Source organism: Enhydra lutris, unplaced genomic scaffold (assembly GCF_002288905.1).
Source record: "Enhydra lutris kenyoni isolate GAN:26980312 unplaced genomic scaffold, ASM228890v2 scaffoldscaffold69, whole genome shotgun sequence".
Lineage (NCBI taxonomy): Eukaryota > Metazoa > Chordata > Mammalia > Carnivora > Mustelidae > Enhydra > Enhydra lutris.
The window spans coordinates 3,938,378-3,995,028 of record NW_019154153.1 but is presented as its reverse complement, the minus strand read 5'-3'; the positions used below and the strand labels follow the sequence as shown (position 1 = coordinate 3,995,028).

Below are 56,651 nucleotides of genomic sequence, written 5' to 3'. Positions count from 1 at the left end.
GTGTGTGTGTGTGTGTGTGTGTGCGTGCACGCTTGTTGGGGTGGGGAACGAGGCATAGTAAGCAATGTGGCTAAGAACTTACCTTGACTCCCATAACCCATTTGCAACATAACTGGGATTGTTCAGGGGTACAGGAAGCTTCTGAGGCAAAATAACCTCGATTCCCCACTTCCCTAGACTATAGGATGTCTGAACAAAGACCAGAAGCAGCTCTGCCGGGTTGTGGTTCCCACACGGGGTCTGGGAGCGGAGGTCAGGCCAAGGCTGGTGCTAGAGGATGGAAAAGTCAGGGCTGAGGACGGCTGGCCAGTGCTCTGCGGAGGGATAGGAGTAGAGCAAAGTAGAGATTCAAGGTAAAATGGTGGTCACCTCAGAGCATGATGTAAGGGCCTTGGGCCTGCGTGGCAGGTGACCCCAGCTGCCCCAGCTTTGGTTGTGGGAGGTCAGAGATAAGGGGCCTGAAGTGCAGGCAGGCAAATCCTGTTGGTCAGAAAGGGGCTGCCCCCCGAGCTGGGGTGAAGATTGCGTGTGGGTGGCCCAGGAGAAGGGGCAGCAGGGAGGTGGCTGGAAGGGAAGAATTCGTGTGATGCAGGCCTCCGTGTGCTCCTGTCCTACCCCGAGTTGGTGACCTTCTTCACTGTGGCTTCTCCTGGGCTTCTGGCCACTGCCCTCTTGCCCACTTTTCTCCAGCCCCCTAGGTACCTGGGAGCTGAAACCCCACCAGGGGTTCTAGCCCTGGTTTGGCCACTAACCAGCTATACGACCTTTGGGAAGGGCATCGGTTCTCTCTGCCTTTCAGCTTCCTCATCGGCGCGGTGGAAGCCACTAGGGTAGAAATGGGTGGAATAAAGAAAATAATGTAAGTGAAGTACCCAGGAAGTGTCTGGCTCAGCGTAGGCGCTCCATAAATGAAGCCATCGGCCAGTTGTTATTCATAGACTACAGACAGTGGGGTGGGGGGTATTATTCAGTCACAAAGAGGCAGGAAGGACTGACATGTGCTACGATATGGATGAACCTTGAAAATATGGCATTGAGGGGTGCCTGGGTGGCTCCGTTGGCTAAGCATCTGCCTTCAGCTCAGGTCATGATCCCAGGATCCTTGGATCAAGCCCCGCTTTGGGCTCCCTGCTCAGCGGGGAGCCTGTTTCTCCTTCTGCCTCTGTCCCTCCCCACCCCTCCCCACCCTGCTCGCTCCTGCTCTCTCTCACTCTCTCAAATAAAATATTTTTTTCTTTAAATGACGCTGATTTTATTTCTATGAAACATCTAGAAAAGGCGAATCCATAGAGACAGTAGGTGGATTGGTGGTTGCCAGGCGCTGGGGGAGAGGCAAGTGGGGACTGACTGCTCAGTGAGTACAGGGTTTTCTTTTAGGGTGGGGGAAATATTTTCAAACTAGACAGAAGTGATCACATGACATCGTGAATGAACAAAATGCCACTGAACTGTATGCTTTAAAACTGGCAATTGTTTTGTTATGCTCATTTGTTATGCTGTTATTTATTCTCAAAAACAATTACAGGGTCACCTGGGTGGCTCACTCGGTTAAGTATCTGCCTTCGGCTCAGGTCATGATCCCAGGGTTCTCCATGGGAGCCCGATTCTCCCTCTCTCTCTGCCTGCTGCTTCATCTGCTTGTTTTCTCTCTCTCTCTGCTAAATAAATGTTAAAAAAATAATTACAGTAAATAAGGTGTGATAGAGAGTTTTCAAATTTCCTTCTGGTTCCAAATCTGATTCCAAATCTATGGCTCTCTCTATTTATTGGACAGACAGAGAGCGAGAGAGGGAACACAAGCAGGGGGAGTCGGAGAGGGAGAACAGGCTTCCTGCTGAGCAGGGAGCCCAACAAGGGTCTCAATCCCAGGATCTGGGATCATGGCAGAGCCGAAGGCAGATGCCCAACAGCTGAGCCCCCCAGGTGCCCCTATGGTTCTCTTCAGTAGTCCTTCTCCTTAACACTTCTCCCCAGGATATGTGTAGGGGCTGGGCGGGGACCAGAGCCAAGGTGGAAGGAGACTCACTTGAGTACTCCGGCGGAGTGACAGCTCTGGGAATGTGCCCATCCTTCCCACTGGGGGTTAAGAACCCTGGTGGAAAGCAGGGGGTCCCTTTACCTAGGGTCCTAAAAGGTCAGAACTGGGCAGGCCATGAGGACACAAGATGAACCGCGGCAGGTTTTATTTATTTATTTTTTAAAGATTGTATTTATTTGTCAGAGAGAGCACAAGCAGGGGGAGCTGCAGGGTGGCAAACCAGGACCTATGGAGAAGAGGCTCGCTCGGGGCTACACAGCCAGGCATCCCCGCCCTCCTGTTAGTAGACATGTGGCACTGGACTGGGGGCTTGGGCTCAAGGGCTCGTGTTCCCGTCCTGCTTCTCTTCCATTATTCTATCTCCACAACTGACCTACTGATGCCTGGGTTTTCTCACCTCCACAGCGAGAGGTCCCAGGGAAAGCTGGATGGTTAATATGAAGAGTTGGGATGTGGAAGAAAGGAGGCCACTGGGATTGTTCCGAGAGAGTCTCCTCCCCTGCTGGCCTGGAAGCTACTGGAAGGCAGAAAGATAAGGGGAACTTACACAGACTCCTGCCTTGGCAGATCCAGACCCGTCCAGAGGCTGCTAGCCTCCCATCAGAAGGATTTCCACCCGGCCCACCACCTTTTCTGCTCTGCTCTCTGGAGAGCAATCTCCTTCTTGCGGACTACAGCGTCATCAGAGGTCTTCTGGTCCACAGGCCAGTCTGAGATGCAGAAGCAAGACCCCCAAAATTCCTGAGCTACACTGGGCCATGGAGACCTGAGGAACAGCGATGGTATCCAGACCCCCTCCTGGGCCTGGGGACTCTTCCAAGGTGATCCCCAGCTCAGCCTGCTCGCACCCAAGAACCCCACCTTCCCCAACAGCCCCCATATACACTAGTGAGTATGGAGTTCTCCAAAGCCCTTGTTGGGGTGGAACGGAGGATTCCTCTCCCCTGGGCCCGCCTTAAAGATCTACTCTCTCACCACAACTTGATGCTCCCTGAGGTGACAAATCAGACTTCGTTTCTTCCCCAGGCTCACTTCCTACCTTCCTTAGGACCCTCTGTCCTTTTCATTTCTACTTGTCACTGACTCACTTACTCCAAACCCTTCATCTTCCTGTTTCTCTTCCACCTGCAAGCCCTCTCCTCCATGTACTGTCCACTGAACCACCCACATTTACTTATTTACAATACAAACAGTTGCTTCTTCCAGTTTATCATCATAATCAGTGGTTTCGGTGGCCATTCATAGAGTCCCCCCTCTCATGGTAATCTCAAGCGACAGTCTCTGCGGGTCTCAGGACAGAACCTTACACAGGCCTCCACGCTGTTGTATCTTGCCCTCGTTCCAGGCCAAAGGTCAAGGTTTCACTGGGTGGCTCCCCTTTGCCCACCACCATTCTGCCTAGATGTTCACTGAATGCGGACCCAAGCTATCATACATGGTTCCTGGTGAATAGTCCATGACTTCTCTGGAGGTCATGGCCAAGGGAGCTGAGAGCCAGCCCAAAGCCTCGGGGAGGAGAGAGAGGAAAATGGTGGAAAACGGAAGCAGGAAGGAAAGCAGGTAAACACAGGAGGGAGGAGGAGAAGTGCTGAAGCCAGAGGAAAGGCAAAGCAGGATTCTCTGAAGCAACGAGGTTGAGCATGGGTGGAGGCACCGGGCAGCCTTGTCAGATCCTCTGAGGGCATTTGCAGGATCCAGATTTTGACACGGAGCCCAGCAGGTGAGAGGAATTGGCAAGTAGGAAAGGGGAATGAGTAGACTGGGGTCTGGAGTGAGCGCTCAGGGCATTAGTCGGAGTCTGCCGTCAAGTTCAAGTGGGGAACTCAATGGTTGTTCTAGGGTCTCATCACCTAGGTAGATGGGTTAATATTGGCATGTCTCCTCCTGCGTCCACGGGAGTCCTGCTGACCCATTCGTTCAACTAATTTGGGGTAAGAAGAGAGAGAAAAGACAGGAAAAAAAAAAAAGACCCACCTTCAGAAAGCCTAGGAGCTGGTGGGAAGGTGGACAAGTAATTAAAAATAGTGTGAGAAATAACGTCAGAGATAACCAGTCCAGCTGTAGCATGAGAGCAAAGGGGAGAGGCATCTAGGAGTGTGCATGTGTGTGTGCAAGCACACGTGTGTGTATTTGCGTGTACAGTTCCCAAATAACAGCAAATATTTACTCAGCTCTCATTACGTGCTAGGCAATGTTTTGAGAACCTCCCAAGAATCACACCATTTAAATCTCACAACACTAGGAGATAGGTCCCACCAGAATCTCCACTTTAGAGAGGAGTAAACTGAGGCACAGGGAGCTCTTAACCAGTTTGCAATTCTGCCTCTCATTTAAATTTCACAGAAATTCTGCAAATTACATGTCTTCCCAGCTTTCCAGGAGAGGAAGTAGATTCCAAAACTTAAACACGTCACTCAAAGTCACCCGCTTAGTTAATGACTAAGTTGGAATACTTGACCAAGCTTTGTCTGAGTTCAAAACACCGTGTTCCGTCTGGTTTCAGAATTTTCTGTGCCTTGGTCTTACCATCCGTAAAATAGGAAAAGATCATCCAAGTGTCAAATAGAAAATGTTGCCATAGTCTGGTAGTTTTTGGAGTAGAGGTAGGGTGATAAATTTCAAAATTGGCACAGACTTCCTGGGACCCTTGCTGGACAGGAGAATTCTGGAAAACAACTTCATTCCTGTGCTCAGCAGATCTGACAGGGCCAGAGGAGAAAGCCCGAAATAGAACTGGCTGCCCTTCACCTTCCACGGGCTCAAGGGAGCTGTTTGTCTAGCTCTGAATAACCCATTCTATGAAGAATATTCTGGGAATTTCCTTATGTGGCAGCGCAACATCTGGGTGATTCCACCGTCCCAAAGGAGCTCTCCTCCCCATCCCTGCTGTCAGAGATCAGAATCGGCATTACTCAGCCTTGAAGAAAAAAGGTTAAAAAGAAGACGTGTACTTAGAGGCACGAAAGCTTATCGCAAGGATGGCAGGAATGGTGGGAACCAGTTCATGGCCATCTCCACCGAGGCTTGGACAGGGCTTTTGAATAACAGCTACAGGGCTTTAGAGTAGATAAAAAGAAGAACTTCCTGAAACAGGCGAGAGCTGCTGACATTGATTATATCAGGTTCAAGGACACGAGTTGTGAAATCTATTAAACCAGGGTCATCCAGTAGAAATATAATAGACCCGTGTATGACTTTAAACTTGTTAGTTGCCATATTAAGAAGGTAAAAAGTTGGGGCGCCTGGGTGGCTCAGTTGGTTGAACTTCTGACTCTTTGGTTCAGGTTGTGATCTCAGGGTCATGCGATTGAGACCTGCTCAGGGCCCAAGATCGGCTCAGGGTCTTCTTGAAACTCTCTCTCTCCCTCTGCTTCTCCCCACCACCCTGCACTCTCACTCTCTTTCTCTCTCTCAAATAAAGAAATAAAAAATTTAAAAAAATTTTTTTAAATAAAAAGTAAAAAACTGTGAAGTTCGTTTTATAAAAAAGATTTTATTTGTCAGAGAGAGAGAGCCAGACTCCCCACTGAGCAAGGAGCCTGATGCAGAGCTCGATCCCAGGACCCTGAGATCACGACCTGAGCCGAAGGCAGAGGCTTAACCCACTGAGCCACCCAGATGCCCCCCAAAGACCCATCTTTATGACATATTTTATTTAATACAATAGATCCAAAATATTATCAACTTAAAATAATGTAAACTTTGTACAAAAAAATGGAAGTATTTCACATCGTTTCTTGTATTGTTTTCAAACCCCGGTATACAGTTTCCATGTACAACAGAGGTCTCTTTAGCCTCATCCCAAGTGGCCAATAGCCATCTGTAGCTGGTGACTGCTTTCCTGACCAGCACAAATCTAGACTCGCTAATGACTGTTGGGTACCTAATGGCAAGTATAAGGTATGGTCTGGTTTCATCTAAAGTCAGAAAGTTCTCTACAAGATCCAGGGCCGGTGAGCATGAAGATCAAGAAAATCTTATGTTTTTAGAGCCCGTCTCCGCCTTCCTCGTCACTAGAAATACAAAGACCCATAGCCCTCTGGCTGTTCTAGAACTCACACAGCAAGTGTTCTGTGTACTCTTCCAGTAGAGGGAATCCCGACCCTCTCAGGTCTGTCGGACTCAGCGTTTGGTGGCTTGTTAACCCAGGTGGGAGGAGCACTGTGCCAAGGAGAGCCAGGAAGAGGGTTCCATCCTGGAGTAGACGAGGTAACTCTGTTCTCTCTATAGCAGGAGACAATGCAGTTTACCCCAGCGGGTCTTCCTGGTCGAAGTGACTGGTCACCTGAGGAGCCCGGCCAGACAGAGGGGATAGCAGCTCTACCCCATCTGGGTATGTGTGGGGACAAGCACTGGCGTCATCTACCCACCGCTTGACCCCCACGGCTCTCTCTCCTCTCATCCTGCTTTATTTTTCTTCAGCACTTACCACTACCTGACATTATAAATGTAGTTGTTCACTGTCTGCCTTCCTCCTTAGAATGTGAACTTCATGAGAGCGGGTCTTTCATCCCATTCACCGTTGCATGCCCAGAGCCTACCCCAGTGTCTGACACATAGTAAGCGCTCAATAAATACTTTTTTGACTGAATGAAAGGAAAACTTGCTATAACTTAGAAGAGAACCAATGCAGTGAGGTAGCCAAATCTCATGCTTCCATTTTTTTCTCACAAAATTTCTGAATTTGGATCCATTCACTTCAACATCTATGTGAACCACAAGATGAAAAAAATGAGAGATATTTCCCAAGTGTCTTGGAAGGGAAAATCTCCACTTCTATTCCTGACAGTAGAAGACTGGTTTAATCTTCCTCAGTAGTGCTCCTGGAAGTTTTCTCCCTGTGTCTCATCATTATAGTTCAATGTAGTTACTCCTTGTTAATGAATTAGTTTGTTGAGTTCTGTAAAATTCAGGTTAAAAAAATGACCAGGGATGGATGTCTGACTGGCTAATCAGAAGAGTACGTGATTCTTGATCCTGGGGTTGGGCCCCACATTGGGTATAGAGAGTCCTAAAAAGAAATAAACTTTAAAAAAAGTGACCAGGGGAGGGAAGTGAGGTAAGTTATTGGCAAAGACACAGACCACCCAGCTGAGGATATAAACTGGCCTCAGAACATTCCCTGGCATTTCTCCATCTTTTTTTTTTTAATGTCCATGTTCTTTTTTTTTTTTTAAGATTTTATTTATTTATTTTACAGAGAGAGATCACAAGTAGATAGAGAGGCAGGCAGAGAGAGGGAGGGAAGCAGGCTCCCCGATGAGCAGAGAGCCCAATGCGGGACTCGATCCCAGGACCCTGAGATCATGACCTGAGCTGAAGGCAGCGGCTTAACCCACTGAGCCACCTAGGCGACCCATTTCTCCATCTTTTTTGTTTTGTTTTGTTTTAGAGTTAGACAAGCCTAGATTTTCTACTTTTAAGTCAAAATATATTTAACATTTGATATTAGTTCCAGGTGTATTATATAGTGACTTGACAATTATATACATTAGGCAGTGCTTGTCACGATAAGTGTAGTCACCATCAGTCACCCTACAAAGTTATTACAATATTAATGATTGTATTCCCTAGGCTGTAGTTTTCACCTTCATGACTTATTTTATAGCTAGAAGCTTGTACCTCTTAATCTCCTCTACCTCCCCTCCTGCAACCATCAGTTTTTTGTCTGTACTTATGGATGTTTCTGCTTTTTGTTTATTCATTTTTTTTTTAGATTCCACCTATAAGTGAAATCATGTGGCATTTGTCTTTCTCCATCTGAATTATCTCACTTAGCATGATACCTTCCAGGTTCATCCATGTTGTTGCAAATGGCAAGAGCTCATCCTTTTTTATGGCTGAGTAGTATTCCACTGTGCGTGCGCATGTGTGTGCGTGTGCATGTGCACGCATGTACACTACATCTTCTTTATTCATTTATCGATGGACACTTGGGTCACTTGCATTATTTGGCTATTGTAACTAGAGCTGAAATATACATAAGGGCGTATATATCTTTTCAAATTAGTGTTTTCATTTTCTGTGGGTAAATACCTAAAAGTAGAATTACTGGATCATCGGATAGCTCTGGCTTTAGCTTTCTGAGGAACCTCCATGCTGTTTCCAGAGTGGCTGCACCAGCTTGCGTTCCCACTATCACTGCAAGAGGGTTCCCCTTTCTCTGCATCCTTGCCAGGACCTCACCAGCACTCTGTTCTCACTGGTCTGAGGTAGTATCTCATTGTGATTTGATCTGTGTTTCCCTGATGATGAGTGATGTTGAGCATCTTTTCATGTGTCCGTTGGCGATGTATGCCTTTATGTCTTCTTTGGAAAAATGCCTATTCAGGTTCTCTGCTCAAATCAGATTATTGGGGGGGTTTTGGTATTGAGTTGTATGAGTTCTTTATATATTGTGAATATTAGCCCCTTACCAGGTAAATCACTTGAAAATATCTTCTCCCATTCAGTAGATTGCCTTTTTGTTTTCTGATGGTTTCCATTGCTGTGTGGAAGCTCTTTATTTTGCTGTAGTCACAATTGTTTATTTTTGCTTTTGTTTCCCTCGCCTTTGGAGTCAGATCCACAAAAGTGTTGCTAAGGTCAATGTCAATGTGTTTACTGCCTATATTTTCTTCTAGGATTTTTATGGTTTCAGGTCTTACATTTATGTCTTTAATCCATTTTGAGTTTATGTTTGTGTCTGATGAAAGAAAGTGGTCCAAGTTTCATTCTTTTGCATGTTGCTGTCCAGTTTTCCCAACACCATTTGTTCAAGAGATTGTCTTTTCCCCATTGTTCTTGTTTCCTTTGTCATAGATTAACTGACTATATAAGCATGGGTTTATTCCTGGGCTCTCTCTTCTGTTCCATTGATTTACGTGCCTGTTTTTGTGCCAGCACCATACTGTTTTGGTTACCACAGCTTTGTATATAACTTGAAATCTAGAATTGTGATTCCTCCAGGTTTGCTTCTCTTTTTAAGCTTGCTTTGGTTACTCAGCTTCTTCTGTGGTTCCACACCAATTTTAGGATTGTTTGTTCTAGTTCTGTGAAAAACACTACCAGTGTTTTGATACAGATTGCATTGAATGAGTAGACTGCATTGGGCACATCATCTTATCAAGGGGAGTTCTTTAACTCCCGAGAAAGAAGAACTTAGAGTTTTGCATTGCCAGAACATTCCCATTCTCCCTACAATTTGGGGAAAAAACAAATTTGCAAGGGAAGAAACCAAGGATCACAAAAAGGCAAAAGACCGTTTCCTTAGTCCCACTCCAAGATGATGAGATAGATAGTGAATAGAGAGCATTAGTTTGGGTCACAGAACCCAGAGACCAACTTGACTATTTTGCAGCTCCATTCCAGAGAATGGCATTCCCTGAGCACCAGTGCTTCCCAGTGCCAGGCAACAAAGGCCTTGTCAGAGCAGCTGGAGATGAGGTGATGCAGTCCCCAACCTCACCCCATCCAAACTGCAAACTTCCAAGTCTCTGTTCTACACCAAAGTACATTCATGCTTCCCTGGGGTTCTGTCTGCAGATGGAAGTGGACCAAAGAGTTTGGAGGCATCTCATCCACGTTGTGCCTGGCCCGAGGCAACTTTGCTAAGTGCTCGGGAATCATCTCATTCTTGTTCCTTAATAGCATTATTCTTCTAAAAAATGAATTAATCACAACCTCTTGAAGCTGTTGAAGCATTTTCAAACCTAAGGAGTGAACTGCCAAAAACAAAGTTGATACTGAAAGAAGACACCTTTCAGTATTGGGCCCATCCTGTGCTGTAGCATGGAGGCCACTCCCTGATCTATCAGTGTATACAGTTGCATGATGGACCTTGAGCAAGACTTGGGAGACAGAACACAAGGGTCTGATTCCTGGCTCTGCCATACAGTAACTGACCATTAGGTGAGATTTCTAAGTCTCGGTACATTAGCTTCCTGGGACTGCCATAATAAGTACCACTAACCAGATGGCTTAAACCACAGGAATGTATTGTCTCACATGTCCAAGTCCAAGATCAAGGTGTCAGCAAGGTTGGTTCTTTCTGAAGATGCTGAAAAAGGATCTGGCCAGGCCCTCCTTCTCCCAGCTTCTGGTGGATACTGGCAAACTTTGTCGACCTTTGGCTTATACAGCATGCATTCTCAGCCTTCACGTTTATGTGGCGTTCTTCCTGTGTGCACCTCTGTGCCCAAATTCCCCCTTTCAGTAAGGACACAGTCATGTTGGATTAGGGCCAACCCTAGTGACCTCATGTTAACTTGATTCTCTCTTTAAAGACCCTATCTCCTAATAAGGGTACATTCTGAAGTGCTGCAGATTGGGACTTTCATGTACAAATTTGTGGGGGTCACAATTTGACCCATAACACTTAGCTACTTCTCTTGTCTAGAAACAGGGATCACAATGCAATTCTTCCTCATATAATTGTCATGGCTGGGAGAATGCCTCACACAGGGTAGGTCTGCAGGAGGCCGTTGGAAATCTCATCTGTCTGAATGTGTGTGTATGTCTTGGTGATATCTGGGTTAGACTGAGCCGCTAGGAAGCAGGGCTCAATTGGGGCTCCCATCCTGTACATGTCCAACACACGTGAGGAGGTGTTTGACCCAATGCATTTTGATGATGGTGGAGATAAAAGGCTGGCAAGAAAAATCTGATGACAGATGAGCCAGGGCTGAAAAAGGGTTGATTCCAAGGGCTGGGGAGGAAGTGGAGGGCGAGGAACCCCTGAACACTGATAACTGGAGTGCACATTGATATAAATACTCTGGAGGGCAAGTTGGCATTATGCTAATGGGGGAGAAGCTGTGTATCTGATGCCCCAGCCATTCCACACCCAGGTATGTACTCTAGAGAAATGTTCACACCTGTGCCCAGGAGGTATGTGTAAAAGTGTTCATAGTATTGTGAACGTGAATAAATGCGATAAAGAAAAAAATATATTCATAGTACCATTGTTTGTAAGTGAAAAATGACCTAAGGGGCGCCTGGCTGGCTCAGTCAGTAGAGCATGTGACTCTTGATCTCAGGGTCATGAGTTCAAGCCCCACGTTGGGCATGGAGCCTACTTAAAACAAAAACAAAATCTAACTAAAAATAACCTAAATTTCCTAAACGTGATGTATTCACAGAGGAATAACATACAGCAGTTAAAGAGAATGAATAGGGCGATACATATCTCATGGATGAATCCCTCTAATAAATTTAAATAAATATTTAAATATAAATAAATAGGTAAATAGAAATCTGAATAAGTATTGAGCAAAAAAAAAAAAAGAAATTGCAGAAGGATATATGCAATGGATCAGGCAAAGCTCAATGATGTGTTCGTTAGGATACATATAGACGCATGTGCATAAAGAGAAAAAGGACAAGGCTGGGAATGGTGAAACACCAGACTGAGGAAGAGAATTCATCTGGGGAGGACAGGTGCCGGGGGGTGCTTCAACTAGAGTCGTAATAGTTCGGTTATTTTTTTCACCGAGGTGGCCAGTAAAAGGTATCGGTTATCTTTGACAACTTTCTGAGTGTTTGAATTACAACACTTCTTAAAGAACCAGGACTCAATCAGCCTTGCCTAAAGACGAAGGAGAAGCTGGGGCCCCGCTTATGGGGAGATTCAGAGCAGCTCTTGCCGCCCCTGCCCCCCCAGAATCCGGACCCCAGAGTACCCAGACCCCTAGTACGTCCGACACCTGCCACACTGAGAGGTTGAGACCCAGAAAGGGGAAGCCTCTGTTGACAGGGAGGAGAGGAGGGAAGGACATTCTGAGGCTGCCCCCCTCTGTTGTGAACCTAGTTATTGGCCCACACCCCCCCCACAAACGGCAAAGAAGTCCAGGGGAGAGAGCAGTGGGGCAGCCCCAGGAGAGGGGAGGGCACACGCACATGGGCACATGTGCCTGCAGCCCACGCATGCACCAAGCATGCAGGCTGACCCCCCCCAACACACCCACATGCACTGGTTTTCAGACAAGCTGGCACGGACACCCTGACAGTTTACAACACTCTTACACCCCCTCGCGCTTGCAGGAGTGCGCGCGCGCGCGCACAGACACACACACACACACACACACACACACACACAAACACACTCCGATCAGGACCCCAGAGTTGGCCGTGCTGTGGAGCCTGCCACCTGCAGGCCCTGCCAAACCCCCCCCCCCCACCCCGCCCCATCTCTGGGAGCGCTGGGTTTTTCCAGCCGGAGCCTCACTCCCTCTACTGCAATCTCTGGAAATTGGTGTCTGGCGCCGCAGCTCCTGCACATTATTTATTGATTTCCTCTGCCCCCGGGGAGACCCTCCTCTCAGGAGAGCTGCCGCCCCGGGAGCGGGGGCAGGCGGGGAGAGCAGCTGGGCCACAGGAGGCAGAGGGGATGGAGGGAAGGACGGTTCAGCAGCCCCCACCCTGCTCATCAAGCTCGCCAAGCCCCGCAGGGGCCATAAGCACCAGGCAGGAGGCCAGGAGAGAGGAGGGAGACTCCAGGAGGAGAGGACAGGAGGCAGCGCTGGGGGACCGAGCCCCCCTGAGCCAGCAGCGCCAGCTCAGACAGGCCACCCAGTTCCTGCACAAGGACTCTGCCGACTTGCTCCCCCTGGACAGCCTCAAGAGGCTCGGCACTTCCAAGGACTTGGTGAGGCAGCCCTCTCCCCCGACCCTTCCTCTCCATCTCCCTCTGTCCTGGGGAGGGGGGTGGAGGGCTGGAAAGGACAGTCCCTAAGCCTTCAGATCCCCTCTCCCTTGCTGAGAATGGGGCAGGGCTAGTCCCAGCTAGAGGGGCTCCACTCTGACCGTTTTCAGACTCTTCACTGGGGATGTTCCTACGGCTTGGGGGCTCCAGGAGACCCTGCTGGCATTGCTCAGCTTCTCCCAAATAGTCCAAGGTTTATCCTGGGGTGATGAGGAGCTGTGCTATTTAGAAGAGGCTTGCAAGGACACAGGAACCTTCTGGAGCACTCATTTGCTGCTGGAAGGGCCTGGAGGCCTGGCTGGTTCAGGGTTGTGGTTTCTGTCCTATCCCGAAACAACGGATTCCCTCCTACCAGCTCTGGCCATTCACTGGGCTTTTCCCTGCACAGTGGAAGCAGTAAGGGCCTCTGTCCTTTCCTGAGCCCCAGGGTTTTGTCTGGCTCTTGGCTGGGCCACTGGCCTCCTGAGTACCCCCTTACTCCCTTGTAGGAAAGAGGCCCTTCCAGGCTCTTTTCCTTCCATCTCCATGCAGCGGCTATGGCCTTCAGAGGGGAGGGGGCGTGTGGAGGGTGTGTGTGTAACAATGAGGAGGTGAGTGGGCCAGAGGACAGCTGCCTATACTCATGTCCCTCTAGGAGAGTGGTGAAGACCATGGGCTTTGGAGCCAGGCAGCCTGCTCGGGTTCAGATCCTGGCTCTGCCACTTCCTACCTTGGATAGGTTGCTTAATGGCTCTGAGCTTGCTTCTTCATCTGCTAAACGAGAACCAAATTAGTAGTATCTCCCTCATCAGGTTGCTGTGGGAGTCGCATATAACGGGCTTCGAAGAGTGCCTGGAGAATAGAAATCGCTATCAAAGGTCTAATTTGTATTGTTCCTCCAGCTCCTAACTCCATTTAGCTCAAGAGAGAAAATAAGCTCAAAGAAAGGAAGGCTTCCAAGCCCTTGTACCCTCACCCAATTCCTCGTCAGAGGATCTGAAAGGAGGCCAGTCCTACAACCTGAGAGGCACAAAGTCAACCTCAGGGGTCTTAGCCCAGCGTTAGCCAGGAGGCTAATGTACCCCTCGCTCCCTTTCCTGACCTAGCCCTACCAGATTCCTCCTAGACGAATGTTCCCCCTCCAGGAACCCAGCCGAGAGGCCAGCCGATTCCCAGCTGATTCCCAGCAGCTCCCAGAGAGGAAAGGTGACCAGACCAAGATCTCAGTTCAGGGAACTTCAGAGCTGCTCCCTCCTTGTGGACATGGCGAGCACAGCTGAGAAATAGGGAGAAACAGGGCAATGGGGGAGCTGGTCCTTTGGCTCCCGGTGGCTAGGACCTTAAAGGCTCTATGGTTTGGAGACCATCCTACAAATTTCTGGCCCTGGAGAAGAGGCTCTATTAACACTACCATCCCAGAATGGCTGGGTCCTGAGATCTGCCTCAGGACCTCCCGGATTGATCTCAAGCAGTTACGTTGTGTGGCTTTGGGAGTGAAGATATCCAGCCTGGGAGGACCCCACTGTCTCCCTCCCTAGGATAACTCTGGAGCAAACTGCACAGCACTGGGGAGCCTGAAGCCTGTACTCATAGTGGGAAAGGCGGGAGGAGAGCTGGGAACGGCAGGGCTGCTCTTTCTGCCAGTCCCAGGGTTCACTGCCCTTTTCCCAGAGCTGGGTCTCCTGCTGGCAGCCTTGTTGGCAGGAGCAGCTGGCCTCAAGGGCCTCATTAAACCAAGGGTAGAGAAACAGTCCCAGGTTCCCAAGAAGTGAGGGCAGGTGGAGAAGCACGTGTGCAGCCTGGACAGAAACAGTCATTCTTCAACAAACATTTACTGAGAGCCTACTATATGTAAAGCTAAGCCTTGGGATATAAAGACCTGACCTCACAGGCTCTCCAGGCTAATGGGGGAATTAAAATCCACAAATTCCATCTGTGAGAAGCATGACAAAGGGAGCTAAGAGAAGCAGTGCTGGGCCGAGCCGGTGTGCAGAATGAAGAGTTCAAAGAAGGGGCGCCTGGGTGGCTCAGTGGGTTAAAGCCTCTGCCTTCGGCTCAGGTCATGATCCCAGGGTCCTGGGATGGAGCCCCGCATCAGGCTCTCTGCTCGGCAGGGAGCCTGCTTCCTCCTCTTTCTCTGCCTGCTTCTCTGCCTTCTTGTACTCTCTGTCAAATAAATCAATAAAATCTAAAAAAAAAAAAAAAAAAAGAGTACAAAGAAGTCAGAGAGGTCTTCCTGGAGGAGGCAAACCACACATTAATTACAGGATATGTATGGTATTTCAGACTTAGATACAAACCTCTCTCCCAAATAAAGAGTAGTTCTGAAAAAGGATGTGGAACCAGTTATCCAGGCTGGCTTAGAAAAAGAGGACAAAGAGGAGTCTCGGGGCCGGGGGGTGCTGAGCAGGAGCCAAGGCGTGGAGGCAAACAGCAGCATGCTGTGAGCAGTACAAACAGGGGCATGGGAGCAGCAGATGTGCCGAGTGGGGGATGAGGCTAAAGACCAAGCGGTGGCCAGGTCCCCTGGGCTGTGCATCACCATAGAAAGTTTGGGCTTGGGGCGCCTGGGTGGCTCAGTGGATTAAGCCTCTGCCTTCGGCTCAGGTGATGATCTCAGGATCCTGGGATCGAGCCCTACATCGGGCTGTCTGCTCAGCGGGGAGCCTGCTTCCCCCTCTCTCTGCCTACCTCTCTGCCTACTTGTAATCTCTGTCAAATAAATAAATTCTTTAAAAAAGAAAAAAAGAAAGTTTGGGCTTTATCACGTAAGCGACAAGACGCGGCTGTGCTTTGATCGATTTTAAACAGGAGTAACAGTTACTTTTTTTGTTTCACTTTGGAGCTCCTCAGACTTCGACTTATACGCACAAATCATCAGGGCATCTTGTTAAAAGGAAGTTTCTGATCCAATAGGTCTCACTTCCAAGTGACATTAAGGCTACCGATCTGAGACCCACACTCTGAATCGTGAGGGTTTTAGATTCATCACTGGCCTCAAGCAGGTGTATGTGGGAGGAAACAGTACTGGAGGCAGGTTCTTGGGAATTTAGGGAAGGCGGTCTGGTGACCCAGACAGCTGGGGTGAGGCTTGAACAAAACCAGTAAGACAAAGCAGGGGTGGACCGGATAAATACAGAAGACAAAGCTGGCGGAACTTAGGAAGTGAAGTGACCAGACAGAGTGAAGGTGGTTTCAGGTGGGGGAGAGTCCAAGCAACCAGGTTTTGAGGATGTGACTTTTGTTTTCTGTTGCTGTTACTGATTTTTTTTCATCACATCATCAACCCTGGGATCTGCAGTACATGGAAGGGGGAGGTCAAAGGGGTAACAGAAAAAAAAGTCAAAAATAATGTCTTCTAGACCAGCGATAAAAGCTCCCCAATCATACTAGTTTCTGAAACGTCCTGTCACCTATAGGTCAGTCTAATCTAGAATGGACTGTTCTCCTGTTCCCATTTCTTCATTGCTGAGCCATCCCCTGGGGTCCCCCGAAACTGGCATGATGTGATCTTGGGGTCAAGTCTGCTATAATGCTCTGACTGCTGGGATCCTTGGGTATGCTCCTGCCGGTTTCTTACTCCAGTGAGATGCAGGACTGGGGTGGGGTTGGGAGGGGGGACATTGTGGGATGACTCCCAGGTGGGAGAACTGAGTGGCCTGGATACTCGGGTTTAGACCCGTCTGCCTTCTTTATTTTGGGACGGAGCCAGCAGCCGCACAGCGTGATCCAGAGACGCCTGGTGGAAGGAAACCAGAGTCGGCTTCAGGGGGAGTCTCCCCTGGTGCAGGCCCAGATTCACGGCCAGGAGAGCAGGAGAAAGACCAGCAAGACAGAGACTCCGGCTCTTCTGGTCAACTGCAAGGTGAGAAGGCCCCCCCCACCCACCACGGCACAGGCTTTCATGAACAGTCCTGCCTGTGACTGGCTCACTTCTGCCAGCCCCCTTTCTCCCCTGGGCAGTGGGGGAAGGAGGGAGGGAGAAAAGGCACCTCTCCCCGCGGCCTGAACCAAAAAATGGAATCCTGTACATTCTTTACTCTCTGCCTCAACCCATCTTCTCTCCGTGCTGTTCCACCTGTCATGGTCATTCCTCCTTCCCTTTATCAAATATAATCTTCGAATGTGAATGTGTAAATGCTCTTCAATGTCTTGTACATCCGTGGACCACCGTGCAAGTAGGCAGCCTGCAACCCCACCCCCCCACACACACACTCAGAAAAAGCTTGTGTGTTCCAAGGTGACAGCCTCATATGGTCCCTCCTCCTTGAAGCCCTCTCTGACTTCCCCAGGAGGAAACAGCCTCTCCTCCCTCTTGTCTAGGGCATTTCATGCCCAGTCCTTTCGTAGACCTTAACACTTGCTAGCGTGCACTAGTTACTGACACTTCCCTTATGCACAAGCTCAGCATTTACCCCTGTGCCTCCCAGCCACAAATCTCACACACAGTAGGTGCTCAACAGATGTCTGGGACGAGAAAATTGCGTGCATTTGGGGTATCCAATCGTCACCCAATATGTCTGTGTATATCCAGAAGAAAGCGAACCAGTCTTCGTTTCTGTGGTGAGCTTGGCGCTTACCCACATCTGAAGTTCCCGCAGGGCGGCCTGGTCTCACCCCCTCCTCTATGCCTCATCCAGACCTCTCTAAGCCAGGCCCTCAGCTTCCCAAGAATTCCTCTCCACGAGCAGATCTCCACTTCTGGCCAAGTCATTCCCAAGGGTATGGACTCACCAAGGCAGCTCTACTTCCTTTTTTGATTCCTTCCTCTAAGAGCTGGTGTGGCCTCAACTGGACGAGTGCCATAAAAATCACTTGGAAAGATTCGGTTCTTTCCTTTCACTCGTTTCGGAGAGGGAATCATCCAAGGCTGGGAAAGGTGAAGGATCCAAGCCCAATCCATTTTCCCGGGGGGCTCACGGAGTCCCCCATGACCCTCTTTCTCAGTGCCGAGACCAGGAGCTTCGGGTGGCCGTGGACACAGGCACCCACCACAACCAGATCTCTGCTGGATGCCTCAGCCGCCTGGGGTAAGAACGCAGCCCAAAAGAATGGATAGCGGAGAAAATTCAGAAAATATTCTGAAATGACATAGTAGTAGTTGCATGACTCTATGATACACTAAAAACCACTGCATTTATAAAAGGGTGACTTTTGGGGTATATCTAGTATATATCAAGAAAGCTGTAGTTAAAAAGTGGGGGGCTCTGATAGCAAAGACAAGGATTTCGACCCCACATGGGGCCAAGGTATTGGATGAGAACCCAAGTGTGGTGGGGAGGGGTATCAGCTGACTAAGGGGCTGGGGCTGGGACTGGGGGCTGTGGGGGCCATAATCTTTGCTTCCCAACCACAGGTTAGGGAAGAAGGTCCTCAAAGCCCCGGGTGGGGGCCTGGCACCTGGGCCCCCCACCCAGGTGGAGCAGCTAGAGCTACAGCTTGGCCAGGAGACAGTGGCCTGCTCGGCCCAGGTGGTGGGTGAGTCCTCCCTTCATTCCCAGCCCTCTTCGTCCTCTCCCACCTTCCTCTCCTGGCTGGGGCAAAGGCTGGTACCCTACAGGGTGTCCCCAGTCCCTGGGTCTGGATCCTCAGACCTGCGGGAGGGGAGGGCAGACAAACAGCGAGCATTGACAGGAGGGCACCGGGACCGCTGGGGGCCCCTCCAGCTCCTTCTGTTTTCAAATGATTCCCGCAGACGTGGAGAGTCCTGAGTTCTGTCTTGGACTACAGACTCTACTTTCTCTCAAGGTAAGGAGGATGTTAGCACTTGACCTGCACTTGGGGGCCTGGGAAAAGGAGGCCAGAGGGCTGGGAAAAGGAGGTTAAAAGGCACAGGTGTGGAAGCATGGGTCAGCTTCTGATAAGGAAGACATGGAGATGTCGTGATTTCACCTTTGCTTCCTTAGAGGTTTCTCATTTGTCCACAAGCAAAAAATAAGAACCAGATCCCACTGCCCACCCAACCCCCACCCCCAGCCCAGGGCTCCAGGCGAATGGAAACCAGGGGGAAGAGCAAGGAGTAGGGGGAGGCTGTGGGAAGTGGGAGGGCCCCCGAGAGTGGCTCCCTGCTGAGAGATGCTTGTGTCCCCTCCCTGTCCCCACAGTGCTGCATAGACCTGGATCGTGGAGTACTACGCCTGAGAGCCCCCTTCCCAGAGCTGCCTTTCCTGCCTCTGTACCAAGAGCCTGGCCAGTGACTGCTGAACCAGTCTGTCCCCAAGGGGAAGGACCTTGCCTTGGGGAAGAGCTGGATGGGGGAATGGGGCATCACTACAGCCAGGTAGCTGGGGACGACCGAGTCTGTCCCTCCTGCCCCCCTCGGCTTCTGGGGCTCGTTACCTCTCCCAGCTAGACTGCCGCACCTCACCCGGGGCCCTGTCCCTGCTGACACTCACCTTTCTCATTCCGCACACGACTGCTCACAGTGCAGTGGGGGAAGCACAGGCAAGTGAGTACTCCGGTACAACGGAAGGTGAGGACGCCAGGCCGGGGGCTTCCTTAGATACCTTTTCTGGGGTTGCCAACGTCTGAAGTCAGTAATCGCCCCGTGCCAGACCTTGGATGGACCTCCACTACTTCCCCTGGCAGTTCTCCTCCTCCCCTCGCTTTTTTACACATCGGGACCCTGAACTCTGGGGGGTGGGGCGGAGGGGCGTTGTCAGGAACTGCCCCACAAGGTGGAAAGGAGGGCAGGTGCCCAGTCCTCAGCCTTCATCTAACCAGGATTCCTTCTTGTTTCTGGAACTGTTCACCTCATTAGACCTCCCTTCCCCTCATCTCTGCCTCCTGGGCTTGAGCTTGTCCGATTTTGGAACCAATGGCTTTCTATCCCCCAGCAGGCTGTGACCCAAAGGGAAATGACAAGGAGGCTTTTAGTTTTCAGTGTGAAGAGAGGAACTCAGACCTTAAGAAGCCAGACCCCTGAGTGCCTTTCGGGCTCGTTTCAGTCTCTCGGGTCATGGATTCTGGGTATAGGAAGAGAGTGGTCTAACTAACCGCAGCTGGGAAACCAGGGTCCTTGGAGTGGAAACGCAGTCTGAAGCCTGGGGTAGATCAGAGAAGCAGGCTACCACCCAGCTGCCTTCTGACCTCCGGTCTTGCCTCTCCCTGCTGCGTCCCCTGCCCTCAGAAGGAGCAGAGGGGGTGCATGTGTGATAAGGATCCCCTCGTGCCTCCTGCCTCGCCCCAGCACCTCTGCTTTCCTGGCGCTGCCTTTTCCCTTCTGCCTCTTGCTGCTTCTATAATTGCAGACCCCGGACCCAGGGGCTGGCCTTCAGCTCAGCTGCTTGTCCATTTGAATAAACACCTGTTTCTCTATGCTGGTCTCCTTCTCTGGACTTCCTCCATGCTGATCAGAGTCTGCACTGGTAACTCTGCCCTGATTTCCTTACAGAAAGGCGATGTGAATGTGGGCCTTTCCCCAGCTCGATCTGTCTTGCTGGGGTCGAGATAATTGAGAGCAAGGTCTTTCAAACTCCTTGGAGCACAACTCATGGCCGGAAATGCATTTTACATTGTACTCAGAGCACACACACAATTTTAACAAAACAATACTTCTCCTACTGCGAGCAATATACTCTGACATTTCTCACACTACTTTATTCTATCCTATTTCGTTTAGCCAAAAAATGCTGACCACAACCCACCACAGGACGGCAACCTGTAATGTGAAAAAACACCAGCTTGGGAGCGTGCAGAATCGAGAGCAGAAGTGGTAAAATTGGCCCAAGATACAATTCTGGTTGTGGTCTGACTCCTAAACTTGCACCAGATTTCAAATGTCTCATAGACAAGGTGTTTTTGGGGAAAAAGGGAGCACGGCCTACAAAACCACACAATACTTAAAGAACACGGCAAAATGAGGAAGTACTAACCAGGCTTCTGGGATAAACAGAAGAAAATCATCTCAGGGTTGTGGGAACAGTGAAGACCAGAGTGTAAAATGTTCGGAAAGGCCGTCTTCAAAAGCAAAACACTGGGCCATTCCTGTAATCACCACGGATGCCAATGACTTGGAGTTGTGCCAGGGGAGATGGAGCTTGGAACCAGGGAAAGCCCTTAGCTCATTGCTCCACTGGCCGGAAAGCCTGCTTTCATTACAAGCGTTGGAGCCCTCCAAAAGATCTGTGCTCCTGGCTCACAAACATGCTTGTTTGCCATACAAGGAGAATGGGGAGCTCCAGGGGGGAGGGAGCGGTCCCGCACATGTGGAATGAGGTGGGGGTCCTACGATTCTGCCGATGTGATGGGTAAGGTACACGAGGAAACGAACAGAAGGCCAACTCGTCTCTTCTTTCACAGCCCCCCTAGGATGGCTGCCATCCTTCCATGCCCCTCTGTGATGTTTGCTCCCTATTCTGCCAGCACCATGGATACCTGGGGGTGGGGGGGTTCAGGAGGCTCCTTTTTCAGCTAAGAGGGCAAGTCCGGCTAGGTGGGATCGTGGAGGCTTGCAGGAGCACACTGGGGTGGCTGGTCCGGATGGTAGAGGGTCTGGTGAAGCAGGGCACGGACGGCTGGGACGTCGTCAGGATCTGAGGACAGGAAAGGGGTGGGTCAGAGGTTGGGGATCTCCTGGGTGCCTGGCACAGGGCTGCCCCAGCCGCGAGCCCTCCTGGGACTCACCCACGCCCAGCTCCTGCAGGAGGTTCTGGAACTCTGGCTCAGCCTCCAGCAGTTTCAGCAGATTGGTCGATTCCATCCGCTCGAGCTGCACCTCCCAGTAGACGTAGATCTTTTGGTTGAACGTGACGTACACGAGGCAGGGGCTGTTGCGGCCCTCCTTGCAGGCAAAGAGGCCTGAGGGGTGTGGGGAGTGGGACGGAGGTCAGGGGGTTCCAGTCCCAGTGGGGAAGGGCAGAGCCTATGATGCAGACCTTGGAGTCAGCCATTCCCACCCTTCCATAGACGGCAGGCCAAAAACCAAAGGCCCGCTTTCTATTCTGTCTGTAGTGGGAACTCAGAAAAATAGGTAAAATAGGGGGCACCTGAGTGGCTCAATAGTTAAGTGGCTGCCTTCGGCTCAGGTCATGATCCCAGAGTCCTGGGATCGAGCCCTGCATCAGGTTCCCTGCTCGGTGGGAAGCCTGCTTCTCCCTCTCCCCCTGCTTGTGTGCTCTCTCTCTCGCTGTGTCTCTCTCTGTCAAACAAATAAAATCTTAAAAAAAAAAAAAAAAAACCACGTAAAATACGTGGCCTATTTCAGACATGGAAAAACACCAGGCAGAATAGTACCCTAAAAGTGATAGTTGTTGATGACCCCATCTGAGTGATGGCCCTGGAGGAATGAAGGGGAGTCTTGGTAGTCCAAGGGGTAGATGAGCAAAACACAATCAGAAACTCAGGCTTCTCTTTGATGGCCACAGTTCCTTCTTCAAAGGCATTTTAACCTTTCAGGACATTGGAGAATGAACCCCAGAGCACTGTGTAATTCTTAGCACCTCAGCAACCAAAGGTATCCCCATGTTCCCTGCAAGAGCCAGTGATGCTTTTCAAGTCCCCGATTTGGAACTAATGCCAATGCTCTAGAATGTTCCTCACCAAGTTCTGACATGCTCAGATGGGAAAGAACTTTCCAGGGCCTTCACATATCCCAGACAGAGAGGTGATAAGAACTCGGCTCATTCTTTTTTAAATTAGTCTCTTTTTTAAGGTTTTATTTATTTGACAGAGAGAGAGATAAGAACTCAGCCCATTCTTTTTTAAATTAGTCTCTCTCTTTTTTAAGGTTTTATTTATTTGACAGAGAGAGAGAGACAGAGAAAGAGAGAGTGAGTCAGGGAGTGGCAGGCAAAGAGAGAAACAGACTTCCTGCTGAACAAGAAGTCCAACGTGGGACTCAATCCCAAGACCCTGGGATCATGACCTGAGCATAAGGCAGACGCTTAACTGACTGAGCCACCAGATGCTCCAAATTCAGCGCATTCGTGAAGATAATCAGAGATGGGTCTGTCACTCTCCTTTATTCCTTATTTGAAGGGTGCTTGGGTGGCTCAGTGGGTTCAGCGTCTGCCTTTGGCTCAGGTCATGATCTCAGGGTCCTAGTATCGAGTCCTGCATTGGGCTCCTTGCTCAGCTGGGTGCCTGCTTCTCCCTCTGCCCCTCCCTCTGCTTGTGCTAAAAAAAAAAAACCCAAAAAACAAAAACCTATACAGATGGCAACCTAGTACCCACTGTCACCCTCTAACACAAGTGCTGAAGAACTCGTCTGTTTATGAAGACTCAAGTTAGGGGAGGCGGAGACAGTGGACACAGGGGTGGACAAGCGTGGTGAGAGAGGGGCCATGGGCCAGGGTCCCACCTGCACAGAAGGCTCGGATGTTCTCGTCCACCTGGAAGCGGACGACGGTGCGGTTGTGATCAATGATATACGTCTGTCCATCCCAGGCACAGGCCACCACCTCCTCATGCCCGTTGCCCTAAAAAAGGCCAGAGACCAGGCTGCAGGGGTGACCAGCAGCTGCTGTGCCAAGAGCCCTCGTGATGGGGCCTGGATGAAAGATGAAGGAGCAGCGCACCTGGCCCTGTGTGCTGAACAGCCAGCTGGCAAAGAAAATGAGCCTAAGTTTCTTACTGACTTCGCTCCTCGAGTCTGTGGCCACAGAGCCCACGGGGGCAACAGTATGCCCAGTCTCCTACGGAAGAAGCTTCAGCCGATGGAAGTGAAGCCACTCACACGCGGTCACGCAGCAGGGAAGGGAGATGGCACAGAATCAGGGCTCAAACCCGGCCCGGTCTCCCGGCTTTAAAGCTTTGGGCCTCTTCGCCTAACCATCACACGTGCACAAGTCTGGCCCCATGTGCAGGCTGCGGGGGCCGCAGCCTTAGTAAAGAGGGGCTTGTAGACAGACGAGAAAAAAATGGTAGAAGGAGTGGGGGGCGAAGAACTCACTTCTGGACCCCAGTAACTTATTTCTCGTTAGAGCCGTTACCGCTGCCAAACCACTGGTGCAGGCACCGTGTTGCCGGGAAGAGAACGGGGCTGAGCGCCGAGGGATACGGGCAGACAGACGCACTTAGAGTCCGTCTGAAGAGACGGAAAGGGAATTGTGAAGGGAGGATGTCTCGCTTAAATCTCATCTCTCCGTGTCAGGGAGGTAAGGCTGCTCCTCTCACCGTGACATCCAGTTTCTCCAGGGCGAAGAGCTGGTGATCCACCTGCACCGACCACAGCAGCTTGTCTGCTTCCTCCATCAGCTTCAGGGTCCCTGCGGGGGGCGGGGGGGGGCAACAGGCAGGCCGGGGTGGGCATGAAGGACCCCTGAGCGGACCCCACGTGCACACTGCCCCCGACCGCAGCAGGAACTCACCATCCAGAGTGCAGAGGGCAAAGAGGCCAGAGCCAGCCCTCTCAGCGGTGTGGCCTGTGGGTGCAACAGAAGGATGGGAAGAAGAAAAGGTGAAGGGCGGGGCAAGGTCAGAGGGTACAGGGTGAGGGGCGGTCCAAGGCCGGCAGAAAGGGAGGGCCCTGCGGCTCCCCTCTCCCAGGACTGATGCTGGCCCCTCCCCTGGGCTCCCTCTCACACCCCCAGCCCCCCTTCACCTCGTTTGATGTTGCCAACGAGGTGGGTGGAGACGTTCTTGTTGTGGATGCGGCCAGAAGTCTGGTGCAACATGACATCTCGGGCAGCCAGGGTGTCTCTGTGTGGGGTGGAGGGGGGTACTAAGTGGGGATCAAGTGAGCCTAGTTCTCCAGTACTTTTCTAGCCCCGATCTCTGTACGGGCTCCCAGGATGTGAATCAGCCTGGACACTGATCGCTGAGCCTTGTCTGGCCCGTGTGGCAAGTAGAAGAAAAGAGAGACAGAGCTGCCAAGTTAGAATCTTGGAATCTCCTCCAGGTGCTACAAGGTGAAAGCCTAGGATTCCCTGGGTCCTCAAATAATCTTCCGTAGTGGGGAAGAGGTGCCATGCTGGGACCCGGCTGAAGCAGCTCTGTCAAATACATACCCATCTGCTTCCAGGGGAATCCGGGAGCCCCTCTGGATTCCATGCACCCCACGCCATCCACAGGCCTGCACCCTTACCTACTGCCCTCCGGGGCTCCCTCAGAGGTGGGGGGGGGCCCGGTGTCCTTGTTCCAGGTACACAGCAGAATGGCGTAAGCACAGCCTGGCTGAGATACCATCAGTTCTGGCACACCCAGGGGCCCGGGAGTCACCGAGAGACTGTCCACCTGCACCAGGGAACAGGGGCTGACAGAGGGCTGGGACAGAAGTGGGACCCTGCAGAGAATAGGGGAGAGCGTGGGGTAGGGGCCCTGGAAACAGTGCCCCGGGCTTCAAGGGCAGGAGCAGGAGGAATAATGCAAGTTCATGGGGCTCCTGCTCAGTTCCATTCTCTCCATACAGCCCACCTGCTCTCCACGTGCATACGTCCTATGGCCGTGCCGTAGAGCACATCACACCACCTGCGCCCTCGTTTGCCAGTGCTCCCTCCTCTCTGCCAATGGTTAGTCACTTGCCCCTCACACCCTGATTTGAAACTCTCTTCTTCGGATTTCTCTCAATAAGGACATGTTCCCTTTCTCCCACCCTAAATCCAGGCCCATAACTGTGCTCCCTTTCCTGGAGGGGGCCTCCTCCCTGCCCCCTGAGGCCCCTGAGCCCCACACTCAGCCTCTCACCTGACCCTCCAGCGTCCATTTCTTGAGGGACACCAACTGTCCCATGGGATGCTCAGTGCCCTCGCCCAGATCTTCCCAGCGGAAAGCGCGGACCACGCGGTCTGTGTAACCCACCACCAGCTCGCAACGCCCGTCTCCATCTGCAGATCCAGAAAGACAGATGCGTTTGGAGCCGAATGTGTAGTAACGAGCTTGCATCCTTCACACGTGTCCTCCCTGCTCCTCCGCTACCATCACCACTATTGGCACTTTCACACACCACAACCTCACACCCGATGTGAACCTGCAAGCACTGTGTCTGCACCTGCTCCCCTGCCTTCCTTCGCGTGGAACACTCACCCCCCACCCAACTGCTCCGCGGGTCCTATCACGGCTTCCCTCCTGCTACTGCTGTCAGATATGCAACCCGAGTGTCCCGACTCACGCCACGTACCTCCCACTGCCTTCCGGGCAGCTTCCGGCCAGCACATCAAGCCCTGTATCTGCAGGGCTCGCTCCCTTGCCATCTTCAGTGTCTGGCCAAATCTCACCCTCCCAGCAACGGCTTCCCCACCAGCTCCATTTAGAATTGGTACCTCCACTTCTCTGCCCTGACACTTGCTAGCCCCTTTTTGTGGTTTCTCTTCTCCATGGCACATCCGACCTTCTCATATAGGACTTCATTTCTTACAATGTTTTATACTGTTTCTCTTGCGCCCCTTCCCAGTAAAGGTCCAAGAAGGCAGTGACTTTTGTCTGTTTTTTTCACTGCTGCAATCCCACTGCCTAGAACAACACCTAGTTTATAATAGGAGCTCAGTAACTCAACATAAAATGCATAATAATTGCACACGTGAACACTAACTACCTCCCTGAATCCCTTGAGATCGGCTCTACTACCCATCAACTCCTATTTCCCCGGCTGCTTGCCGACGGCCGTGCCTACCGATGTCGCTGATCAGCATGACCTTGGTGTTGGCAGGGATATGCTGTTTGAACACTGGATGTTGCTCCTCTGCCGTCAGGCTCTCGTGGTGCCCAGAAGCATCCAGGGCCTTGGCAGGCGTCAGGTCACACAGGTGAAACCATCCTTCGGCACTCACCGCCACTACCAGGTTCTGGGAGAAGCAGAGGCATGGGAGGGATGAACTGGGGAGGGAAGTTGGGGCACGAGCCTCGTCACTAAAGCACAGAAGTGAGAGGGCTGAAGCCTTTAACTCTCAACTGGTTTCTACCAGGAGATGGGGGTCAATCTAGATATAGCCTTGGAGTTCTACCGAAGTCCCAACATCCCATAGGGTTCTTACCTTTCCTTTATTACACACATCTCCGACCCCAACGCAAGTCAGCTGCAAAGAAAAGGGGAGACACGCTGAAGGAGGCCAGTACTCCTTAAACTCCAGGAAGCAAGGAGAGGTTCGCTACCAGTGTTCGCTGAAAACTTGTGCCATGTGACCTACACTGATAGCTCACGCTAATGGAGTTCTTGCGCGATGGGTTTGGTTCTACCCCAGACACCAACAGGAAGACCTAAAGTGGTGAAGATGGTCTGGGCTGAACAGAAGTTTCACATCAGGATAGCCAGTTTATTTCTAGACTTCTTCAAAGTCTTGCCCCCCATTTTCTACTATACTTTATAAGCTCAGATGACCTTGGCAGCTTTGGAGTACTAAGGGAGCCACTCCACAACAGAAAATAAAAACCAGCCCAGAAGCTGGGAGCACGCCGCCTGGTGGCTCCCCTCCCTGAATCGAATGAACCCTGAAACAGCAGCTGGGCTGAGAAGCCGGTGAACTGGGGACACACTGGTGGGCTCCTGGGCGGCTTAGCCTTGACAGGAAGGATCCCTCTGCCCCTCAAGCCCCAGGGAGTCGGACACTGACCATGCCCTGGCAGGAGCAGGTGAGCCACGGCCGGCTGTCATCACTCTTATACACGAACAGCTTCCCGCTGGTGTCCCCCACGACCAGTTCATTTAACTTCAAACAGGGAGAGAAGACAGGGTTAGTTAGAATGGGATCTTAGGGAACCACCTCAAACTTTTCTGTATGGGGCCCCTCCTAGGGACGTCACAAGATCTCAATTTACATCTTCACTAACTTTTTAGTTAAAAAAAAAAAAAGAAAAGAAAAAGTCCTCTGCAACCAACAACAGCACAGTTTCCCAGAGTTTCTTTAATTCCCTGTAGGGGTAGGTGTGTGTCAGGGGAGGTTAGCAGAATGGGGCAATATAGAAATCTATGACCCTGGGACGCCTGGGTGGCTCAGTGGTTTAAGCCTCTGTCTTTGGCTCAGGTCATGATCTCAGGGTCCTGGGATCGAGCCCCGCAACGGGCTCTCTGCTCAGCAGGGAGCCTGCTTCTCTCTCTTTCTCTCTGCCTCTCTACCTATTTGTGATCTCTCTCTGTGTCAAATAAATAAATAAAATCTTTAAAAAAAAGAGAGAGAGAAAGAAAGACATCTATGACCCTTCCCATCCAGAAGTCTGACAATGGAACAGCCCCAGGGGCTGCGTGCCTGACTGTTCACTGTCAATGAGACATGTTTCGAAAACAACCCAAGATATTTAACTCTTGGAAAATTGGACTTCAGACCACGTATTTAATTGCACGCCAAATGAAAAGACAAGGTCAGCTCTGGGGGTCCTCCTTCTTCTCACAAGACTTTCTGATCACAGTGTGTATGAGTGCACGTGGAGGGGGCGGAGGTGCTGGAGGGGACAGTATGAGGGGTTTGCAGGCCTTAGCCTCCACGCTCTGGGCCTCTGGCGCCCTCAAGTGGTGGCCGAGCTCTTAGGAGGGGGCGACCTGTACCAAGCCTCTTCTCTATTTCTATCTGGGTACTCCATTTTCCCAGCGGTTGCCCGAAGGCTGGCTACCTTTCCAGGGGCTATCAGTGATAGCAAGGTAGCACCAAAGCCCTTTTCCACAAACAGCTTCCTGATTTTCCTGGGGAGGGGGGGCAGCCAACACCTCTTTCCTATCCTCAAAACAGAGTGAATATTAGACTCTCAAGAGCTTTCATTCTAAAGGCAACATAGACATAACATCAACAGTAAGGAAAAGTTGAAAATGAACTGGGGTTTATTAATAATGATTTACTTGATTTGATTCTTTGATTTTTTTTTTAATAGTTACAGGAGTTTCTGGTGGGAATATTTGATCACAGAAGCATAAAGTAAGTGTTTTTTACATTAAACTCTCTCCACCGCATGTTTCCATTACGACTGCCCCAGAGGACTTGCGCAGATACACAGGACAGCACCTGCGTGGCAGAGAGGCTCAGTGTGGCTACCTGGATTTGAATCCCGCTGCCTATGCTTAAAGTTTCTCATCTATAAAACAAAGATCATAAGGGTATCTACCGCATAAGGTTGTTGCGAGAATCGAGCTAACAGCACAAGGCCTTTATAACAGTGACTAGCATAGCATGAGCACTAACACCAGGCAGTTTTCAGCCTCTAGTTAAATCCCTCCAAGGCCAGGGACCCTACAATCCATTCTTTTTAATACACTCATGCAGCAAATGCTGTAGTCCATAAGAGGGCCTCAATAAAGGTTTACTTAATGGACTAATAAAAAAAAAGGCTTTGGAGGAGGCACCTGGGTGGCTCAGTTGGTTAAGCATCTGCCTTTGGCTCGAGTCATGATCCCGGGCCGGGGGTGGGTGGGGTGGTAGATCCTGGGATTGAGTCCATACTGCTCAGTGGGGAGTCTGTTTCTCCCTCTGCCACCTGCCCCCTGTCCCCAGCTCATGCTCACTCTCTCTCTCTCTCTCAAATAAATAAATAAAATCTTTAAAAATAAATAAATTTTTTTTAAAAAGATTTTTTTTTCAGAAACAAAGAAAAATCAGGATGAAAGAGAATGCTCAGCTAGCCCTTGAGTTCGCAGGTAAAGCCAGACAATGAGTTAGGGGTACAAAGATAAATGCCGCAGACTCCCTGCCGAACCTCACCGTTTAACAAGGGCACAGACACAGAAATAAAATACAAATACGGTGCGGTAGGTAGAGTGAGCAAGTAGATGTGACCCAGCCAGGCAGTGACAGCAATGACAATGAGGTAATGGCTGGTCTCCTGGAAAGGAGACATTTCTAAGGTGGCCCATCTGCTTCCCCGGAGCTATAATGCTTCCCAGCAGTTCCTCTTCTCTGTGGCTGATCCTGGCTCTGGCCTCTGGAGATCACTCACTGACACTAAAGCGCCCCAGATGAAGAGTGCCATCGCCAGAAATACTCAAGGAGAGAGGCGGCAAGGTCTTTGATCTGCTGCAGCCTTCCAGTAGCCAGGCTTTTGTGGTCAGTCCAAGAGGGTGTGCATTCTATTTCTGCCTTCCCCTCCCCACAACTTACCAGGAAATAAATTAGTTTTCAAAGAACTTTAGGCTATCGATTTATCAGGATGAAATAAGTCGTTTTCCTGCCCCAGATCTCTGAATGGTAACCTGGGGAACCAGTAACAGAATTTCTATCCACACTCATGCAGGCTGAATGTACCACATACAATCACTAGGCAACTATCTCAACTACTTGCCCTTCTTTCCGTTATATTTATCAATAACCGGCAAAGCCCTTCAAACTGCTTCCAGAGACATAATCACATTTGCTTTCCATAACTGCCTTCAGTTATTCAACAAACATTTGATGAGTGCCTACTATGTGCCAGGCACATTCTAAGTGTTGGGAATATAGCAGTGAAAAAACAAAAATTTCCTATCCTAGGGTGGCTGGGGGATGGACATTGGGGAGGAGGTGCTATGGTGAGTGCTGTGAAATGTGTAAACCTGATGATTCCCAGACTTGTACCCCTGGGGCAAACAATACATTATATGTTAAAAAAAAAATTTCCTATCCTTATGAAGCTAACAACTCAGATTAAAAAAAAAAAAAGGTAGTACAATATATCTAATATTGCAGAACTAAGTGTATTAGTGCAATCCACTTAGAAAAGTTCAATTTCCAAAAAAAGCTGATGTTGTGAAGCTATGAAAAAAGGCATGTATTTTTCCCTTTTAAACAAAGAGGACAATCAGATAACACAGAAAATAATGCACACCTAAAGTCACTCTGTTAATTTACTATTTGAAAATGTCTCTCTTGATTTTCTCATAAAACTGTAATGCTTGGCATATGAAGAAATGTGAAAGCCCAGAAAACAATACAAATTTATGAGAATAACTCCTTCCTCCCTCCAGGGTAGAGAGCCAAAAGAGGCCTCATAAAATATCTTCTCTATCACAGCACAAAGCGGGGGGGGGGGGGGGGGGGATGTTTTAGGCCTTGTTTTTTTCCAGAGAAGAGAGCACAGAACAGTTAGGGGGGGATGAGAATAAGTAAGGAGGCAGAATAGGGAGATGGGGCAGAGGGTAGGACAGGATGGCAATACGGTGCTTTGCATTAAAAATATGAAATCATGGGGGCGCCTGAGTGGCTCAGTGGGTTGAGCCTCTGCTTTCGGCTCGGATGGTCGTCTCGGGGTCCTGGGATGGAGCCCCGCGTCGGGCTCTCTGCTCGGGGAGGGGCCTGCTTCCCCCCTCTCTGCCTACTCGTGATATTTCTCTATCAAATAAATACATAAAATAAAAAAAAACACATGAAATAATGAATGAAAACATAGTCTGTTAAAGAGTGTCTCACACCAGCAACAGCTCCTTTGATGCTCCACCACAAAACTCTACATATTTTAATCACTGCCCCTCCTTACATTTTGTTATTCTTGTGACCATCACCCCACCTGAGGGCTGGGACTGTCTAGTTCATTTTGGAATTCCCAGGATATAGCACAGCCCTTGGCACACGATGGGCAGCTGAATAAGTATTTGCAGAAAAACAGAACCAAATATTAACAACGCTAATAGCTGCGTTTCTGTATTAACTCATTTAAACAACGAGGAAAACAACGATTGGGGAGAGATGAAACGGTAGATGTAAACTGTTTTTGTAATGCAACCAAGGTGTTGCGCTTTCAAGTTGCCAGGCCCTTGTGTTCTACGGAGCAGGCTAGAGAAACCCTGCCAGGCTGGGGCCCGCAGAGGCAGAAAAGTACAGCCCAACTGTGTAATCCAGCCTAAGGGGCACGTGTCAGAGCAGCAAAGGCACGCTGCAAGCTGATTTTGAGGCTTCGGAAGGTAAAATGACTTGAGAGGTGATGCCCCTGGAGAAAGCATCACGACAGAAGCAATGAACCAGGACCTCTGGCCACCAGCTTACCAGGCTCCCACTGTGAACAAGTTACTAACTTAGGCAAAGCATCAGTTATGTATGCCCCTAAAAGAACACCAGACCAGGGAACCCGAGCAATTCGGTCCTGAAGTCCAGCAGGAAACCTCCCCCAGGTTCTCCCCTAGCCCCCAGTCCACCGCGCCAGCCCCACCGCGCAGGCGCAACGCGCACGCCCACGCTGCGGGCGGCTCCTGCACTTCCCAGGCCCGTCCCACCCTGAGCGTCTCTGCAGAGCCGGGCCGCGTCTCGCAGTGCGCATGCACTGACCGTGTCGTTATCGACGTCTCCGAGGCAGATCGCGTGCGGGAAGAGGCTCCCACTAAATTCCAGAGCGACGCGCTGCACGTAGCTAACCGACCTCATCGCGCTTCCAAGGGCCGAGGAACCGGGGAACCCCGCTAAATGTTCCCCGAGCCCCTCCCGAGAGCCGCCCGCGCGGAAGGCCGGCCAAAGTGGAAAGTTACGTCACCCCCCGAGCCTCCAATCGCGGCCTTCGTCGCTTAATCTTAAAGAGGAGGTGGGTCTTCTGAGCCCTCTGGGCGTGGGGGCGGGCTTACCCAGCTACGGATGTGAGTGACAGGGACCTGGGCCACTCCTGTCCTCCAGAGCTCCACAGGGCAGAGGTAGACCTACCCCGACGGGGGCCGATCTGTTCCCCGGGCGACGGGCTCTCCCGGGCTTGACCCGATAACCTTGACCTCTTCTTTTATTGCCCTAGCGATGAAGATTCCCAGCCATCAGACTAAACCAGAGAATCATAGTAATCGTAATTACGGACAACTGTATGCTTTCCAACAGTTTTTTTTTGTTGTTGTTGTTGTTTTGTTTTGTTTTAATGATAAAGTTACCGGTTAGGAAACCTGGAAACAATATAGTGAATTGAACCGGTATTTAGAAGAACAAATTAGAATGAATAGAAAATACCAAGTTACTCTCGAATAGTAAATATTCTTTCTGTGAAATCTTTGTTTCAATTGTGTATATTTATATATGTATATTTTATATACTGACTTATGTGAAAAAGGATTTTTAAATGGTGTGTGTAGGCTTTTGTGGTCAGTAGTTTGAAAACCACTGGCAGCGAAGCACGTTTCGTATATATTGTTTCATGTAATCAGCACAACCCTGGGTGCTTGTATTATTATTACGGTTTTTGGATGAGAAAAACAGGTTCAGCAAGATTAAGTAACAAAACAGAAAGTTGTAGAGCTGGGGCACAAACCAAGATCGTTTGATCCAAAACCCCAGCTCCTTTCTACCATTTATGCCACAGTTCCTAGGAAAGTCCTCAGGCTGGAGGTTGGATTGCTGAAATTTTGGATCTGCTCTGCCCTGTGCCCTCCTCCTCCAGACAAAGCCGTTGTCTCCTTGCCTCAGTGGCCTTACTCTGTAGTATAAATGGGATGTCACCATCATTCGTGGTTGGCCTCTTAGGAAAACTTTTCATGCTGAATCAAGTCCAGTCTTTCTTTGGGGTGCCCCATCAATCAGGGCATCAGAAGTCTAAGAGTTGTAAAATTTTGTAGGTGTTCAATACATTTTAAAGTTTAGGTCTGCAGGTCGAGGCCAGTTTATGCACGGTTTTTCAGGAGTCTATCCACCTCTCCCCTGGGGGAGGCTGGACTAGGGGATGGTCCTGCTTTCTCTGTCTGAACATAGTGGGAGAAGGCACTGGAGGCCAGGACCTTTTCGCTTGGGGGTGGGGGGGGCACATTTTGTCCCAGAGGTCCCAGTGGATCTGACAGCCAGGTTAGATGAGAACAAGGAACAGCAAACAGAACGGTAAACAGGAAGCTGTCCAGACAAATACTGGGGACTGCACATACGCTCAAGTTTCTGGTTTTGGTGGCATACTATGGGCCTCGCCAGGCCCATTCAAAGGCTCTGTGTCATACAGGTATACTGGTGCTTTCTATCTCCGATCTCATGGAGGGGTTGCATGCAACCTTATCCTGCTCTACCACATCTTTGTCCTCTATTCTAGCTCACACTTTGAGCTTCAGCATAGGTTTTAAGGGATGGAGACACAAATAAGGGATGGAGACACAAAAGCCAACTTAAAAATGTTTACCTCTAGAGACACCTGTGTGGCTTAGTCATTAGGCATCTGCCTTTGGCTCGGGTCATGGTCCCAGGATCCTGGGATCAAGCCCCTGCATCAGGCTCCCTGTTCAGCAATGAAAACTGCATCTCCCTTTCCCACTCCCCCTGCTTGTGTTCCCTCTCTCGCTATGTCTCTCTCTGTCAAAAAAATAAATATTTTTTTTAAAAATGTTTACCTTTAAATGTAAAGTCAAATTGTTACTGAATTGTTTCTTTTCAATGTTATTTCTCTATTGTTTTCTTTTTCCAGCATTTTGAATGAAATTATAAAATAAATAAATAAATAAGTGAATTCATAAATAACCCAGGACAAAATAGATGAGGACCACCCATCTTCTGCCACCAAGTGTCCTGACCTGACCCAGTTCTCTGAACTCATACCCTGGCCCAGAATTTCAGTGCCTTAGTTTGATCTTCTTCAGTGGTTGCGTTTCTTGTACTTGACCCTTCTGGGCCAGGGCTTGCCTGTTAATGTTTGTCCTGTAGGTCCTGTCATGATGACATAATTTCATATGACAATTTGGATACCATGCCTTTTGGGTTTTGTCAAGAGAACCCAATAAATTTAGAAAGGGAGCTCCAAAAAATACAACAGGAATCCAGTCTTTCTATTCTCCCCACCATGCATCAATTAACTTTAACTGCATTATGTGTTATGTTACATTCTTAGTAAGTGGAACACACTAGGCATCCCAGAGCCGTGTGGACAGATCCCAGGCTCCACAAGGAACACTCTTGTTCTTGGCCCTTCCTAATGGAATGGTTGGTGGGTCTCCACTGACACCATCTCTAGAGCTTGTCTTTTAGGTCACAAGCACTCTTTGAACATGGGTGTTGGCTTACTCTCCAAAACAGCCTCATCAGGCCATCTTCCTGGTTAGATGACATGGGTAAAGTTGTGTGGGTGGCATATTGTTTTGTTTTGTTTTTAAAGATTTTATTTATTTCACAGAGAGAGAGAGATCACAAGTAGGCAGGCAGAGAGAAGGGGGGGAAGCAGGCTCCCCGCCGAGCAGAGAGCCCCATGCAGGGCTCGATCCCAGGACCCTGAGATCCTGACCTGAGCCAAAGGCAGAGGCTCAACCCACTGAGCCACCCAGGCACCCCTGGGTGGCATATTCTTTACGGACCAGCCAAACGATAGCTTCATTTGAAACCTGCTGTGGGAAGGGAGGGAGGCGTTAAGTGGGAAGCATTTCCACAGAGATTCTTTGTCCATTTCTTCCTCCAGGAGTAGACAGAGGGGTCCAAGTTCTGTCTGCCTAGGATGGCTAGGCAAGAAACAAGAGCTTTAAGACTCTTTCTACACCTGGGGCCCAGAGCCACTCACCATCTTTGGGGCAGGGCTTAGGTCTTCCTAATGGGTTCAGTTTGAGACTTCCTCATTCCCCTTCCCTCTCTAAGCTACAGTGTATCTTAGCATACTAAAGGTCCCACGAAGTCCCCAAGTACGGAAACCTGTTTCTCAGACTTCCTTGACCCAGAAATTAGGCAGAATGACACTGTGGGCAGCCCTGCTCTGAGTGAAATGCTGTTATTCAGAGCGCTCCTTTTGAGGCCCACTGGCTTCCTCACACGTCTGGCTACGTCACAAAGCACTGCCCACTCTGGGAAGCTTTGATCCTAGAACCTGTCCGGGTTGTTAATCTGGCTTTCTTTTGTTTTACAAGATTTTAAGTAATCTCTACACCCAACTTGGGGCTGAACTCACAACCCGGAGATCAAGAGTCACATGCTCTACTGGCTGAGGCAGCCAGGAGCACCGGGATGGCTGGCTGTTTACTGGCTCATAACTGAAGGGGAAGACTAGTCCTTCACTGTCTCTGGCATCCAAACATGAGGAAACAAAGGATGATGAAAATGGCTCAGAACTAGATAGAGGTGGTGGTCGTACAAGACATAATGGGACTAAATCCTGCTGCATTGTCCGTATTAAAATGCTTAATTTTATGTGAATTCCACTTCAATAAAAAAAATAAATAATTTTATGTGTGAAGCACTAATGACAGTTGGAACCTACAGCCTTGGGGGGCAGAGCACAGGATAGGACCAGCGCCCTCGTCTAGCCAGAGAAGTCTGCAAGTTCATTAGAGTTTTCTTGATTGTCCCTCCTCAGAACCACTTTGTGACTCTTTCATTCTTACTTTGCCTCCCAAATTGGGATCCTTAGTGTTGTTCATTACATGCTAAACGAGGGTTTATTATGATCCTGAGATTTTATGATTGAGGACAGTGGTAGTGCGTTCAAGTTATCTGAGGTTGGCAAGCAGCTGGGGAACTACAGCCAGAAAATAGCAATAATGATTTCCAGAAAGAGGACAAGTTCCCTTACGTAGGATCTCTTGACTTGGCTTTATTCAGCACTGCCCTTAACCCCTTTTCATTTTGACTTCAGTATGTCATAAGGCTCTGAGATGCCCTACATTTGGAAAGGGAAGAAACACAGCAGACAGAAGAGAGATTCCACTCTTTTAAACCAAGGGAGATGCACACTCCCCCCCCCCACCCCCCACCATGGTGCTGTGGCCGGTATAGAGAGGGGTCAAGTGCTTCGCTGCTGGTGGAAGGCAGGCAGGGCTGGGCCCTGCAGGGTCTTATGGACCTCAGTATGGGTTCTGGGATGGGAAGTCACCAATGGGTTTTAAGCCATTGGACAGGAGATCTGGCTGGAGGTGCCTGGTGATGTTGGGGAGGGGCTGCTAGAATGGAGACGGGAAAGACTTGGGAGATCGAATTTATAGAACTTGTCATGAGGATCAGCACTAGGACAAGATGAACCCAATCTGAAAATGTCCAAATCTGCAGTAACAGCTAGCCATATATTGGTTACTACCCGTTTCCCTTATCCAAGCACATTCTCTCGATCCGGGAGGATTTTGAGTGTTGGTGAGGAAATGTTCAACTGACGAGGCTATGAACTTGAGCATGGTCCAGAGCAGAGTGGAAGTACGTGACATGTCTGTTTTTAATCCTGAAGGCTTCTGGCCCCTTAAATAAAACATCTTGACAGTATGGCTTTAATGTTACACCAACCAAGGCTTATCCAGCTCCAGGATTCTATGGAAGTGTGTTTTAAATTCCTGGAATCCCACAGAAGCTGGAAGGAACCTTAGAAGTGTGTTTTGTCCACTCCCCTGTTCTTGCAGCTCAGGAAATAGGCTCAGCTTGCCCAAGGTCACATGAGCCTCCCAGCAAGTTTAGATTTGTTCCAGCTTGCTCATATTCCAGGCAGACCCCTCTTTGACTTGAGCCTTGTTCTCATTTGCAAAGCGGGGGTGTTAACTCCTTCACAGGACAGTTGCAAGTATTAAGGTTAATTCACACGAGGCTCTTGGTTGAATCCCAAGCTTGCGTCCTAGGTTAGCGGCTGTAGGCGGCTGCAGGGCCAAGACGGATCTTTGAAGTACGAGCAAGACCCAGATGCGCAGGACTGTGTGAGCTCAAGAGCCTGAGTGGGCAATGGAAGACTGAACCAAATCTTAGTTCTGGTTCATGCACCAGCCATGCTGTAGGACGTGGTGAAACTTTGACACAAATTCATCTTCCTCAGCAAAAGCATGGAGAAATGTCTTCTGGAACTGTACAGAGATGTGGGTTGGCAGACTACCTCTTCCACCAGGCAGAAAGGACAGCTCGCACAGGAGGGAAGAGGGCTGAGGCTCCAGAGTGAGCCTTTAGCCTATGGCTATGACCATCCAGAGAAAACACTAGACTTGTGCCCCCTTGGCTTCTCCCAGGGCCCTGAAATGCTATAGGAGCCAAAGGTCAAGAAACAGAAGTACAAGCTCTTCCCTATGAAGACCTTGAGGCAAGCTGAAAAGCAGGCCTGGGTGCCAGAGTTCCCTGGCCTGGAGGTGGTTCTTCTGTAACTGTGTGAAAGGTGTCTAACTGGAGGATTGCTCATGGGCATTTTTACCTTAAGAAACCAAGAAAGCTCGTGCTTTTGGCTAGATTACATGCCTCTACTAGATCAGTTAGGTGGCCGACCAATGTATCCCTAAGACAAGTGGTCCCAGTATTTTACATGTTTGTGTTTGCCGCTCCCTCGGTGTTAGGGAAGAAAAGGAAAGCTATGAAAAGCCGCCTGGCTGCGGAGGGGCACTGGGAACCTGTGGGAGGCTGAAGGCATCGCCCTGCTGAGGCCTGTGTGGCACAGGGGGAGGCCCTGTGTGCTGGCCACGCTCACAGGCTTCATCAACTGCCACACTCCAGCCAGGGCTGGGGAGGAGGGGAGGCCACTCCCTCAGTTTTGTCCCCCAAGTATAAGCCACCATGCCCACTCTCGAGGCCAAACAGAAAGGGCTGCCCGATACCCAGGTTTGAGTTCCACTTTATTGCTCAAGCACAGAACTTGAGGTAAGACCGGACCTTCAGCAACGTGCAGAGAAGAGGCTGAGGGGTTTGGGGACACGACCTGGCTGAGAAGGGAAACTGATCCAAAGGGAAATACTGGTGGTGGGGGACAGGAGGTGGTCATCAGGACACCAGGAGACAGCTCAGCTATACCATCGAGGGTGAGGATGGGAACAGAGAGCAGTAACGGGCACAGCAGTGGTTTTTCCCATGCCCCTAGCACCCACATGGAGGCCTCATGTTTGGGAACGGACCGGCAGGAGAGAAGGACGAGGAAATGGCTGCCCAGGAGTCTCCCTCTCCACCCTGGTTTCACATCAGAGCCCACGTAGCATCCCTACCACTCACTCCCTTCTACCATTTGAAAAATGGACACAGCGAACAGAAGCAGCAAAATAAATTAACGTTCTGATGAGTGTGCGTGTGGATGGACATTCGTTCACATGTAATGGAGGACGGGGGAAGGGATGAGGGGGTGACACCACCTAAAACGATCCCCCAGCCTGCTCCTTTCCCCCTTCCCCCAAAGCCACCATCTAACCAGGTAGAAAAATAAAGGTCTAATTCACTCAAAATTCTTCAGTTTTTACAAAACTAACAGGGTGGAGGAGGGGAGGGAGCAGGGGAGGCAGGCAGCCGCGGGAGGGCTGGGCAGAGGCTATGCTTCCGTCTCCACCTGAGGCTGGCTCCCCGCCACTTCGTTCTTCTGCTCCTCCTTCATCTCTGTGTCAGCAGGATGGTCTCCTACGGCTTCTGCTGCCTTGGCCTGGGAGAAGGGAGAAGAAGGGGCTCAGTTCCAGTTCTCATCTGGCCCAGGCCTCTGAGGAGAAAGGGGACTTTCGCTCCACGTCCCCACTCCCACTTGCCGGCACCAAGCCGAGGTGGTGACGAGCCGTGTGCACGTACCACACACACTCATCCCCCGAAGAAAAGATACGCACTGGAACTCCAACACAGCCAACTCCCTCTCCAGGTGTGTCCTAAAGACGCACACACACAAGTAGACACTTACACGATCCCTTAGTGCGATTCTACTTAGAGCTGCACTCGTCCAATATGGTAGCAAGGACCACGTGTGGCTCCTGAGCACTTAACAATTAGGCCAAACGGATGTTTTCTAAGTACAAAGTAATATGGTAGATTTCTGGAGACCGACTTAGGTCTGAAAGATGAGGAACGATCTGAAAATATTACACGTTGCAATATTTAGACATCTTGGGTCAACTAAGTATTAAAATTAACCTCACTTGTTCACTTGGTTTTTTTAGCACAGATACTCAGAAAACTGAAAATCACTGTACAGTTTGCGTTCTGTTTCTATTCAGCAGTGCTGGTCTTGAACACTGGAGACTAACAGGGACTGGGATACGGTAGGCCACGTACTTTACTGTGGGACCCAGCAGCACAGTGAAGAACGTGAGAGCTGTCGATGTAAGACAGTCTTGCAGGAATGCTATGAAGAGAGTATAATGTACAAAACTGGCAGGACATGTTGCCTTTTATTAGGGAAGAGGAAGAAGACTGTCTACTACGTGCATGTGCATCGTTTACTGGAATCATCTAAACACTGGACACAGCCAACCACTTCTGGGTGGTGGGAGAGGCACTTCTTATTACATATTCTTTTGTGCGGTTTCAACAGAACGATGTAACTCTATTACCTATTTAAACATAGGCTTTTAAAACCTGCATTTTTTTTTTTTCTTTAAGACTTGGGTTTTAAACAGGCACACAGAACAGTTTGGGAGGCACACCCAGCACAACGAACTCCTCACCTGTAGGGCTCTTGGGGGGGGGGGTTTAGCTGTGATCAAGGGAACCATGCCCGCCCCCCACCCCACCATAGCGGTTTCTGCCAACAGGACATACATGGCACTGCTCCAGGGACAAGGGCAGCACCGGATGTCCAGGCGTGGCACGCACAACTGGAGGCGAGGAGCCACAACAGCTGGGTCAGGCACCAGGACAAGGCAGTGCCTTTTCTCCAGTCTGTCCCTACTGTCCCCCTCTGGAGCCTTACCTTGCTCTCCTCCTCAGCCAGCCTCTCAAACATGTTGGCATAGAGCTTCTTCTCCCGCGCGAGCTGCTTGCGGATCCGCTGCTGGCAGATGGCCAGCTGGGCCTTGGCGGCTTTGTTGCTGGGGTAGAGCTGCAGGACCTTCTGGAAGTCAGCCCGTGCCAAGTCAAAGTCATTCACCGCCAGGTGGGCCTCTCCACGGCGGAAAAGGCCCTTCTCGTTGTTGCTGTCCAGTTCCAGGGCCTAAGGACGCAGAGAGGAAGCAACAGGGAGACCTGAGCCCCCGTGGCCTCTCTGGCCGAGACAGGGTTCCAGAGGCAGTCCTCAGAGGATCAGGTAGAACACACACCGCCAGCTCCACCTCAGGAAGGGGTCTTGGGGCATGACACGGGAAAGACCAAGGTCTAGGAAGGAACCCTTTCGTCCTGGGCTTTCAATGAAAGAAAAGACCCAATACAACATTTCCATTCTCTCCAAAATAAAACAGGTACTCAGGAGGGCCAGGCTAGGAGCCAAAGGAATTGCTGTAGCTGTTCTCCCCTGCCCGTGGCTCCTCGACCTCCATGTCAGCTGCCTCCTACCACGAAAGCCAAGGTGCTGGCTTCTCGAAGCCCCTCCCTCTGGGGCCCTTCACCTCCAGGCTCCCGCTGGTCCCACTTGCTACCCTAGCCCTACCTGAGTCACCCAGGCCGTTTCAGACCCGCCGGCAGCTTACCCAGCCAAGCCTGTGAATGTTGCCCCCCAACCCTCTCGGGAAGGTCCTCACCTTGTTACAGCTCTCAATGGCCGCTGAGAAGGCCTGCAGTTTCAGGTGACACATGGCTAGGTTGAGGTGGGAGGCCAGCCGAAGGGCCTGGGCCTTCCGGGCATCCTCATTAGAGAAACTGGACTCGTATTCCAGCCAGGAGACAATCTTCTTGTACTGCAGTAAAGCTTGCTTGTACTTGCCTTCCTAAAAGGGAGGGAGGCTCAGGCACTGGGCTGTCACCCTCGGTAGCTATCAGGGACACGCGGGCGTGAGGGAGGCCTGCCTCCCCCGCACCCCACCTCTGGCAGGACCAGCCAGCTCCCATACACTGGGTGAAGACTGTAGGTGCTCCCCGTGCTGGCCCGGGGAGCGTCCTCAGGACCCCGATGCCGGCTCACCTTGAAGTACACGGTGCCCCGCTCTTTCACTATGGTGCTCTGCTCCAGCTTCTCCTCGGAGTTCATCTCCCAAGACTCCTTGGCCTGCCGTACCCCAAGGGAGAAACAAAGTCATCAGCTACCCCTGAGCCATGTCCCAGGACCTGACTTCAGGATGGAGAGGACCTTGAGCAAACTCACCTTCTCGAAACTCTTGAGGTGTACTTCGTATTTCAGCTCGGCATTGGGCGGGATCTGGAACTTTTCCTTCCCCATGTTGCCAAAAGCATAGCTGAGGGGGCAAAAACAAACAAACAAACAAACAAACACAAAACTAGGTCACTGCGGCAACGCTTAACCTGCTCCACACTGAAAAGGCTTCCTGTCCTTTTCCTGCAAGGCACCTCCCTATCCCCCGAGATTTGGTTCAAATGTTTCCTGTTTGGCAAAATCTTCCCTGACCTCTTCACATAATTAGTTGGTCTCTTAGCATCTTCCATATCCTTCTAACTCATACTAACACTGAAATGATGACTAATTTACTAATTACTAAATGTCACCAAATGAATCCCTGGAAGGTGGGAATAATGTCTTTTGAATAACTCGGAATTTCCAGCCCCACGTCTGGCACATAACAGATGGGTTTCAATCAATGTCATGAATGACAGAGTATGTTTAGTAGGAAACAACAATTTTGACACTGGTAGAGGAGGAGACCTGGAGTGGCCAGGACTGAAAAGATTAGGCTAGGATTCCAGATGTGGCCAGTTGTGACCACGTCCCAAACACAAAGAGATCACGTGCGTGCCAGACTCACAGGGACCGCCACCGAGGCTGTGGGGGTGGGTGAGCGCACACAGAAGAACAGAGTCAAGTGGCTAGTTACACAACTCACTGTGGACACGTAGATTTCTGACCTTGCGTCACCTACCTGCTCTACGAAGTGTCCACTCCTTACCTGGGCTTGAGGTACACAACGGAATGTTCTCCTTTTTCCATGCGCTGAATGGCTTTCTCCAGCCCACAAGGCAGGTCCAGGCTCTCCCCCTCGCCAACCTCAAAGCGGAGCTCCCGCCGGTCAAACATCTGGTCCTTGTAGTACCCTTCCAGTGCAACTGACACGAGAAGGAGGCAGTATGCAGGGGGCTGAGGAAGGAGGCCACTGCAGCCTCCCTCCATGACCTCATCACTGCATGCCCCCGAGGTGCCCTTATTGTATTGTCAGAACTAGAGGCATGTTAGGAAGGTACGGTCCCATCCCTCAGCTCTCAGATGAGCTACTCATCAGAAAAGGAAGTGACCTGCCCAAAGCCACCCAGGGACTAAGTACCGGAATCAGAATCGGAACAGACTGTGCGCTGTCTCACCCTCCACGATGGCGCCCTCATTGGGCCTGGCATAGCCTTCACCCCGAGTCCGTATTCTCCGGATGATCCCCCCATCTTCTTCTTCTGTCAAGTCCTCTCCTCTAAACTCAAACAACTCCACCTGTGCGAGGAGACGCAAGATGACACGATGCCTTTCAGCATTACCCCGTCAGCCAAAGAGTCCCTGGTCACCGCCAGACCAGGCCTGAGCACAAGGGCAGCCAAACCAAGAGTGGACAAAGTGGCACTTCTGGTAAGTTCTGGGAGCTCTAGTCTCAACTTTGGTAGCAGCGGGCAGGTCACAGATTCTGCTGACCTCGGGAGATCAATCTTTTTACTACCTGCTCCCCCCAGGAAGGACATGCTCCAGCCAGGCCTAACCCAGCCGTCTCACAAGGCCAATCTGGTAGGTGGTGGAAATGACCCAACAACTTTCAACATTCTCCAAGCATCCACTACAGGAGGGCTCAGACACTCTGATCCCGAACGGTGTCAAGTTCCCCTCTCAGTGAAGGCTTTCCTCACCCCCTCAACCCATGGGGGGCACCTTCTAAAGCACTGACATTCTATACTGTCATTTATAACCATACAGATTCTGACCTTCTGACTCCTCTCAATCAAAATTATAACCCATCTCCGGGCACAGTTCATGAAATAGAACAGGCCTCAACCCTTACCCCGCTTCAAGTCTGGGGAGGGGTTTGTGGCTACCTCTTTTCCCCCTGAAATCTCTGCCAGCAGCCACTTTCTGGCAGCAGAGGCTCTGGGCACAGCAGAGCCGGCTGCCCTCTCCAGGTCCCTTCCTCCCCTAAGGGCCAGGCCCTTAGCCTTGGCTACATTGTCTCTAAGTGGCAGGAAGTGCTGGAGGGCAGCCAGGCCCTGGGCTGAGATCAGCCTGGCTCTTTGCCTTGCTCTCTGTGCCTGGACACTCACCTCAAACACAAGCGTGGCATTGGGGGGGATTTTTGGAGGGCTGCCTGCCGAACCGTAGGCATACTCTGGTTTGCAGGTGATGTGGCACACCTCTCCCACCTTCATGGTTGCTACAGCAATATCCCAAGCCTTGATGACCTCCCCTGTAGGTACAGAAAGCAAACCGGTCCTGCTTGACAGGGATCAGACCCCGGGCTCCGAGAGCAGCTCCAGGGACCTTCATCAGACCACGCCCATGGGGAAGCCATACACTCTTAGGAAACGAGAACAGGGAGGGAGAGGACCTGGTTGCAGTAAGCACTGTCAGGTCTCAGACCTCTTTAAAAGACTCAACCCTGGAACAAAGGAGTTCTAGGAACAAGATAATCCATCCCCGAAGAAGATTTGAGGTGTTCAGAGGTGATCGGGGAAGGTGAGATAGAGATCACTATGGTTCGAAAGAGAGGAAGAAAAAAAAGAGCTAACGGAAGGTTAATTCGTAGATTCTGACAGACCACTCCTCACGCTTCTGAGAGTATGGCTTCTGCTTGCGACAGCTTACACCCTGCTCGGGACTCATGCTACCAATCCGCTAACCGTGCACCTACCTTTGCCCAGGTCAAAGGAGAATTTGTCCTTGCGGTCCAGACTGGAGTCAAACTTGGTGCCATCTAACAGCCAGCCAGTGTAGTGGACAAAGACACGGTCCCCAATCATGGGCATCTCCGTGCCTGTGCCCTCTCGCTTGATGACCTGGGAGGAAGGCAGAGGAGATGAGTGTACCCAGGTGTGGGGGCAGAAAGAGGCCCTGAAGCTGTCTGCAGCCTCTGATGGAAACAGGGGGACTCTTTTGCCTCCTTGGAAGCAGAGGGACCAAGCCTCAAATGATTCCGACGTGAGGTTTGGCTAGATGCCAACAGACACCCCCACTGACTGCTCTCTTCCATCTTTCTTGAGGTGCAACAGGACTTGGTTTGAAAGCTAGAGATGAAAGACCTGAGCTCAAATTTTTGCTGTATGCTCTCATGCAAGTCAAGCTCTCTAGACCTTATTTGTAAACCAGTAATAATAACTTCTATCAGGGTTGGAGAATTAAATTGGCAGAAAGTTGAAGATGATTATTATCAGCAGCGAAGTGGGAAGCAGTTATGTTAAGTTTCCTCATTCTTCCTAAATCCTGGTGGTCATTAGGTCTGGATCTGGTTTGTGGATAAGAGAAGAATTAAGAATATGAGTAACAAAACAGAATAGCAACAGCGCAAAAGAGGTTCAGAAAGTACCAGGCCACTGATGAACACAGAGGAGCTCACTCAGCCCTAAAACTCTGGCTTGGGACATGAACATTTCTGACTGGTAGGCTACTGAAGTCTTTTATTTGAGGGCTGGAGCATTTCTCAGGAATTTCAACAAGCTCTGCTTCTCTTCTGAACTTTATAAAAGGTGACAAGGAGACTCTGTGGGTCACCTGGCAGGTATGTGGTTACCTTCTGAGAGAAAGCCTGCATGACAGAATGGACAGAAGACTTGAGGAGTAGAAAGGCAAAAGGGAAGGAGTGGAAGATAAAAGAAGAAAGGACCCTTCTGGGAATAATAACCTTGTAGAAATCTCCAGGGCTCTGGAGAGATTAGGGGAAGCCACATGCCCCCCGAAGAACAGCTTAAGACGCTAAGATCTGGGGCAAAACCAGGACCATTTCTGGACCAGATATGGGCTCCCCGAGGTCTCTAGCTCTGCCCAGGCCTTCACACACACACACACACACACACACACACACACACACACACACACACACGTGTGGAACGGAGTGGGAAGCCAGGGTAAAAAGAAACACTGGATGAGGAGGAGGCATGAAATCCAGCCTAGGATTTCGCCATCCTGCACTCTGCAGAACCTGCTCGGAAACACCATCAGTCGTCCCGACCAGGTCAAGACGCCCTGCCCCTTCGCTTCGCTTCTCCGAGGCTCCCAGCAAAACACCTCCTCCCGGCCCCACACCCCTTTGCCCCAACTCAAGAGGGGGGAGGGCGAAGTGGGAGGGGAACTACAAGTCCCGGCATGCACCGCTCCCTGGTTTTCCCGGGGCGGGGGAAGGGGGGCCAGCATGGCTGAGCGAGTGACCAAGCTGGGTCCACCCGGCCTTTAGGAAGGGGGTCACCAAGGGGACGGAGGGCGCCAGAACCTCCCTCGTGGCCCGGCCCCGGGCGTCAAGCCGTACAAAGGCCTCTGGGCCAGGAAATCACTGTGGTGGCCCGCTTCAGGTCTTTGCTAATGTTTAACCGCCCGGGGGAGCCGAGAGCTCGCCGCACCGCCGGCGAGGGCCGCCAGGGACTTCCCGGCTGCGGCCCGCGGGGAAGGCGCTGGCGGCCCGGCTCGGGTCGCGGGGTCGGGGAGAGGTGACGTGAGGGAGGGGCGGCGTCGGGGCGGGAGCGGGCCCCCGCCGGCTCCGGCCCGGGTGCACGCCGCCCGGGCCCCCTAGCTGCAGCTCGCGTGCTGCGGCGCGGCCCCGCCCCTCCCTCCGCGCTGCACCGCGCACGCCGGAGTTGGCGCCGCAGTCCCGGGCCCGGGCGCCGCAGGGGCTAGGGGGCCGGGGCCCTCCCCGGACCGCGGGTGCCCCAGGGGGCCGGAGAATGCCCCCGCGGGGAGGCCCGCGCACCCAGGCCGCCCCCTGCGAAAGTGCGGCGGCCCTTCCATCCCCGAACGACGCAGCCGGGTCCAGGAGGGCGATGCAACCGGCCGCCGGCCGCACGCCTGGCTCAACGACTCGCCCGGACGCTGCAGAGGCGGCCCGGGGCTCCCCAGTTCGGCGGGAGGTCGGCTGCGAGGGGCGCCTGCGCCGCCGCCCTTACCTTCAGCACGCCTTCGTCTTGCTTGGGGCTGATGTCCACCCCCTCGAGGGGCAGCGGCGCCGACTGCGCCCCGCTCTCGGCCGCCTTCATCTCCTCGGCGGTCATCGCCGCTCGGTGCGCCGTTTACTTCAGGAGCCAGGCACTGGGCGCGAGCCAAGCCCTCTCGGCCGGGCCTCTCTGCACGGGTGTGCGGGCGGCAGGACACTGGGGCGGCCGCCCAGCTGTGAACCGGTCGAAGGCTCGAGCACCTCTGGCGCCCAGCGCGCTCGCAGCCCGCGGCCGATGGGGCGCGGGAGCGGGAGGAGGTGGGTAATGAGCGGCCGCGGGGAGCGATTGGTCCCACCCCGCCGCGGTGGGAGGGGCTGGGAGGAGCTGGAGCGGGAGCGAGGGACGGAGGGGGAGGGGGCGGAGAACTTTCTAGAGACGGCGGCCGCTAAGCCAGTTTGGGCTTTAGTGCTAAGGGTGCTTCTGTGAACGTGTGTGTGTGTGTGTGTGTGTGTGTGTGTGTTTTGGTTTGGTTTTTTTTGGGGGGGTTCCTTTCTCCTTCTGGCTGTCTGGCCTTCCTCCCCCCACTCCTGGGACCCTCGGACTCTGGGGATTTCCCCCGCTCACCGCCCCCCCCACCCCCACCCCGGGGCCCTTCCCGGGCCCTCCTCCGCCCGTTGCCCGGTCTAACCGGATTCTTCCAGATCCTTCTCCATCCCCCTACATCACTCCAATACCGAGCCGGCCAGCCGCCCCAGATCCGCCCGATACGTTGCAGGCTGCAGCGTGGTTTGCTTAGCCGGATGTGAGTGGCCGCGCGTCCGTCTCCCCGCACCCGAGACGGGCATTTTTATAAAAGCCGGTCGTAAGCGCAGACCGCATGGCCTCCCCGTCTGTACTTGGCGTATATATATACTTAACGAATTGGGGAGAGAGAAGGGAAGGGGAGCCAGGTGGGGTTGAAAATGAGTGAAAAGCAGTAACCCCAATGCACAGAATCGGGGAAAACAACCTTGATTTCCCCAGAGCCGGGAACACGTGCCACCTTTAGCTCTTTAAAATGCTAGCGGCAGCCGGTTTGCAAGAAATGACCCGCTGAGCCAAGAACTCTTTAAATGGGGCGCATATTAAAGGGACCTTCTCCGGCAGTAATAAATCGACCAGTTTAGATTAATATTAAAGAGTAAAATGGTTTCAAGTCACGAGAAAAGTCATTCCATTTTACCAAAGACCCACGGGAAGGAATATTTGGTTCTCAAGTGTTTCTCGACTGCCTGTGGCGTGCAGGGGATCTGGACAGCAAGTCAGCTCTGCAGCACCTGGTTACCTAAATAGCCTTTGACAAAAAAGAACCGTCTAGAGAATTGATTTTGCTCAGCGCTTAACCCCGGTTTAACACAGTGCCTGGTGAGTGGCATCAAATACTTACTGGCTGCATAAATTTGTATTTCAGTAATTTTTTATTTTGAGTCCTCGCTACGCGCCTGGCACTGTGCTGCTGTTGTATGCAAGCTGTCTCGTTTAGGTACATAATTTACCCTATTATAAATGAAATTGCAATACCCTGACGTATTTGGATCATTCATTATAGTCCTTTCTGATGGAGCCTAATGGGAAGGGATGCGGAAGAAATTAAACCGTTTCCTCCAGCAATTTACAGCAAATGACATTAGTCGCAACTAACACATGTCTCATTAGATGACTGGGGATACCCCAGAGGGTATGGAGGGATAAACCTATTTCTTTTCTATGCATCCCTTGGTAGAGTAAGAAGTAACAATGTGGAGGTTTTCCAAAACTCCAGGAGACGGGTGGTGGATAAGGTGCTGGCTGAGTGGGTTGGCAGTTACCTTGCTGTTGATTTTTGTGCACTTGGCTAACCCAGCGTGTGCTGGTTTGTTTGTTTGTTTCTTTCTTTCTTTCTTGAGTTTTATTTATTGATTTATTTTAGGGGGGAGAATCTCAAGAGGACTCCAGGCTGAGGGACGGAGCCCATCCCTGGGTTCAACCTCAGGACCAGGAAATCGTGACCTAAGCGGAAACCCCAGAGTCAGACTCTTAACCGCCTGAGCCACGTAGAAACTGTGTGCTAGTTTCTTTTGATGCTAGGGCCATTGGGTATTATCTGGAGGAATGAGTTGGGATGGAAAAGAAAAGTTCACCATTAGAGAGGACTGCTTTTCTATGTCTTTTTCTTTATTGGAAGCAAATAGCATAAGTCTCCATCTTTTAGTGACCCTTAGCTCCGACTGAGTGCTTAAGATGCACGTGCCACTGCGAGTTGGGTCACCCTGGTTTTGATCTGGAGCAGGTTCTGGAGGTAGTAACATTTGTCAATGAGAGGAGGTGTGATGGCGGGGAAAGAGGGAACGGAATGCAGGTATCTAGCACAGTACCTGCCTTCAAGCTGGTGGTTACTGAATGATGGTCCTTATTCTAATGTGGTGGAGGTGGGGGCAGAGTGCCAGGAACACGGAAGTCTATTAGAGTGGGGAAGGAAAGGGTGGGAGGGAAAGAGGAAAGACAGGAGGAAAAGGTTTCCAGTGAAAAAGTCTTGACCAGGTTCAGTGGTTGAATACAGGAGGGGCTGGGAAATGGAAGGGAGGGGAAAGGGGCCATAGGCACTGGATTCTTGAATTCTCAGACCAGACCCTTGTTTCTTGATTCCCTCCCCCGTTCTTCACATTATATTTTTCTGATTGTAAAACTTATACATACTCAATGCAGAAAGTACGCAGGTATTTTGTTCTTTCCCGCCCTTGACTGATACCATTCCTAGCTATTTAAATTAGTATTGCCATTAAAGATGTTTAACACTGTAGTTATTTCCACTGGTATTAATTTCCACTCATTCAAAATCCTTCCAATTTTTTTTCCTTTTTGCTACAAGAAGAGAACATAACTTTTTTTTTTTTTTAATCACTCCCCTTATTCTGTAGATGACTCATGCTGTGGTCAGAAGCTTTATTATTCCTAAAATTTGCCTTCCTGAGCGCATCTACTTCATCCCCCTAATGCTAGGCCCATCCTTCATACATGAAGACCCTCCTGTCTTTTAAAGTTGTTGTTTTGACCTTCTTTGACTACCCATGCTCTTAAACATTTAAAAAATAAATATATTTGAATCATTCAGAAGTATTTGCGAGGAGGGAGGTGGGGGGCTGGGTGATCTTGGTGGTGGGTGTTGTGGAGGGCACGCATTGCATGGAGCACTGGGTGTGGTGCATAAACAATGAATTCTGGAACACTGAAAGATTAAAAAAATAAATAAAAATTTAAAAAAGTATTTGGAATGAGTATGTGTATGTACTTGTACATGTGGACATACACACAGTATGTAACACACCAACATGATGAACCTTGGGAATATGCCGCCTAGCCCAAGGATCACAACATTACCGCTATGAATTGTGTCAAAAATGTAATAGCAAACCCTGCTGGGTTTTGCCTAAAGAATAGTAAAACACTAATTCGTAAAGATATATGCACCCTTATATTTATTACAGCATTATTTTCTTTTTCTTTTTTAAAAAGATTTAATTTTATTTAATTTATTTAATTTATTTATTTTAAAGATTTTATTTATTTGACAGAGGGCAGGAGAGCATAAGACGGGGGAGTAGGAGAGGGAGAGGGAGCCTGATGTGGGTCTTGATCTCAAGACCCTGGGATCATAACCTGAGCTGAAGGCAGACACCCAACCAACTGAGCCACCCAGGTGCCCACAGCATTATTTTCAATAGCTAAATTATGGAAGAACCCCAAGGGTCCAGTGATAGGTGAATGGATAAAGATGTGGTGTATTTATACAATAAAATATTACTCAGCCATTAAAAAACAAAATCTTGCCATTTTCAACAACATGGATGGATCTAGAGAGTGTAATGCTAAGCGAGATAAGTCAGAGAAAGGCAAAACAAAACAAAACAAAGAAAATAAGACTCTTAACTCTAGAGAACGAACTGATGCTTACCAGAGGGGAGATGGATGAGGGATGGGTGAACTAGGTGGAGAGGATTAAGAGGGCACTTAATGAACACTGAGTAATGCAGAGAATTATGGAATCATTATATTGTACACTTGAAACTAGTACAAAACTACTACAGTAACTAAACTGAAATTTTTAAAAATGTAATACCAAAAGTGTTAAGGACACTTACATAATTTCTTTCTACTTTTGGTGTCTTTTGACTGAAAAAATGCAAGCTATACTACTGACTAAAACATAGTTTTAGTTAAAACTGCATAGTTCCTGAAACATACATTTATTTACTTATTTTAGCAGTTACTGGCCATTTTTATTATTGTTTTTATTCTAGGTAGACTCCACACCTAGCACTGAGCCCAACGCAGGACTTGAACTCACGACCCTGAGCTCAAGACCTGAGCTGAGATCAAGAGTTGGACGCTTAACCCTCTGAGCTACCCAGGTGCCCCCAGTCCATTTTCATACACTTGAAAATAGTAGACTTTTGTGAGGTTTGCCTGCAGGAGTGTATAGCGTAAAGGCTAAGCTCTTGAGCTCCGGCTTGGGTTCAAATTTCTCAGTTTCATCGTTGAATACTCTGTGGGCCCTTGGGCAAGTTTTCCGGAGCTCTAAAAATGGGAATCATGCTAGTACCTACCTTAGAGGGGTTTTCTTTGAGGATTAAATGAATGATTAGGTGTGAAGTACTTAAAGCAGGGTATGGCACATAGTAAGTGATAGGTAAGTGATAGGTAAGTGATAATTACTCTGGGTACCATGTTTTATTTATTCAGCCCGTTGATTGCTGGAATATGGAATAATAGCCCCGGAGGACTCTGTCTTTGGCCCTTCGGTGGAGAGCTGCTGGTCTAGACAAGGGTTTGGGGTGTCATTTCGAGGGGAGTGCTTCTTTGGTGATGTTAAATCATATCTGTACCTTTATTTGCTCTTTAACACTCAATGATGAATCTGACTGTCTATTATACCTCACAGTATCTTTGTGTGCTGACATTTTGTCATTCCAAAAAGCCTGGGAGCCCTGTGAAGGTAACAATTTGGTCTTCATATTTCCGTGGGCTCCACCATTATCTGATCTCTCTGGGGACAGGACAGAATATTTAGTGGTTGTCCTGCTAAGTGAAAGAGTTGTTCTTCTTTTTAAACATAAAGTCTCATTTTCTGGGGCACCTGGGTGGCTCAGTGGTTTAAGCCTCTGCCTTCGGCTCAGGTCATGATCTCAGGGTCCCAGAATCAAGCCCTGCATCAGGCTCTCTGCTTAGCAGGGAGCCTGCTCCCCCCGCCCCCCTGCCTGCCTGCCTCTCTGCCTACTTGTGATCTATGTCAAATAAATAAAATCTTTAAAAAAAAAGTCTAATTTCCCACCACAGATAAATATATATATTTTTTGTTTTGCTCCTAGGGTGACCAAAAGCAGCCAATCTTTATCCTTCTCAATCTAGGAATGCACTGAAATATGGCTTTGGCCTTGTTTTTCAGGGGATCATATAGCCAAATACTTACTTTGGCCTTATTTCTAGTTTCTCAGACTTGAGTGTGATTAAAGATTAGGTGTTTGTGTAGGTTGTCATCCTGTCTAATTAACATAACTAGAATGAGGATTGTTGTTTGAGAAAAATAAAATCTTGCCCTCCATGGTCCTTGGTTGAAAGTAAATGTATATTTAAGATTGTAAATGTGCACCGTAATGACCACAGGAGCAACGCAGCAGCTGTCATTACTGAGAAATTAAATAATTTTTTGTTCAGTACAGGGTCAAACTTCTATAATGGGTCTGCTAACATTTTTAAATGTTTAAGTTGTAATAATAAAAAGTTTGTATGAGAGTTTGGATTTATTCTTCTATTCCAGAAGTTCATTCTATGTTGGTAATATCTTTAGTTTAGTCAAATACTGACTTTAGTATTTATTGCTTCAACAGTTATCCAAAATGTGTACTCAGAGCGTCTCTGTCTTTAACCTTGCACTTGATGACCTTTACCCTCTCCACAGCTAGCCGCCTGCTGGAGAACTATCTGGTATTTCCTCGGGCTTACTACCTCAGGTGTCATTTTCTCATGGAGCCTTAGCCAGGGGTGGGAATACTCACACAGTTTCTAGGGTAGACCAGACAGAGAGAGCCTCATACACCTTTGGGGAGAAGGGTGTCCTTTCATAAAGGGGTTCTTAGTTTGCTCCTTTGTTGATCAATTACTTGACATCCCAGCTAGCCTCTTTCCCATGGGAAGGAAAGATAGGGTTATGGAGAACATCCCTCAGCCCATCCTCAAGACTGATTCCCACTAATGTTTGCCACCACAGCTTCCTCGAAATGGCCAGTTGGTGTAAAGAGATTTCCTGAGAACGCATTGGGTTCCAAGTTCAGCAGTAGGGATTACGGGGTGCCTAGAGTCTACAACAGAATTATCTTACGCTTGAGGTGCTTACACAGAGAAGTTAGAACAACACCAAGGGCTGACCAGTGTGGCACTGATTCAGAGTACAAAATGCCCAGATCTGATAAGGGGTAGGGTATGCTGGGCAGTCCTCAGAATGAACTAGAACTTGAGAAAGATCTTGAAAGATGGAAAATAATATATTTTTATTTATTTATTTTTAAAGGATTTTATTTATTTTCCAGAGAAAAAGAGAGAGAGCACGCATGCGCATAAGCAGGGGGAGGGGCAGAGGAAGAAGCAGGCTCCACGCTGAACAGGGAGCCCGATGTGGGACTCCTCCTGGGACCCTGGGATTATAAACCTGAACCGAAGGCAGGTGTTTAACTAACTGAGCCACCCAGGCATTCCGAAAGATGGATAATAATATGTATTTACTTATAAATGTATACCTTAATGAATTCTTACATGTATATGTATGTACTAGCTATCACATCAAGGTAGAACACTTCAGCACCCCACCAGCCTCCCTCATGTCCCCTGCTGGGGCAGTAATTATCTCCAGGAGTAACCGCTCTTCTGACTTCTATCACAATAAATTATTTCCCTCTGTGTTTGAATGTCATTCAAAACAAATCATATAGCATGTATTTTTTTTGGATTGGCTTCCTTCATTCCACATTATGTCTGAGAAATTCATCCATTTTATTTTATGTAGGAGGAGTTCATTAACTTTCATTGTTATATAATATTTGATTGTATAACTATATCACAATTTTCTTATCCATTCCATTGTTGATGATACAGGGGTTGTTTCCAGGTTTCAGCTATTATTACAAAGCTCCTATGACTATTCTTTTTTTTTTTTAAGATTTTTTAAAAATTTATTTGAGAGAGAGCATAAGCAGGGGGAGTGGCAGGCAGAGGGAGAGAGAGAAGGTGTCAGTAGGGAACCTGACTTTGGACTCCATCCCAGGACCCTGGGGTCATGACCTAAGCCGGAGGCAGATGCCAAACTGACTGAGCCACCGAGGCGCCCCGTTCCATGAACATTCTTATACATGACTTTTAGAGACACAAGTGCTCATTTCAGTTGGGTATGTACCTAAGAAATGGAATTGCTGGGTCATGGGTTTTTCTTATACTTAGCTTTGGCAATGCTGCCAATTTTCTGAAATCATGGTATCAAGTTACACTCCCACCAGGAGTGTCTGAGAATTCCACTTCCAGCACATTCCTGCCAAAACATGGTATGTCAGTCCTTTTAAATTTAGCTTATCTGGGGGGTGTAGTGCTATGTAATTTGTATTCCCTTAGTAATTAATGATGTCAAATACTTTTCATATACTTCTTGGCCATCAGGATAACTCATTCAAATTTTATCTATTCTTATCTTTGGTTCATTTAAAGAGATTACATTGTCTATCTTTTTGTTATTAATTTTGGAGTTTCTTTTCTATATTCTAGGTAAGATTTGCTTTGACAGATATTGCAATAATCTTTTGGTCTGTAGCATGCCTTTTCTCTCACATAATGGTATGTTTTGGTGAACATTTTAATTTTAATGGAGTTCAATTTACTAGTGTATTTTTTATGGTTAGTGATTTTCTTTAATAAACTTTACTTTTTAGAGTGGCTTTAGGTACAAAGCAAAACTGAGCAGAAGGCACAGAGGTTTTGCATAGACCCCGCACCTTCATATCCATTATTGTAGCCTCTATCCATTATCAACACCCCTCACCAAAGGACTACGTCTGTTATAATCAATGAACCTACATCAACAGGTCACTATCAATCCAAGTTCATAGTTTACACTAGGGTTCACTCTTGGGCTCGTACATTCCACAGGTTTGGACAAATTTGTAATGAGGTGTATTTACCATTACAGTAACCTACAGATAGTTTTACTGCCCTAAAAATCCTCTGTGCTCTGCCTGTCCATCCCTCTCTACCCTGGTAACCCCTGGCAAGCACTGATCTTTTTTCTGTCTCTGTAGTTTTGCCTTTTCCAGAATGACATATAGTTGGGATCATACAGTAGCCTTTTCAAACTGGCTTCTTTCACTCAATAATATGCTTTTAAGTTTCTTCCGTGTCTTTTCATGGCTGACAGCTCATTTCTTTTTAGTGTTGAATAATTGTGCCTTCTATGGATGTACTACAGCTTGTTGATCTGTTCACTCCTGAAGGATGTCTTGGCTGCTTCCAGGTTTTGGCAACGATATTGTTATTGGATAACAGTATGCAATTTATTGAATACGGAATACAGCTGTTATAAACATCCATGTGCAGGTTTTTGTATGGACATCAGTTTTAAACTCCTTGGGATACATCGCTGTATGATAAGAGTATGTTTAGTTTTGTAAGAAACTGCCAAACTAGATTTTGAAGTGGGTGTTTTGCATTCCCCCCAGCGACAAATAGGAATTCTCTTCCTATTGCTCCACATCCGAACCAGCATTTGGTTTTGTCAGCCTTCTGGGTTTTGGTCATCCTAGTAGGTATGTAGTGCTATCTTGCTGTTTTAATTTTCTTTTCCCTGTGACTTAGGATGTGGAGCATCTTTTCATATGCTAATTTGCCATCTGTGTATCTTAGGTGTCTGTCAGGTTTTTGGCTCATTTTAAAATCAGATTTGTTTCCTTATTGTTGAGTCATTTGTTTTTTAAAGATTTTATTTATTTATTTGAAAGAGAGTGAGAGAGCACAAGTTTGGGGAGAGGGCCTCACTGAATAGGGAGCCTGATATGGGGCTCCACCCCAAGACCCTGAGATCAGGACCTGAGCCAAAGGCAGACGCATAACCGACTGAGCCACCTAGATGCCCCTTATTGTTGAGTCTTAAGAATTCTTTGTATATTTTGGACAACAGTCCAGTATCAGATGTACGTTTTGCAAATATTTTTCTCCCAGCCTGTGGTTTGTCCTTCCATTCCCTTGATAAGGATTTTTGCAGAGCGGAAGTTTCTAACTGTAATGAAGTCCAGTTTATCCATTGTTTCTTTCATGGGTTGTGCCTTTGGTGTTGTACAAAAACTCATCACCATACCCAAGGTCTTCTAGGTTTTCTCCTCTGTTACCGTCTAGGAGTTTTGTAGTTCTGCCTTTTACATTAAGGTCTGTGATCCGGTTCGAGTTAGTTTGGTGAAGGGGTGAAGGTCTGTGTCTGGCTTTCATGTTTTTGCATGTGGGTCCAGTTCTTCCAGCACCATTTGCCGAAAAGCCTGTCTTTGCCATATTGTATCACCATCGCTCCTTTGTGAAAGATCAGCTGTACTCACGTGGATCTGTTTCTGGGCTCCCTGCTGTTTTTCACTGATCTATTTGTTTATTCCTTTGTCAATATCACACTGATTACGGCTGTAGCTTCCAAGCTCCTTTGTCACCTGTCCCATGGGACCGTATGTTGATGTCTGTGGACTGTATTTTGTTCCCTTGGTCTGTCAATCTATCCTTGTGCCAATACCTTCCTGTCTTCGTCACTCTGGCTCTAAAATAAGTTTTGATATCTGGTAGCAAAAGTCCCTCCTCCCACCTCCAGTTTTATTCTTGTTTCAAGATTGCCTTGGTTTTTCCATTCTTTGATTTTTTTTCATATGTATTTTATAATCACCTTGTCAATATCTTTTAAAAATGCTGAGATTTTCATTGAGATTCACCTGAATTTATAAATCAGATTAGGGAGGGCACCTGGGTGGCTCAGTGCGTTAAAGCCTCTGCCTTTGGCTCAGGTCATGATCCCAGGGTCATCAGCTTCTCTGCTCAGTGGGGAGCCTGCTTCCCCCTCTCTCTCTGCCTACCGTGATCTCTGTCTGTCAAATAAATAAATAAAATCTTTTTTAAAAAATCAGATTAGGGAGAATTGACATCTTCAAATATTGAATTGTCCATCCATGAACATGATATATTCTGCCATTTGGGGGGATATTCTTTAATCTTTTCAACAGTGTATTGTGTTCCACATTTTCAGTGTAGAGGTCTTGTACTTCTTTTATTAGATTTATTCCTAGGCATTTTTTGGGTTTTGGTTCTATTGCAAATGCCATTTTTAAAGGCTTAC

The 56,651-nt window shown here is 49.4% G+C and overlaps 3 protein-coding genes across 3 annotated transcripts; 1 reads left to right on the top strand and 2 right to left on the bottom strand.

The window, feature by feature from the left end:
* The first annotated feature begins 12,399 nt into the window (after positions 1-12,399).
* Positions 12,400-19,996, top strand: LOC111159749 (nuclear receptor interacting protein 2). The gene is made up of 6 exons (XM_022522333.1): positions 12,400-12,662; positions 16,411-16,563; positions 17,646-17,728; positions 18,055-18,176; positions 18,394-18,446; positions 18,803-19,996. The coding sequence occupies exons 1-6, from the start codon at positions 12,405-12,407 to the stop codon at positions 18,893-18,895; spliced, it is 762 nt and encodes a 253-aa protein (XP_022378041.1). The 5' UTR covers positions 12,400-12,404; the 3' UTR covers positions 18,896-19,996.
* Positions 19,997-20,177: 181 nt separating this feature from the next.
* On the bottom strand, positions 20,178-31,946 carry LOC111159832 (integrin alpha FG-GAP repeat containing 2). The gene is made up of 12 exons (XM_022522472.1): positions 31,790-31,946; positions 27,185-27,280; positions 26,609-26,650; positions 26,248-26,419; positions 25,323-25,462; positions 24,724-24,872; positions 24,241-24,338; positions 24,008-24,061; positions 23,814-23,905; positions 22,999-23,116; positions 21,324-21,497; positions 20,178-21,232 (listed from the first exon to the last, which is right to left on the bottom strand). Exons 1-12 carry the CDS (start codon positions 31,883-31,885, stop codon positions 21,129-21,131), a joined length of 1,335 nt encoding a protein of 444 aa, XP_022378180.1. The 5' UTR covers positions 31,886-31,946; the 3' UTR covers positions 20,178-21,128.
* A 5,991-nt stretch (positions 31,947-37,937) lies between these two features.
* On the bottom strand, positions 37,938-46,526 carry LOC111159780 (FK506 binding protein 4). The gene is made up of 10 exons (XM_022522383.1): positions 46,247-46,526; positions 44,008-44,152; positions 43,421-43,563; positions 42,488-42,608; positions 42,079-42,235; positions 41,322-41,412; positions 41,142-41,225; positions 40,762-40,947; positions 39,999-40,238; positions 37,938-38,744 (listed from the first exon to the last, which is right to left on the bottom strand). Exons 1-10 carry the CDS (start codon positions 46,349-46,351, stop codon positions 38,637-38,639), a joined length of 1,380 nt encoding a protein of 459 aa, XP_022378091.1. The 5' UTR covers positions 46,352-46,526; the 3' UTR covers positions 37,938-38,636.
* Between the last annotated feature and the right edge of the window lie 10,125 nt (positions 46,527-56,651).

Bases quoted from the DNA above. Each gene is read 5' to 3' on its own strand.
- LOC111159749 (XM_022522333.1), top strand. From the start codon at position 12,405: ATGGAGGGAAGGACGGTTCAGCAGCCCCCACCCTGCTCATCAAGCTCG. The intron at 16,564-17,645 runs GTGAGAAGGCCC...CCTCTTTCTCAG, and splicing joins CTCTTCTGGTCAACTGCAAG to TGCCGAGACCAGGAGCTTCG. The intron at 18,447-18,802 runs GTAAGGAGGATG...CTGTCCCCACAG, and splicing joins AGACTCTACTTTCTCTCAAG to TGCTGCATAGACCTGGATCG.
- LOC111159832 (XM_022522472.1), bottom strand. From the start codon at position 31,885: ATGAGGTCGGTTAGCTACGTGCAGCGCGTCGCTCTGGAATTTAGTGGG. The intron at 26,420-26,608 runs GTAAGAACCCTA...TGCTTCTCCCAG, and splicing joins ATGTGTGTAATAAAGGAAAG to AACCTGGTAGTGGCGGTGAG. The intron at 23,906-24,007 runs GTGAGTTCCTGC...CGCCCCCCGCAG, and splicing joins TGCCCTCTGCACTCTGGATG to GGACCCTGAAGCTGATGGAG.
- LOC111159780 (XM_022522383.1), bottom strand. From the start codon at position 46,351: ATGACCGCCGAGGAGATGAAGGCGGCCGAGAGCGGGGCGCAGTCGGCG. The intron at 44,153-46,246 runs GTAAGGGCGGCG...CCTTCCTCCCAG, and splicing joins AAGACGAAGGCGTGCTGAAG to GTCATCAAGCGAGAGGGCAC. The intron at 42,609-43,420 runs GTGAGTGTCCAG...CTCCTCGCACAG, and splicing joins ATGCCACGCTTGTGTTTGAG to GTGGAGTTGTTTGAGTTTAG.